Source organism: Indicator indicator, chromosome 5 (genome assembly GCF_027791375.1).
Source record: "Indicator indicator isolate 239-I01 chromosome 5, UM_Iind_1.1, whole genome shotgun sequence".
Taxonomy (NCBI): domain Eukaryota; kingdom Metazoa; phylum Chordata; class Aves; order Piciformes; family Indicatoridae; genus Indicator; species Indicator indicator.
The window spans coordinates 3887941-3960029 of NC_072014.1; the positions used below are offsets into that span (position 1 = coordinate 3887941).

The following is a 72089-nucleotide window of genomic DNA, read 5'->3' on the forward strand; positions in this document are numbered from 1 at the left end:
CATATATTTTATATAACAGGACTTCACATAAATACTTGGCAGTGTACATTTCAGTCCCATGAGCAGTTTTCAACTCAGATTTAATAGATCCTAGATTGAAGGAGTCATGAAAGGACTTAAGCACCAGAAGAGAGATTTGGATAGAAATTCTGTGTAAAACTCTGTGACTTTCACTTACTCTGTTACCCCAATATTTAGAAAGCAAAATGCTTGCATTTTCAGCACTAAAGCTTAGCCTCTCTGTAGAACTAGTCCAAAGTTCCTCAGGCATACAAACATTGGTGTTCTGAAATCACACAAGTGATTCATAGCGCATAGGCAAAAGCAGCTGAGTCCAACAGGTCATTTATTACTCTGCTGTTGCTGTCCTTGCTCCTTGCTGTAGAATCTGAGCCTGTCACATCTATTTCAGCTACTTATTTGCACTCCGCCTCTCACAAACAGCAGTATAACTATCCTCAGCAGTTTTAAGCATTAAGAGAAAATGTGATACATTAAAAAGAGATCTACATCAAAGAAGATAGGAAAGAGTTTCAAAATATCCTGCTAACTTTTCAGTCATAAACAGCAAGTGCTTCTAATAGGAAACCAAATACCTTGTTTTATTTTTTTCCCCTTTAAAAATGTCTCTCTTACCCAAGATCAGAATGGTGCCTTGAAGAAGGGCAGGAGCTCTACCACTGTTTCATGTCAATTTTAAAAATACTCACCAATATCCAACCAAAAAAAACCCTCAAAGTAAACTAGAGAGTAAGCACAGTGTTATCTCTAGAGCAACTGTATTTATTTCTACAAAGGGCATTTGTTCTGGCTTTGGTAAAAATTCAATATGTATTTCTTGACATTTTTACCTTGCTAGCCTAATGAGTCTAATTCAGTAACAGGGATAAAAATCAATGTTCTCAGCAAACGTGTTTAATTCTTTGCAAGTATCCAAAACATTGCTTCACAAATTTAATACCTTAATACTGTATGGATTTTGGTGGGATAATTCTGATCTCACATTCATTTTACAGTATTATGATTAACTTCAATGGAGTTAAGTCTAACTTGCATAACCTAAAATAATTCTGATTAAACAAACCCAGTGTCTACTTCCTCTTTATAACAATAGACCTATCTTTTAATCCACGACTGAAACCATCACTCTTTGACAAGCATTATGCTTTCTTTAGCACAAAAATAGATTTAAAAAAGAATAATGGCATAATAAAGTAAACTTGAATCTTGTCTTCTTTTTAAATCATTATGAGCTATATACCCACACTGTCTGTTCTGTCCTGTTTCAGCTCTGGCAATTACATACAATCAAACTACAATTTAAGAACCGTTATCAAAGTAAAAGGTAGTGTTTATTATCATGAATAAGGAATACATAATAAAAATATAAGCAGCTTAATAATATGTAATCAAAATAGTACAGTAAATACATTTAAACGGTATACACTAAAGGCTGTCATTCACTAGTGAATAGTTGTTTACTTCACATTTTCATAAAAATCAAAGTTGTGTCCCTCCAGGGGTGATTTCCTCATCCCAGTCTTTTACTGATTGTTTCTTTCTTTTCTTCTTGAGTTTTATTAATCTTCTTTCACCTTTTTTTTTATTGAATCCTACAGGTGAAAAGAAGAAAATAAGATTAGATGCTGTATGACTAATACATTTGAGATTACCAGAAATAAGATGTGAGCCTTGTTGTCATGAAATATTCTTTAAAAAAGAACACTGTCTTACCTATAGTCGCCACATGCCTGACCAGTGCCAAGTTGTCTCATTTCTGTTCGTGTACACTGTATTTTACTGTCCATCTTTCTCACTCTAGCTCCATGTCTCTTCTGATTTCCATTTTCACTTTTTTAAGACTTTCAACTACTAAATTCTATCAGGCAATACTTACTACCGCCAGTTGCAGGAATGTTTAAGCCTGTATAATATTTACCTCTCATGACTGTCTGTGGCAGTATCACTTCCCATACCTTTCTTGCAGATCCTCAAACATGACTTCCTGGAGGTGAAATTATTTTCATTCCCACCACAACCACTGTAGCTAAATGAGTGACATCTCCCAGTTGTGTAGTTGTAGAAAAATCTTAATTCTTTGGCTCTACAAAGTCCTTTGTCCATACTGGTCATGCACAAAGATGGGATAGGGGGTGGTTCTAGAAACAGCAAGAAAAGCAAGGTTAGAGACATCACTGCAGTTTGCCATTTTTCTGTTATGTTGATGTTATGACCTTGAAATTCATATGAAATTTAATTGCAAATGTAACTCTGCCCTTCTGAAAATTCAGGATACCTTACAGAGGTTCTTCACCATAAGAGTGGTGAGACACTGGAACAGGTTGCCCAGGGAGGTGGTAGAAGCCTCATCCCAGGAAGTTTTTAAGCCAGGCTGGATGTGGTTCTGGGCAACCTGATCTAGTGTGAGGTGTCCCTGCCCATGGCAGGGGGGTTGGAACTGGATGATCCTTGAGGACACCTCCAACCCTGACAATTCTGTGATGTGTCTTTTTATGATTACAAAAAGTACCACAGGAAATGTTACTCTCTTTGAATTCCAAATGCCAGCAAAAGCTTACCTGAAAGAAAGGTTTCCTATGTATTTAGTGATAAAATAGTTATTTCTGTGACAGGAGATAGTGTTCAAATTTGATTAGAGAAGTATAAGTGAAGTTTTTGTAAGAAGTGAAATTAATTAAACTTGGTCAGCTTTAAAAAGATGGTAAATACTAATGCTCGTTAATGAAGTGAATTTTCCTAATTCCTGCGAGACATTCTGAAATCAAGCAGAAGATAAGAGAACCCAGCATTTCCAACGTAAGACTCAATACCTTTATATTGAGTTTGCTGTATGAATACAGAAAGATTGACTAAAGAGATAGAAGTCAGTCTGCTGGAAAAGCCTGAGCGATTTTTCAAACAATAGCTTGTAACTCCCAGAATAACAAAGGATTGAACGTGAAGAGCAAGTGCACAAAGTGACTGGGGTGCTGGTGCTTTAGTGCTGCTGTAAGGTTTTTACCATTCCAAGGAGTAGGCTGATGGTTTGTTTCTTCAGTGTCGCTGCAACTGACAGTATGAGAACTGAAACACTGGAAGATGAACCTGTAGGTATCCAAAGTGACTGGGCACTGGAACAAGTTCAAGAAGCAAATCCATGCCAGAATTCCCAAACTTGGAGAAACTTCATTATCTATCAGCCTGGAGTGACTCATATACAAAATTAGAAGTGATACAATTGCTGCACAGGATGCAAGAAACTGAAAAGAAGTCATTATATCATCAGTAATGAGGAACCTAAAGGAGTGCCATTTTGCTTCAAGAAGTGGCAGAATTGAGACAGTTGATACCTGAACACATAATTGGAAATGTGAGGCTATTCATATGGCCTTCTTGACTTCACAAAGTCAGGTAGAAGTAGTTCAGAGATTTTAGGAAAAAATTGGGTTACAGTAGAGTTGTCACAAAAGCAGGAAGCAGATGAGTTGCTGAAAGCATGAAATGATGAAATAACTTGGGCAATTCAAAAGGATGGAAAGAAAATATCCAAAAAGAACATGCCACATCTTGTGCGTCTTACACATTGCACCTAGCAAAAAAGATGCTTCGTATGCCAAGTATAACAGCTGAACTGGCATGGTGAAAAAGCACGAAAAATTGCTGTGAAAGAAACAGAAGTGATCTATGGAGAGCTAAGACAGCAAAATGAACATTATACATTTGAAACTGTGTAAGCAACATCAGACTATTCAAAAAAGAATCCTGAAATGCATGAGTTGTTTTGTTTGTTTGTTTTTTCAAGATGGACCAAATTACTTACAGTTTATCAAATGAGCATTAGTGTGGCACAATTGTAAGAGCAAAGCTCACTCTGGATCCAGAGGAAGACCCCACAATATATCACAACTTATATAAAATCCACTGTTATATTTATAATGAAGATGGCTGTTAAATAAATCAATGCAATGCTTTTGGTACCACAAACTGAGAACTAATGCATGGAACTAATTTTCTCTCTCTCTAGCTGTAGAGAACGCTAACTTTCAAAGCATACGTTCAGCAACATTAAAGCAAAATATTTACCTCTGCTAACCTGGCAATTTCTGAAGAATAAAGCATAAAGGCTTGCCAGAGATAAAAGAGACAGCAAAGATTCATTATGTAACAGAATTTAAATACAGATTTTTGTAAGGTAAATTACTTATCTGGTGTGTAGAACTTTGCAGAGAGGCTCCACAGTCCCCTCAGGAAGGAGTTTCCACAACTGTAGGCTTTAAGGGTAGCCATGAAGCCAGTGATGTGGTTACTGGTGAATAAGGACTATCTAATGCATGTATGGTACAACTGGTGGAGCAGCATCCAAATGCTATTCAGAATCACTATTGCACTCTTTCTAAAAATTGTGTTGTTCTTTTTCAAGGTCAGTGCTAGATGAATTGAATGTTCCAGATACCAAACACTATTTCTGTTCGTCTCCAAAAATACTGTGTATTCTTTATACCCAAAGAAACAACCAGCCCATGAAGAAAACCTCGTAATTTTACCACATAGAAGCTTTTAATTTTTTTTTAACAAAACAGTAAGTGAAAATAAACTTCAAAGGACTTATTATAATTTCCTGTCTGCTGAGAAACATAAAAAAATATTATTTCAATGTATTAAAACATCTGTGAACTTTAAGTTAATCCAAACATAATATATACTGTGTCATGCTCAGCCCAACATCTCTCTTGGAGAACAATCTAGAAGCCTGTGAGCCTGTATGTTAACACACTCCCCAGGAGTAGACCCAGGTAAGTTTTCTTTCTTCAGCCCAGTTTCTAATGCTGTACTTGTGTGTATGATTACTTATGTAAATTTATGTATTGTGCTTGTTCTTTAGTTTCTCTCTTAGCTTCTGAGAGCTGCTGAAATGTTTTAGCTCCTGCTATTTTTATGAAGGAAAAAAAGAAAAAGGAAGAAGCAAATCCCACGACTCACAAAAACTACACAGAAAGGAAGGAGTACACACTGAAAACAGTACAAAAAATAGCAATAGGTGTCCCACTGTCAGAATTACTTTCCCCAAACATGGTCATTATATGTCTATGAACTACACATATCAACTTTACTGAGAGACTAGTTGAGACAGAAAGTCTGGTATTAACTCTGCTTTTTCTTCCTCAGTTTATATGACAGGGTTTTTTTTGTTGTGGGTTTTTTTTTTCACAGTGCAAGTAGAATTTTCATTATATTCACATAAGTCATTACCTGTTAAGATCAAGTAGATCATATGAACCTAAAAATTAATACATGTCATTAAACGCTTTCTACCTACATCATAGATGCAACTACCTGGCTCATCCTATGACCTTTGATGCAATTCTACAGAAATCAACTCTTACTTACATGGATAGCAACAAGCCTTAAGACTTTAGCTCCACCCTTGTGTCCACATTATTCTGTTTATCCAAAATATCTGATGTAAACAGGTTTTAAATATCCAATAGCAAGCTCATAAACTTGGATTTGTTGTGTATATTTCTGCCAAAAACAGGCAACATAAGTCAGGTCATGAACAGGTGTGGGAGAAAATTATCTAAAATTCATACAGGCAAAGGACAAATGAAAGCTTCCAAGCTGAGGTAGTCAAACACTTTCAAGTGTAACATTTTCTCCTGGAAAATGCTGATACAATGAATTACAAATTGTCCCTCAGAAACATGCCAATTCCATCAAAACCTTCTGAGGGAAATTGGATATTGTAACCCATCTCACCTAGAACTTGAACTCCCACCACTAGATCTGTAGGAGCTTCTTCAATGGGCTTTAGGCTTTACAATGATCTAAAGACAGTATAACATTCTGTTAATATTTCTGTTTCTTCTTTTTCTTGACAATGCAGATGTTTGGACTTGTTTTGGTGAGAGAATAAAACCCAAAACTTCAGTATCTGATATTCTGTTTCTGAAAAAACAGGTAAACTAATTGCATGAAACAAGTAGTAGATAAAAACGGCTATTGTTCTAACCTGTAAAAAGTCTAGATACCTATGAGTAACTTATCTTACCCTTCACTGCTACTTAAACAATGTTTAAATGTGCATGGTTTAAGATATAATTCTTCTCACACAGCCTTGAAGCCCAGACAGCTGGCTCTGTGTTGTGAACAGATGCCACGATCATACTTCAGGATCTCTGAAACAAGCATAGTCAGATATAGACTCATATTTAGCAAAGATCATCCCAACTCTGCACTGCAACAATACTCAGCTGGGATTGTGTGACAATGAATTGCTACTTGATGACAAAATATTTGAAGTGATCTCAGTGAGCTGGATGAGAAACGATGGTTGCTGCATTCTCTTTTGCTAGACACAGGTGTGTGACGCTCATGAAAGTTCAGGTTTTTGATATATGCAGACCTCAGTATCTCATTTCTGGTTGCAGCAAAGAGGAAATAAAAGAATCTTCAAGTATATAAGCTATTAGAAAAATGATGAGTCACCTGCACTTGACAGCACTCTATAGGTATAAATTGATGCAGCTCCATTATAGCAAATAGAACTGCGTCAATTTATATCAGCAAAAGATGTGGCCCTGAATTTGAGAAGTTATAACAGGAACTCCTTTGTGTGCCATTCCATAGGTACCAAGTTGAAAATGGACTTTTGATTCTGCATCCCACTTTTAGCACTCAATTTCCTGCCATAGATCATTAGATATAATCTAAAAAACGAAAGGTTTGATTTTTGGCTTCACTTTCTCTTATGTTACCCGGAATAAAAGTTATTTTAGATCTTGCAGCAGAGTAAGACCAGAACAATCTTCAGTCTCTACAGAAATATCGTTGTTGAGAGACAGTGCTAGAAGTTTCATGATTATAAGCAGGGTGGGGAAAAAAAAGTTTGCTTTCTGTGGCCACATGAGTTTAATTTTCTGAGGGCCAAGAATTTTGTTGGAAATCTATTAATCCAATACCATTACAGAGTTATGCATAGCACCAATAATATGTAATTTTTCCTGAAATCAAGATGAAATAACATTTCAGTTGTGAAGTACAGTATTTTACAAGAAATAGCTTCTTGCAAATTTTATTTTTAACGGTGGTCAAGTGTCTAAAACAGAGAAGATGTAGAGCCAGGCCAATATACACGCCAACTAGGTGTTACAGTGGCAGACCAGCTACTTGGCCTGCCCTTGAGAAGATGGGCATCAGCCCCTCTGTCTCAGACAGCCCATCCTGGAATAGCAGGACAGAAGCTACGTCCCCCCCATCTCTGGAGAAATCTGCTGTCACTTTTTGTCCTACCCTTTCCTCTCCTGTAGTGTGATTGCACAGAAGCACAGGATTTTAGCTCACCCCTTCAGCCTATAAAGGCACGAGCTGATAAACAGAATGGCAGCAGGTCACTGCACAGGTCAGGCTAGTGCAAGACAGACAAAGATTGTGTACTACGGAAGAATTTGTGAGGTTTTCACACTTTCCACTGAAACATGCTGGCCCTTCCAATGTCACATGTCTTGCCTGACCAATTCAGCTACACTGACTCCACCCACCCTTGTTCCCTGAGTCTTTCTTCTGCCAACCTTCAAGTCTTCTCTTTCTCTTAGGCTCACCTCTCCCTCCCCAAATCTGCTTTACCAGAAAATTCACTAGTGCTGACACATCCAAGAACCCTTCAGTTTCCTCTGAGAAAGCATAGAGAATCATGCCCTTTTGCTTGTACAGAAGACTTGTTTTGGGTATTCAGGGATTTATGTGATGAGTGAAAACGTTCAGGGAATGCGTAGGTTCTTCCGAACTTATTATTACCACGCCTTAAATCATTCAAATATTTTTCAAGAAAATAAGTTGGCAAAAGCTTTGCAGTTTTATATTCACAGTCATTTTAATAACAGAGTATTCTGATGCTTTGTATGTGGTGAATGAACAATCCAACTATCAGAGAAAGTTACCTCAACCCAACAGTACTTGTGGATCACAGCGGAGGTGAAAGAACAGAGTACAACACACATTTGAGCATTATAAGTCATGCCATAACACAGGAATGCTATCCTACCTGCCCATTATTTTACAGATCATATAAAACAAAAGCCTTAAGCCATCACTCAATCCCCAAAAGTACAAGTAAGTGTAAATGCAAAAAAACCACCAGAAATACTTGGTAAGAACGCTCAGGCTTTTCCCAACTGTTTCTTGTTTCCTCTTGCATAACTGTGGATCACAAAAATGACATGCCTCAAATTCAATCACCCTTTGCAGTGTGAGCAAGCACCAGTAATCTATAGTGGACACTATTAAAACCTGGCCCTCTACAGTAAAGGTCCAGTACATAGTGCAAAAATACAGACACAAATTTACAATCACATTGATTACACTCAAACCAAGATCTGAATTTAATGTGGCCTCAGTGAAAATAAAAATTAATTATAAATGTACTGTGCCATATTCCAAAATCCAAAGATGGTCCTTTTTAAGTGGGTAAAAGGAGTTTTAAATCAGTTACCAATTAGAAGTGCATGACAATATTAATTTTGACCAAAAGAATTCATCATCAGTGCACTTAGTCCTTAAATTTTTATATTATCAGACCTTCAGAAAGTGCACACATTCAAAACGGGACAAGATGTGATCAGTTTTCCACTTTCTCATGTTTATGGGAGATCTGATGCTTATGGGAGAGTAGCAATGTATTTCTTTGCTTTGATTTTCTTTACTTAACAAAACATTCTTTAGTGTGAGGTGTGCTGGAAAATGGGTGAAAATAGCAAAGCAATTCACAGCATGTATCGAAGCCTAAGACCTAAGAATCGCCAAAGTGAATTCTTACCAAAAAAAAAGGGAAACTGGTTGCGCTCTGCCTTTGGGAAACTACTGTTCAGAGTGTTGGACTTCTCCTCATTCGGAGCAGTTGGCAAGAAATTTACTAAAAGACAAAAAAAAAAAAAAGAAAAAGGTAAGTGGTGGGTTATCTAGACACAACAAAGCTCTGAAAATAAGCTATGAATGGTATCCATTTGCCTTGCTCCATGCCAGTATCAATATCACTAAAAGGCAGAATTTCTGTAAGTCCAAAAGGCACAGGAAACTGAAGTGCTGAGGCAACTTTGGGATGGACTCCTCTTTAATTCTGCTGATACATGATTTGAATCCAATATGGTTTTCATATTTTAATATTCCTAGCAGACATTCTAACCTTTGCAATTGCAAGCCTTTTTCAAAATATGTCTTAGCCACAAGAAAATGGTGATGAAACTAGTTTTAGTAGTACTGACTACTCACTGTGCTTACATATTTCAACTAACACATGCCTTCAAACAAATGGGAAAACAGGTGGATAAGCCAAGGAGTGTCTGCATTAAGAAAGGGTAACTATAAGCAGCAAAGTCTTACCAGAAATCCCAGGGACCTGGTTGGGTTCTTCCACTGGGGAACTGCTGTTGACACCATTAGGATGCTCTTCAACTGGAACAACTGGCAATAAATTTAGTAAAACAAAAATGGAAGGAAAACAGTAAGAAAAAAGCCACAAAAACCCAATGTCCCCATAGCATCTCTTTCTTCTTGGGTATTCATATTATTTCAAATTAAAGTGAAAAAAAAAAAAAACAAAAAACCACCAAAATATTCTGCGACTTTTATTCCAGAAGGTAAAAGTGGAATCAGAGCCCAGAAAGAAATGCTTCCACAATGGCAGGAGGAAAGCACTCTCTTTTAAAAAGAAGCATGGTGGGTCTTTCATATACTAAATGGGAATTAGCTCAAGTTCCCCTTGCCAAAACAACAGATTATGAAACAAAACTGGAAAATGGCTCACTAGAGGCAAATAAGACACAAGGCCTGGGTGGGAAGCACTTTGTGAAGGGGAGAGATGTTATGAAGGTTACTCCGACACAGAACAACTCACAGGAACTAGTGGGACAAGGAAGTGAATGAATGATCTGAATAGCTATTTTGTGGTTGCCCAGTCAAGTCATTCAAAATTGAGGGACAGGTTTCCCATGATTCTTTGGTTGGAAATACAGAATTATAGAATGTTAGAGGTTAGAAGGGACCCTCTAGAGATCATCAAATTCAACCCCCCTACCAAAGCAGGATCACCCAGGACAGGACACAGAGGAACGTATTCAGGCAGCTCTTGAAAGTCTCCAGAGACTGTTCCAATGCTGCCTCACCCTCACAGTAAAGACATTTCTCTTCATGTTGAGGTGGAACTTCCTGTGTTCCAGTTTATACCTGTCATACCTTGTCCTATTACTGAGCACCACTGAAAACAGACTGTGACCTACCCCTCAGATATTTACAGATATTAATAAAATCCCCTCTCAGCCATCTCTTCTCAAGACTAGACAGCCCCAGTTCTCTCAGTCTTTTTTCACATACTTGGTTTGAAAAGAGAATATTCAGCTGTTCAGGTTCAATAGTATGTATTAGCATGCTATGATCTTATAAAGCCCAGCAGTTAGCAGGTTTTAGATTAACTATTGTGAGGAAAGCATAAAAGTAGGAGTGCTGTAATATTCAGTACAGTTCAGTACCTATTCAATTTTTAGTTCATATTTCCCATGTTTGTATTTTATATATATATATAATTACAGTAGATTTTAGATATAAATTAATGACACCTCAGAACACCCTAAGCTGCCTTTTCCTCCATGCAAGATACCTGCAGAAGACAACACCGTTTATATAAGAATAATACTAAGAATAATGAGGACATCAACTTACAGTTGTCTTGGCAGGTAGTCTGGCATTCTTCCAAGCTCCTGAAGTTGTTCTGGTTTCCAAGGCACCCACCATACTTGAATAATTCACATAACTTGGTCTCTTTGTTATAGAAATACCTGGAAAAATAGCCTCGGCAGACTCCAGGGTCTTTCTCATGAAAGCAGAAGCTGGGCTTTTCTACAAACAATGGTAAATAATGAACAGAGTGGGGGTAGGGAAAAAAAAAATCAATACACATTCCAAGGTAACAATAGAACTGGATACACTATAGAACAGAACAACACACCTGTAACTTTGGAGTAAAGCCCAACTGTAAAATAATTGCTGCTTTACCATAGTATTTTTGTTTGATACGTAACACTGCAATATTATCCTTTTATTGCTTTTGCTCCTCTTTTCCAGTAGCCAGTCAATCGTATCTTGGAAAGTAGGGACAAATGATCACAAAGTTGTGGACACTTAATCCCTGGAAGTGTTTAAGACCAGGCTGCATGAGGCTTTGAGCAATCCAGTCTCGTAGGAGGCGTCCCTGCCCGTGGGAGGGGGGTTGGAACTAGATGATTTTAAGGACCCTTCTGACTCAAGTCCTTCTAGTAATCTACGAATAAAGTGTCCTCCTACACTGAAGCTTTAAGATTAGCATTATTTTTTACTATTACATCTATTTTAGCCAAATATATATTAAAAATTATTGTTAGATCAAGAATATTATTAAATTCAATGCACACCCTAAATTTATATAAAACATTGTAATAATTACTATTTTTCCAAGAAATCATTGTTAATATGTTGTCTTTCAATGGTTATAAAGCTTCATGAACAGCAAAATGCTATTTTTCAGAGATCACATGTAAAATCAAACCATTGAAATGTTGTCCTATAAAGTAACTAAATTAACTGTTTTAAACACTCCTGAATAGCCTATTTTTTATTTTTCACTACAAATTTCCCTCTCTTCCAGTAAGTATATGTATTCTACAGTTCAGGTATTTCATGTTTCTCACTATTCAAATGCAGAACTTACTGATGTTCACAGATTAAAAAAAGAATAAGTTTACACAGACCAACAAAACATGAAAGGTTTGGGTAAAGCATACAATATGCTTTCAGCTGGGAACAAAAATGAGACAGTTATGTAAGCAGGTAGCAGGCAAGAATCTGCCAGAGTTATATATATATTCTGTACACCATCTATTGGACAATAGCAGCTAAAGAAACAACTCTTTCATTAAACACTGCATAGTACTGTGAAATGAGAGAAAATTATCATTAGATAGATATTAACTGAGAAAGGAAGGTAGATGAGTATGTAAAGCAGACTAAGGGATTATGACTAATTCTTAAAACCAGCTGCTCTTCATTTAATCTTACACCGAGTGGTTCTTGCAGAAAAAGGAAAGGAAGCCCCAAGAAATTCAGCTCACAGCAAACATTTATAGCCATGTTTTGAGAGAGAGGTCATGAGGGCAATATAATCCTAACCACACAAACTAGTATTATGCATCTAAATGCCTTTCTCCAGAGATTCAATATGCAAGACTACGCCACCAGAAACAATAGTAAACATGTAATGATGTTGCTGATAGCCTTGAGTTGGGTTTAACAGGGTATTCTCTGTTATGTCACTAAAAGCAGGGAACTAGGTTAGACCTTAAAGGAAGTAGTGCCAAATGGCTGCAGTATCTGTGGAAAATCAAGTTTAGTAACTTCCTAGCATAGAATTATTTATTTTTTTAAAATGCATTAAGAATAGGAAAGACAGTAGAAAACAGGAAAAGAACTCATAGTCGCAGGATGAAAATATTCCAAATAAATAATTTAACTTTGCAGAATGGTAATTAAAAAAAAAAGTGCAAATATTGGCATTTCTGTGAGGCACACCAATTTGAGGAGAAGCAAGTGGGCAAGATGAAGGAGGGTAAGCAGAGAAAGAGGAGCTGACTTGGGATGAAATTTGCTTAAGTCTGTATTTGGGGAGGTCTGGCTACTGGCATTGGGCCCAATACAGATAAATGCCTTATGTGGAAAGGTAAAAGGGTGGAATAAATCTTCACAAGATGTATTCTAAGTGTCATGCTTAAATATCCTTGTTAGGAACACAGGTTACCTCAACAGACCAACATGTAAGTCATTCTTAGTGCTTATTAGTGGCTAATTAAGAAGGCTGAATATTGGGCACTTATATTTCTGGAAATAGACTGTCCCTTTAGGAGTGGGAAACTCGCTCCTTCACTTAGTGCGTAATTAGGGGATCTGCTAGCTCCTATGCAGGCAATGCTTGAAAAGTTCTGTTTCAGAGTGATTTTTTTCCCTAGTTTTACTAACTGTGGAGGAAACATTTAGACTACTCTCAAAATACAATAAGACTTCCACATCATGTCTAATAATACAGCACTTGAATCTCTGCAGATTGCTTTTCACTGAAGAAACAGAAAAAAATGTCGTGTTTATTTTGGGGAGAAGAGATTTCAGCTATCCTCTTCAGTGACCACAATTGTCCTCAAAGTCTTTGATGCATACAAAAGTACAAGATTAGGAGTCAGAATTCACTTTTGTCTGACATTGCTGGTTTTGTTAGGAGATAGCTTGGAACAATACATAAAGAATTTATCAAAATAAGTTACATTCCTTATTGTTGTATAAGAGTCTCAGATTGCTATGTAAACATAATTACCTTTCTTAATCTTTGCTGCCATAATCTTCTGAGGCAATTCTGCAATACAAGTAAAAAGAATTTAGCAAAAGCAAACAATGTAAGTCTCTTATGATACTAGTTCTTAGCAATGACAGTGAACACTGTGGAGGAAGATCACAGCATCTCTTCCTCTTCTTCTCATTACTTGAGAATTATGGAGAATCTCTTATATTGGAAACCTGAGGATATAGACAGTACTGGAAATGGTATTATGCCAGTATGGAATTGAATAGAATCAGGATCCTGTGCTATGTAATCTTCCTCAGCAAAAGACAAGTAATTAGGCTAACTTAACCCAGCTGCTGTAGCTACTCATACAGCTAATAGCTTTGGAGCTCATCTAGTTAACAATGAAGACATTTCTCATGCTATCCAATTGTCTGTGTAGTCTCTAAGTTTTCATTGCACTGTTTTATGATATTAAAGGTCACTTGGCCAAGATTCTTCACCTATCTTTAGGGTAGTGCAGACAACAAACTCATTTGTACTGCTCTTTGAGTGCATGATCAGCAGTGACGAAGTTGCTGTTGTCATGTTAAATCATCCTTGCTTAAGAAACTGGATATCAGAATTCGACCCCACATTCTTTTTCAGTGACTGAGAACCTTCCTCCCTTCTAGAAGACTGCCTAATCATAAAACTACAAAGGAGCCCCAAGGGTCCCTGGCTCAGCGAATGTAAAATAAAGGCTGAAAAGTTCTCAGCAGCTGAGAGAGAGAGAAAAGTGGCTAAGGATAGCTTACACATTTTGTAGTACAGAGGTATTTAGCAAGGCACTGAAACAGCAGCTTCTGGGCCTCACTTAAGTCATCTTAATTGCATTGCTTCATAATTCATATTGTATACTTGTGCTTTTCTTAATGGCATTACAAAGTGTTAGTTTCTCTAAAACTCTCTTTTTCCTACTGACTTCTTGCGTATGAGAGAAGAGATAGAGCGGCACAGGTAATGCTTTGCTTGAAGCCGCCTACCGGAAAGAAAATGAAATTAAAACTACTATAATGAAGCAATACATTTGTCTGACCCTGGTCATCACTCTTAGCTACCACAGCTACCCTACCAATTTCCTGTAGTACATGCTAAGAATAGTAGCTCAGTAGTAAAAGCATAATACAACTACTTTCTATTGGTGATGGCTCTGCTTCAGTGGGTACATCTTCCTGCTCATAAGGCCCCAGTGAAACCATGGCCAAGCCTTCTCTGAAACATGAAATGAGAGGGAATTCAAAGGGAAGTACTGAATTTAAATAACATGCATTAGTCTATCATGCCACATTTCCCAGAAGGCTTCTAAGTCGTACACCTGAATGACATCACTACAGCCTCGGTGACATTGTGTGTGAGACACAGTTGCCCTGTCCAGCTGATAAGGGTGGGGTATACAGTAATGCTATGCCCTACCCCAGCTTGGAAGCACCTACTAGCAAGACCTCAGGCTGTAAACAATTTCTGCTGGAAAGCAGAGTTGCTGCTGTGCCCTTCCTTGTTATGGAACCAGTAAAAGAAGATACTTAAGACATCTGTAATTTGCAATTTTTATAAGGTCTTGTCTTCACCCCCTCACCTTGGTAACAATCACTTCACAGAACAAAATGGAAAGGAGTTTTAGCAGTTTATACTCCACTCATACTCCACTTTATAGAGTGATATACCTTCTGTGGCTCCTGTTTTAAGAGGTGCTTCTGCTGACTAATTAGTTTTTAGCATTAGCTGTACTGCCTGCGTGTGCCATAATCCCACCACAGTTTGTTTGTTTGTTTCTTCTGGAAACAGCCTGTGTTATATTTTCAAAGCTAATCCATCAAGCAGAAATTCTGTTAGGATATATTTTCCTTCCATCTCTAGGACAGCACAGCTGGCATCCGTAAAAAAACATCATTTAAAGATATGACATGCACTTCAGAGTGGCATGTTATTTGTTTGAACATATTTTCAGTGCTTCCTATTAGCAGGAGGCTGTGCCTTCTGCAGTTAAACCCAAACCCATGACCTAAACCATGGACATCAGGCCCTTTAACTAATTTTACTCAGCTGTCCCCCTCAGGCCAAAATCAGCAGTTGTGCTTTGGCATATGATATCTGCTCTCCTGGCACAGAACAGGAAGAATTTATTGTGAGTGGATACAGGCCCAGGGTGTTTTAATCTTACTACCATGTCAACAGTGTCTTTTTGCTTCTGGTTTCAGTAAAAAAAAGCCAAATCCACAGCTGAATTAATTTCTTCTTTGTAAACAAACTATTTCTGAGTAAGCTGCTGTGTAAATAGTAGACATTAAAATTGCTGTCAGGGCCAGAATCTTTTATCAGCAGGTATTTTCCCATGCTAGAAACTCAAGTAGTCCAAGATATACCTTCACTGCCTTGAAAATTAGGACTTTTGCACTAATGAAGACTTTTGTGATTCTGCTCATATCCAGTATATATATATATGGAGAATAAAGGCAAACTTCTTTTAAAAGTAGTTTTTTCTTCAGTGATGTGTATTGGGCACGTGAAACAAAAAATGCATTTGGTTTCTAGGAGAACTAGTGTCAGAACTAGGCGTCTTGAATCTGAACAGTCTTCGAGTGTCTCGGAGTAGCCAGTTTGTAGTTGGGCTCTCTGAATTCTCCTGTACTGACTTCAGTCACTTCTGGGAATTCCTCCATTTTTGTCTTTGCATTCAAAAATTTTAAGAAGTTGCTCTGATACAAGGAGCCTGAAAATTCACCCAGGCTGGTTCATTTATTCTTGTATTTGTGCTTAGTATCACATACTTTGACTATTCACATTATTTTTTCTGAATTTGTATATATATTGCAAAACTTCCCTTTACCTTATTTCTAGCAATCTTGACCTTCACATTCTTCATAGTGACAACCGTCTGATAATTCTTTATTTTAAACACTTTCCTATCATTCAGGCTGCCTTTTCAGTCTGATTTGTACAAGAATTGAACAGTGATTTTCCTGCAGTAATAAATACTGGAAACATTAAGTAAGATTAATATAACCATACACTACAAGACTGCACACAGCCAGCCAGATTTGACAAATAGAACCTACTGAATTGCATTTATTATTTTTAATTTTAATTATTTTTTACTGAATTCTGTTGACAAAAGCAGGTTAACTTATGAGTTTATTTAATGGCTGATGGCTGACAGCATACTGTGTCTGCCAGCAAACCATTTTATCTGCTGCTGTTCAGAGAATACAGAAATAATGAGCCCTTATTGCTCCAGTTCCTCATAGTGGATTCAGTGTTTGCTTACACCAAATACTCTGCTTGGGCTGAGAATCAAGATGTAGACACTAAACCAGTGACACTACTCATTTTAAATAACTTTTAGTTTTATTCCACCATTTATATGCAACTACAGGATTTGTCTAGAATGGCTGTTCTAGATATTGGTCTAACAGATCACAGTATTAGTCAAAATAGTTGAAGAATTTAATCGACTTGACCATAACTTTTGGACACTTCCTATTTGAAATTCTTCATCCATCAACACTGCCTTTTCCAGTTGAGACTTCTGTTTTAGCCTTTAAACTGGAATTTAAGACAAACACTCTAAATTACCAGGAAGTCACATGTTTTGGATGAGATACTGGCAGCTGCAGTGCTGCAAATAACCCTGCTACAAAGCATGGCAAATGTGCTGTGGGTCCAGCTGAAATCCAAAACCAGATACCAGATGTAAAGTACCAAAAGCCAGGGTGGTGACAGAAAAAGAAGAGCTGTCTTCACATCCTAGACCCCAGGTCTTTCTGACATGAAATGCTACTGAAGAAAAATTATTTTCCATATTTTTTTTTTCTCTTGAAAGATTGTATTCATTAAGCTTTGTGAAGCCATAATGAGAAACAGATTAATCACAATTTTCTAAACAAAACACTGTAGAAATGAAGAAAAAAAAAAGGCCTTTTAAGAAAGTTTGTAACGATGTTGCCACATTAATTTTTTAAAGTTATATTGCTGGTGTGGGGTTTAGCAGCAAGTTTCATTAATTTCACTGCTGAAAATTTAATAAGTATGGAAAGACAATTTTAAGGAGGGGAAAAGAAATAATCAGTTAAATCCAGTAAAAAGATTCCTGACTCTTAGATGCCATATGACAAAGTAAGACATTTAAGACTTGATAGGCCATTTGTCACACAATTACTATGCAAAGTATGAATTCCACAATTTTGACACTTTTCAACTTCTTTAAACTGTATTAATCTGTCTTGACACTCATGGAAATATGAGCATTCAATTCTGAGAGGTACACATCTTCTGAATAACCACAAAGAACAAGCAACATTAATTGTCAAAATAAGATTTTGAACAGTTTCTATCAGCTTCTCAAGTGAAGGAGAAACCTGGGATCAAAAATTGGATAAGATTCTATGAACACAATAAAAAACATCTGTGCTGTTCAGCAGCTTAGCCCAGCCTCAAAATCGATTTAATTTTAAGAACGCATTGAAAACAGGCTTCTAGCTAGAAAAGAAGCTCTGTTTCATTGGTCTTTCTGTTCCACAGGTCCACTAAAAAGTCACACTTACCTTTCCAAATCCTGAATGTTTCTTTGCACAATGTAAAATGATTCAGATTAATACAACATAGCATAAACTTAGGAATATATTTGGGAAATAATTAGAGTTATCATATTACTGTATTAATATGAACTGAAGATAGTCTCTACTTCCAAAATGCATATGGTTAGGGATGAGAAACAAAAGATGCAATTAAAAAGCTGTTAGAAAGATAAGAGAATAGGTACTGGCCTGTTACCACACACTTCTTCTGACATTCTTCCAGTGTTAGAAAGTTGTTCTCATTGCCATGACACCCACCATATTCAAATATTTCACACTCACGGCTTTGAACATTGAAGTAATAGCGTATGTGGATTGCTTTGCATGGACCTTCATCTGCTTTCATGGCACAGACTGAATGCCCTACTTTCAGTGGTGGCAAAGCAGCACCTGTAATACAGAGGAGAAATAGAGTAAATGTTTAGGAAGTAAGCTTGCTTCATTGCACAGCAGAACTTCAAAATGAGGCTGCTTACATCTTCTGCTAGAGAGACACTGCATAGCATCTGTCTGTAAAGTTCTAAACACACTAAACAGATCTAAAGTAAATAAAATTATCACCTGCATTAGAAAACAAATTCTACTTGATCAAATCAGTGGTGTGGTTTCAACTTTTAACCAGACTAGCTCATGCTATAAACTCTAACTCCTCATCATAAATCTCTGCATAGTCACAGGAGTTATTAAATGAATCTGAACAGATACGTTGAGAAAATCTTAGTAGCTCCCAAAGACACAATGACAATCCGTACATGGGAAAAAAAAAAAAAGGAAGGTTCTTTGTGCTCTCTTCAATGCACTGCTACTAGTGAACACAGGTCATCAACACTTCATGGCAGTGTGGGATGAACTAAGCAAGGCAACCCAGAAGAGGGCACTATTCCCCTATCGGATTACTTTACTGGTACATAAACCCACCTGGTACCAGGAAAAGGTTCACCACATTGTCTAAGTTTCATTGATTCAAAGCTAAGAAGCACACAACTAGAAAGTTAAGGTGAAAAGAAGCTATCTTTTCAAATTGTGGCATTTCCCTGTCATTCAAAAACCATTATTAGGTCAGAAAAACTTTTGTAAAAATCTGTATTGTGAAGAACACTAAGCGAAGTTTTACCTTGCCAGTGTCTATAAGGATATTCTGGCTCATGATCCAGTCCGTGATAGTGTTCCTTTATCAATATACAGTTTGACTTCTTGTCTTGGTTTGCTTTTTCAAGGGACTATTTTACCCTAGAGGACTTTGTGTGCTTGCAATAGCAGCCAGAAGAGCAGGTCTAAAAATTGCCATTAATTCCCACAAAGCTAATCAGAACCTTAAGGTCTCTTAACATGTATATGTAAAAGTACCCATCAGTGCTCTTTGCAGTGGGCCAGGAAAGAAAAAACAAACTGAGGGCAAGAGTTTACACGATCATTGTACAGCTTCCTACTACTAATTAGACTAAGTTTCCAGTTTTAATTAAAAGAATTCACAAAAAACAGGCTTTGTGATACGGTAAAAGAAAATTGCTATAATTATTACCTACCTGGTCTGTGGAGATCTAAGTTTAACATGTGAAGTTTGCCTTATTATATGTCTAAATAAAATGCACAGCTGAGATAAATCCTCGTAAATACCGAGGTCAGTGGAAGTTTACTAATTTTATTCCATTTGACCCATTGCTAGCTATAAAGCTAGAGGAAAGGAAAATTTTCAGCACTAAACCCTATTTTTAACTCATAGCATTTAAAATCCTGAAAAATTTACAACCTTTATTAGCAAGTACCACTGATGCAAAAATTAGATCTCCTAAAATTGGACAATTTAGTGGTAAAATGCAGGTTAAAATGAGTAATTTTGAAATTCTCCCTAAAACAGCTCATTATTGTTTTCTCTTTAAGGAAAATAGACAATCTTCACCAATATTTTCAAATCTAATCAGACATGTCCTGAATTAAAACTTTTAGAAAAGTTAGATTCAGTGAAATTCCTATGGAACTCAGATTGCCAAACAGATTTCTGAATTTTTTTTCTTGCCACTTTTCTTATCTGGGTCTTCATGAATCCGTGAAGAATTATGGTTTAGAAATCACAAGAGATTCCAAGTTTGACCTCAGATTCTAAAGTTCTCCAACAAGTTTGGGAATCCTTCGGAAGGGATTTTTAAAAGGCTCAACATGAAAAGCTGAGAGGATACTGCATTGCAAATTGAAACTCTGGAATTCCCCCACTCTATAATAGGGGGAAAAAAATTGCCTTCAAAACAGTGAAATTTTCAGTAACTCTTGGAATAACTCCTGAAGTGGTAAAATCAAACATTCAGATCTCCACTGAAACAGATCCAACTTAAATGTGGTTGGGGTGAGGTCTGGCAGCTGGTTTATAAGCATGTTATTTTCTTGGAACACAAGAAATAAGATCTCCTACATGACCTGTGTCAGTGACACAGTTCTCAACCAAAGAGGAGGTTGAGAAAACTTGGTGGGTTTCCCAGCTGTTGGATTTTCAGACACAGAGTTATGTCAGCTCATTTTGCTTGCTACGTTACGCCACACCAATGGTGTGGGCTATCAAAACACAAGTAGCGTGCGAGCATAGTTGCAAAACTACACAAAGATGATGAACAAATGGCTTAGTAGAGATCATCTTAGGAACTTCCTGGTCTCAACTCCTAGCCTATTTTCCATCAAACCCACAGAACTAAATTACTGTTTTGCTTTCCTCTGCAGTCACAGTGACAGTGGTACCACTGTCAGATGTGCTGGCATCTGCGGCAAACATAACAACTATCTGTGTCACACTTTTTGGCAACCAGACATACATTTTCATAGGAATACTAGAGAGTTACCATACTTTTTACTGTACCCTGTGAAACCCCCATGGGCCAAACCTTCCAACTTTGAACAACAATCAAGTGACTCTGAAGTCTCAAAGGGATTCACAGGAACTGAATCATTCTTGTGTCTGGGAACAGTGAAAGAATTCCTCGCCATTATTTTACACCTGGGACCACTTAACTCACACAGATGATATAAAACTAGCTTTCCTTCTCAGATTAGAGCAGCAGAGGAGCAGGCAAGTGTGAGTGTTTGGCCAGTAGATCTGCAACGATACAAATCTGCCTGTATTGATTTCACATGTGGAATGTACCTTAAGAAAACTAATTCTTCATATGAGGTATCCTTTATTCTTGAATACTCGAACAAATTGTTTCTACTACATTTTAGGTCCTCTGTGAAGAGCACTGGAGATGACATTTAGGGAAGATGTCCATCAGGAAGGTCAGTGAATATTCTTCAATAGCAACATTGGAAGTTTGAACTGGAAGGAGTTTTAATGGAGTTTCTCATTGAAGTTTTGGCATATTTCTCTGGGTAAATACTTTGACCAAATTGTTCTTAAAATACTCCACTGAAGTTTCCAGCAACCTGAAGCAGCCAGATCCAGGATTTCACTATGCTTCTTGCAAGACAGGCCTTTTTTGTGATATACAGCCTAAACATTCATAATTACATACTAAATAATTTTTTTCTTCCTTCAGTGCTTAGACAGAATAATTTTAAACCATGTATATAGTAAACTCATGTCTTGCAATTCAAGGATGCTGCAGGAGAGAAATAGCCTCCTGTGCTCTCAGCCTTTACATGGGGTTCTCCAGGTTCAACTCCTTCCCAGGCTGCTTAAAGCCCCTTTGCACTTGCAGCATCACTTCAGCAACCCACCTCTGATCTACTTTCTTTCTTTCTTTCTTTCTTTCAAAAGACTTTAGACTCCTCTTAATTATCTCTATACTAAATAAACTCATTTCTTCCAATCTTTTTGTTGGCCTTGCTTTATAACCTCCATACAAATCTCTTTTGGATCTTTTTGTTATTGGTCTGGATTACCATTAAATTGTTCTGCCCAGAGCTGAACATAATCCTCCACCTGAGGCATTACTGGTGCCAAGCAGAGTGGAATAATTATCCTTTGTTTTCTTCTTAATACAACACAGAATTACTTGCCCTTTTCCACATTGCATCATTTTTGTAATAGTCTGCAAGTTCCACTTACTTTTCAGCAAATATAATCTTGTTATACAAGTGCTTCAACAGCTGTTTTCCACCTTATATTTATATATTCATTGATTCTCCTTCTTCAGTACAGCATGTTACATTTGTCATTTTAAAAAGAAAATTGGTTTAATCCTCCACATTGGATCTGGCTGATGGATATTTATTACATATCCAATTTAAGCATCTAGTTCCAAATAAACTTAGAAAAATCTATAGAACTATAGGACTATGCTATCCTAGACTAAGAAAATTGCATTTGTTTTGCTTAGAAACATGTTAAGTAATGGTTACAGCTGATGTTTGGTGTCACACAGAAGTAATTACTCTTCATACTGAAAGCAAAATAAAGAAAAGCAAAACTTCCTCTCCTCTTCTTCTCTCCCCTCCTCCTTAAACTTTTAATGACTTCATTACATCAGCTATACAAGTTTTCATAACAGAAGGCACCACTCCGTCTTAACAGTCCTTCTACTCTATGAAGTTTGTGGGCAGTGCAGAGTAATGTTGAAGAAATGGCTCACAACAAGCACCAGCTTAGGGCAGGAATAGCTGCACCGTCACTGCCTTCCTCCATTCCTTCAGTCTTCCTACTTTTGGCAGCTGTCAGAAACAGGATATTGTCCAAGACTGCTCCTACACAGCACAGCTATCCGCACATTTATTGCCATTCGTGTGGCAACTTCTGCAGCTCAAGGCATGGCTGTTTATTGCATGAACAGCCACTATTAACTAACAGTAATTTCATTGTGAGCGCTCCAGTACATCCACAGTTAGTCATGCTGTAGCCCTGAGCACATGAACCTTATATGATCAATGCACAGCACTGTTATCATTTCACTAGTAAGCAGTATAATATTTCAAAACCGGGAGTGGTGAATTTTGTCTCTAATTCTCTTACATTAATACAATTGAAAACAATACTTTCTCCCCTGGCATAATAAAAGACTTAATATTCTGAAAGTCAAGCTAATCTGCATGCCTGGTTATTAAAATTACATTCTTTTAATTAGAAAGTGAACTGATTTCTGAATTATCCCTGCAGCACAATAAATATGAGTCTTACTGAAAAGTTGCTTTTCAGAACAGAACTATATAAATAAAATTGAGGAAATAAAACTTGTTCAGGAATACTTTTGAATTTTTATAAAAAATACTTTCTGGTTTTGTTTGCTTAAGGTTATAAGTTCTCAACCTTACAAGAGTTTCTGTGGTTATCCTTAATTATAAAGACATGCTGTCGTCTTTCCAGGCTTTCTTGTGAATGTCTGTCTTTGATAAGTGTTATCAATACTAAGCACCTTGTCACTAGTAAATAGCTGTTTCTTCTCTCTCCATCTTTGTCAGTTTGACAGCTTCCCACTCACACACTGTTCAGTGCTTTTTCTACCCATGTGTTTCCTACCCTTTCGTTAAGCAGTCACATTTATTCTTGATAAACTTTCACATATGAACAAAAAGCACATTCATCTTGTGAGTCATTTTGGAACATCAGCTAAAGTGCTTCCAACCACTTAAGGTATTTCTGAATAATAAATAAAAAATAGTTACCATTGTATCCTTTAATTTTGGTTTTGCCCTTATTTATTGGTGGAAATACAATAGGTTTTGCCTAGAAAATCCATTTTTATCCAATTGGACTTGACTTGTACTCTTAATTGTTACTGTAATTTAAATAGTAATCTACATGGCACTTGCATCCAATGTGATCCAAAAGTACAATGCAAAAGTGGATGCACACCACTTATTTTATCCTTTAACACCCGAAAAGTATTGAATTCTAAGGTAAAAGGTGTCAACATTTTATAAATAACTCTGAAAATCAATACTATCAGTGAAATTGCAGTCTACAAAGTCTCTAGAGTTCACTAAGACCACGCTTAAGAAGCCACAAGTATAATTATAATTAGCAACAATCTAGTCATTAAATAAAAAAAGAGTACTGCAGAAATTGTATTTTTAAACCATGCAACTGAGTCTTCAGTAGTCACAGAAACTGGACCCTAAACATCACATATCCTAAGTTCTAATAGTCACACTTGTGACAGTACTTTTAACAAAAATCTCTAACTAGTGAGTTTTTATTTATTCAGCAATAGGGGCTATATGAAGTGTTTCTTCAAAGACCAGAAAAACAACTAGGGCAGTAACTGCATTGTCTCTAGACAAAACTCTGCCAATTAACTGTGACTGAAGCAAGCTGTGCACAGATCAGAGAAATATCACTCTACAACGTTATTTGTATTTCTGCCCCATTTGCATAGCGATATAAAACGCGGGCTTACCAGCTATGCGTTCTTTTTCTCAGTCACTGAACTTTTCTTTGGGTCCTCAAGCAAAGCTTGAGGGAATAACCTTGATGCCTAACATACAATGTTTGATTAGGATTAGAAGTTCAAAAAACATGAAGTCTTTATAGAAGATTGCCAGACTCTAAGCATCTCCCTGTTAGTTAGAACCCAGTGTATTTTACCTTAGTTCCACTTTCTAAAGTTTCCCAGAGAAGTCAACGAGTACAAAATTACATCTATAGTGCACAGTGGGTTTTGTTGTTTGAGACACTAAGTTTGTGTGTTATTTTTGTAACCTCTTACCCAAAACATATTCCTCTTCGCTGTCATCTAGGTCAGTAGTTGCACTCCCAGTGATAGAGATGAACAGCAAGATTAAGGTTAAAGGTAAGGACCATTTCTTCTTCCTTCCTTTCATCTTTCCTGTATAACATAGAATAGACAATGTACACTTCAATAAATGCCTTGAGTGCTCTGCAAAATTCATTAGCAGGGTAGTGCACGGCTGTATGGATAGATACACAAACTGGGAGCACTGGGAATAATGTGAGCCATGTTAGTGTATTTATAGTGTCAGCACAACAAAAATCAAGGCAAGATTTATAGTTGTGCCCAGCTGATTGCAGGTCTCCCATCCCATCTCCACTACAATTGAAATCACCTCTCAGAAAACATACCATATAAAATGAGCAATTTGTACTTTTCACGTCATGATCAATTTTACACAATATATAGTTGGCTGGCATGTCAAATCTGTCCAAAAAAGTTGTACTCTAGTGGATCCCTAGATTCATTCCAGTAATGTAAGATTCCACTTTTAACAAATACTCCATCGATTTATAGCTATCAAGTTCCTGGACTTTCCTGTAAGTTGCATTTCACAGGAGTGAAATTTTTACATGGGCTTCAATATTTTAAGACGTATTTTGTAACTTGTAGTTAATTCACTTCAGCTAAGTGAAGAGCTACTATATTTTCCTTACAGAGGATCACTGCAACCATAGTCATTCACACAAAGAAAACACTTATTCCATGGCAGCTGGCCTGTTTAAGTTGCCAAAGATGACGTTATACATGCATGTGTGAAAGTACCTCTGGAAAACTTTTGCTTTAACAGTTTTACAAATACATATTTTCTAACTAACTGAAAGTTCCTTACGGATCTCCAAATTCTAATTAGAGAATAGGCTTAGCATCTCTGTTAGCTACCGTCAGATATGTTCCCTATGTGCATCCTCTTTTCTTAAAATATGATACTAAACTTTGGCCAAGTTAATTAATATTAACTTATTCAAAATTCAAAATCTATGGACAAGGAAGTTCCTGACCTCTTCACTCTTTTGCCTTCAGTGTTTTTGTTTACATACCTGTGAAGATGCCACCCCTGCATCACCTAAAACAGTGGGTGAAAGAGGGGCTGTGAGAGGAGATAAGATGACCTGTCAGTGAGCTTGGGACAGAGCTATATAGCAGCAAGGCTAAAGAGACAGTGCTGACCTGCTTTAAAAAGTCCAGTGCAGAACTGCAAATGTGCCGAAGGCAGTGGAACGCCTCCCTTATGAGGAAAGGCTGAGGAAGCTGGTGCTCTTTAGCCAGAAAAGAGGAGACTGAGGGGTGACCTCATTCATGTTTACAAAGATGTGAAGGGCAGATGTCAGGAGGATGGAGCCAGGCTCTGCTCAGAGATGCCCAGTGACAGGACTAGGGACAATGGGTGCAGACTGGAGCACAGAAGATTCCATGTGAACATAAGGAAAAACTTTTTCACTATGAGGGTGACAAAACTTTGGACCAGGCTGCCCAGAGAGGTTGTGGAGTCTCCTTCTCTGGAGGCATTCAAAACACACCTGGACGTGTTCCTGTGTGACCTACTCTAGGTGATCCTGCCCTGCCAGGGGGGTTGGACTGGATGACGTTTTAAGGTCCCTTCCAGCCCCTAATGTTCTGTGATTCTGTGAAGTCATCTCTAACAGATTAAACTTTTCTCTGAGTGATATATCTTTGTCTACAAAGTCAGAAATAAATCATAGTAAAACTGTTCCAGAGCCAGAAGCTGCAATGGTACCTTCAGCACCAAATCAGAGCCAGAACTCATTTCTCTCTTGACAGCTTGCCAGTTATATTCCCTGCTGCAAACACAATGTTTTTCTAACTTGCAGCATATGTACTAAAAATTAAACATGTTCTTAAAACTACATCTAGGTGAAATTACAGACCTGGCCATGAATAGCACTAATTATTTGACAAACTTTAGTTAATTAACAATTCTCTTTAGAAGGTTTCAGCATATAGTGCAGTCAAAAACACTAAGATGTCTTTATTCTTTTGTTTTGTGAAGGAACAGAATTTTGGGATCAAAGGAATTTTTGTTTTAACCAGAAAATATGACAGCATTAACTTTTTCACCATACTTCATTGCTGCCAAAATAAACAAGAGTGCATTTGTCTTTCATTCCTTCTAAGATCAGTTTCCAGATTGACATAAAATCTCCTTTATCTGTATGAAGTTTGGCAAGATGTCTGGCACAAATAATTTAGGTCTCATTTTATGATATTAATCATGATGTTCAAATGACCTTTCCTCAAAGCCTGTTTTTACTTCTCTAAACAAATTCAGAAAGTGGTGTTTTGTCCTACAGATGTAATAACTGTTCCTGGAACAGCATCCAATGTGTTGCAAATTCTGAAACATCATGGAAATGGAAAACATGCAACAGCTACAATCTGTCCTTTTCAGGTATTTTTCAAAGAAATAGTGATGTCCTTAATCATGTTTCTAATGAGAACACCAGTTTTACATTCCTAGATTTTTTTACATATTAATTTAATAAATTTTTTTAATTAATCTAATTCCTCTGTGATCCTTTTGCTCCATAAATAATTTTTCCTCAACATCTTTATTGTAGGATTTACTTATGGGCTGCTTGGCTAACCAAAAGATATCCATACAGTATCATTAAAACACAGGGAAAAAACCCATGGCATTGTGTAATGGATTTATTATCAGTGACCAATTCACCTCTAACATGCCAGATGTTTAGGCATAATTACACTCGTTAATGCTAATGTCTACATTTACTTGTGTACCTCCCCTGCTCTCATTTGCCTTACCTCATTTGTCAGTGTGTTTGAAAGTCTAGTATATATACAATCATTATGTGCTCATTAATTATTTCCATTTTCTAATGCCATCCTCCTCCCATGTTATCTCACCACTGACTTTTTAAAGTATTGCACCATTTAAGGAAAGGAAGAGTCTGTACTGAAATACTCATTGCTACCCACTGAAAACTTCTGAGTTACAGTACCTGACATTAGCAGTAGCATGCTCTCTGTAGGATGTTTTCAGCATCTCTTGTAAACCAAAGAACAGGTATTGCCTCCCCACTTTTTTTTTGTGAGGACATACTGTAACTTAAATTGAAGGTAAATTAACTGTTCCACACCGTGGGTGATGGCCAACCTTGACATTACTGGCACAGCTTCAGGAAGTTTGTCCTGAATTTGATCAGGTTCTGTGATAGTGCTAAAGTTTAATGCCAAAAGATCCACAGAAATAGATCTCTTTATACACTACTTGGAAAAAACAGTGTCTTAGACTTCAGACACTAGAAACAGATTGCATCCATAAGAAGTGAATCTTTGAACATATCAAAGAAATATATAAGATCCTTGAGGTCTTCTCCAACCTTATTGATTCTATGATTCTGTGGTAACACAAATTCAAAACAAAGAAAACATCTAGAGAAGGAGATCCATGGACTAGATTTCCATTCAAAGTCAATAGAGGTAACGTTTCTTTTCATCTTTTGCAGTCCATTCTGTGATTTCCAAAAACATATTTCCTCTCACCACGCACTTGGCTGAATACCAGATTTTCTTCCTCACAAAACTTTGTGGTACAGGAACTTGGGAAAATTTTACATTTTTATCCAAAGGTTAGAGAAACAGTTACAACAAATCTTTTTATTCCCCCTTGATAAAAGTCTGCTCATGCTTTTAAAGAGGATTAAAACAATTCTGTTCAAGGTAACCTGATTTGTTTTAAGACTGTATTTATGATTTGAGAGATCTGAGTTAGGACATTAACTAAGAAAAAATTGCATGGGAGGAAATATTAAGTAACAAATTGCAAAAAGCTGCACAAGAATAACCATTTAGTATTATAGTGTAAATAAAGGTAGTGATAGTTTGACATCATCTAGGCTGAACAAAAGCATAAATGTAATAAAAATTTCTGATTTGATACTCCATAACAACATTTACACTGTGCCTGGCTCCATGCAAGTCCACGGGAATGAAAAATTACAGAATATGCTTTCATTTGCAGTTTTTTACATGACATTGGAAAGGGGAAATTTCTAAGCACATTGTTTTCCTTAGCAGTTTTAATTTGCAAGCATTGACACAGTTGTGACCCTTCATAATGGAACCCACAAATCATCCACAACTTCAATTGCCTATGGATTCATTCCAAGTTTGCACCTGGACTCTTATTTTCTGTAATTTATGGAAAAGCCTTTCACTAGTTCAGGAAAATTCCATCTGAATTTGGTTTTGGATGACTCAAGTTCCTTCTTCCAGGCATCTGAAGAGTACAGATTCAGATTTCAAAATTTAGCAATCTGTTTTAACACAATCATCCACTATTCACAGAATCACAGCAACACTCAGGTTGGAAAAGACCCTCAGGATCACCAAGTCCAACTGATAACCCTACTCTACAGGGGTCACCCCTAAACGACATCCCTAAGCACCACATCTTAACGACCTTTAAACACATCCAGGATTGGTAACTCAACCAGCTCCCAAAAGCTTGCTCCCCATTAGAATTATTCCCAAAAGCTTGTTTCCATTTAGAAGGGAAATACAGGAAACAATCAGCCAGAGATGGAAATCCTTAATAACTTTCTAGTTTTAATTTGCAAATAGAAAGGATTCTGTATATCATGACCTAGCAAATACGTGTCACTACATGATTATGAGGATAAATTAGTACATTTGTGCAGATAACAAAAATCTTACCAGCGTACAGTATTTCTAGTCTTTCACCCAACTCCTAAGTTCCTTTAAAACAACACTCTGTCAAAAGTAGGGCTTCTTGGTGCTTGGGCAGTTTCCCAAGAGGAAAAATTCAGGCTCTATAACTGCCTATCTGCCTTACTGCAAAGTCTACTGACCAGATACAATCTCCTTTATGTTCTTGCTAATCCTCCCCCGAGGTCACACATTCCCACAACACTGTGTCAGGTATGGTTGGAGGTAGGATGAAGGTTTTAGTACTGAAATGATTGAATCCTTCTGTAGTTTAATTATTTCTTATAAGTCTTAAATGAAGAGTGAAATCCAAGATCAAAGTGAACTTGGCACAGTTTTTTCAATTAAAAAAACAAACCTTCTAGAAAAGTCCAAGTTTTCTGATTTAATGTCCATCTGCCCAGTAACACAATTTTAAAGCTCTAAACCTCTTAGATATTATTTCCTTTTTAATGATTTTTTAAAATTTTTTATCATATTTATATGGAAAGCACCATTCAAAATACTTATCTATGACATTTGGCTGGGTAAAATATCACACACATTAGTGAAGAACTGTCTGTCTTTCCTTAAACATTTTTAGTTTACATGATTCATGTTAAAGAGTCTGATAATCTAGGCCAAATCTTGAATATATTTGGAAGTAAATATAGCACCTTACTCCAGGAAAGTTCTAATTTAGGGCAGTCAGGAATCAGTCCAGCATTAATACAGTTTTTCTCTACATCCAAGTGTCATAAATGCAAGTTTCATATATTCCTAAGACATTTTCTTAGGAGCTGGCACTCTACTGCTCCCAGATTACTACTTTTGGAATGAGACATTTGTATATATAATTACTTGACAAAGGGGATCAAAGGTCTGAGTAATAATTGGCACTGATATTTTTTACTGGTTTAATTAAAATTATTTCATTTGTGAATAATGCCATTAACTTCTCTCAAACTGCCATATAAGTAGACAAAGCAGACCACAAGCAGTCAAGGAAATTCCCAATAGTAGATCCTTATCACTTAGTCTTATAACAAGGCTTATTTCATCCTGTCTCCTAAATACAGAAATGCAAGAAAGCTCTCAAGACTTGGTTTTGCTAAAGACACTATAAAACTCAATGTGTTCTCCATGCAGCTTGCCATCTCTAGACCAAATATTTTATATCTGTATATAGATAATTTTTTTTTCTACTCAGTCTCTTCAACATCCAATTTCTATAGTTAGCAGAACGTTTAGAAGCAAACATTTCTCAGCATGGTATTTAAATGGCTAACTGGAATGAGCCAAGTAAAAGCCAGCATTTCCAGTAGTAGCCAAAACCAAATAGCTTTAGAAAATAGCATAAAGTGACATTGTTATGACTGCAAAAGTGACTCATTCATACTGGCAGCCCAGGAAACAGAAGTGCACACACATATACACACACACAAAAAAAAAGTCAAAGGATGTAAGCAAATAAAGCCATGAATAGCAGGAGATAGGATGTGCATAATCAGAGGCCGAATGTAGCACAGCCTAAACCTAAAGATAAAACAGTTTAATTAGACAGGATTATAGCACCCAACACATTATGATATGACCCTATGATTTCTTGCATGACAGATTTAATTAGATGTGCCTGTAGCAATGTCTCCCAACTGGTACAGTGAGTTCCCTTCAAAAAGATTTTTATTACATGAGCTATTTTACAGCTGTTTGAAGGATCATGTTTTCTGATTTGCTCTGGAGTAAGTATGAATACTGAAGAAAATACAAATTCTGTCACCTCTGCTCTGATGTAAACTTAGGTTTCTAAGTCCAAGAGTCAGGGTTGGTCTGTCATTCAAAACTGACTTCTTCCAGAGCAAGTCTTCCTTGCAGTGTCACTGTAACTTAATAAAAGAGGAGGCAGTCTACTGTGGGTCATCAACATAGAAACAGTGCTGATTCAAACCATGACTAGCAAAACTACCTTCTCCATCCCCCAATTATCCTAATAGTCTGTATCAGTCCCGAGATCAGAGACTGTCAGATTCCCTCAAGAGCTTCAAAATTCCTTGTTATTGTGAAAGAGAACTTCAGTGGTTATCTACCTTTTATTGTTTAACATAAAAATTTTCTTCCTCAGCAATATTTCTATCTCTTAAATTCCCAGGTGAAAACTGAGAACAAGTAAAAACTGGGAAGTGAAAAATCAAAGGTCTTCATGGGCTTTTATGCTGAAAACTTGAATAACCTGACATCACTGTTTCAGATTCAAAGTCCCACTTGGGTCCTGTTTTTACTAAGGTTGTAAATGCTGTTTTGCAAAACAACTGATACATGAATGGAAAGGAAAACTTTGTAATGTTTCAAAATTGAAATTAAGAGCAACCCACCACAATTAATATGCCTACTACAGGAACACCCTTCTCTATTACATATAGCCATAGACCTCTCTTTTCACTTTCGTTTGCCAGTTGCTTTCTCTTGTGCTTTAAAACTGACTTCTATCTTCCCAATTTAGCTCCAGGACCTACTTAGTCCCTTCTAGTCAGCTCACTCCTGGTACTGGGTACTTTTGCTATCCTGTCTCAAATTATCTTCTCTTGAGACACAGCTCAATGGCCCTGATTTCTTCCTCTGCTGAGTTCTTTCTCTTACCTGGCTGAGTTGGGGCCTCACATGCAGGTTATCCATCCCCCAGGAGCTGGTAACTGGATATATTCTTGGAGGCAGAGAGACTGTGAGATTATGCCTTTGCACTAGCCTGCAAGTAATATTTCTAACTTACTGCTCATGCTGTGCTAGGCACCTGATTGACAGTCCAAGTGAATTATAAATGCTGAAGTTAAGAGTGATCTTTTTAAATAGCTGCACTTTTCACAGGAACATTGAATTTGCCTCCATCAAATCATATAAGTACTACTGATACCTTTATGGAGAACAACTAATGATTTTGTAGCTACTTCTGCTAGACATAGGGGAAAAAAACACAGAAAATAAAACACATTCCACAGAGTCCAACATTATGAGTCTATCATAAAGGATATACTGACATCACTATTTGAATTTCAGTTTCCACCTCATAGAGGTGAGATTCAAATAAAGAAATAAGATAGTTATTTACATGTGGCAACAGGATCTGTCTGACAGGCCACATCCCAAGCTAAGGTAAATCTCTACTCCATGTATACAGCGTATTTTTGTAGCTTTCAACAAGGAAAGAAAATATTTTGTGCCTACAAGAATTTTTTGTATGTGGACTAAACCAAATTACTACTTCACATAATTTCATATACCTTGAAAAATCAGAACACAGCACTCGCCACGCTCAAACCTGTGCTACTGGGGCAGAAGCTACCTGCTTGTAGCAGAAATATAAGTGCCTTCAGCATCCCAGCAATAGTAACAGTGCAAAGAAGCCACTAGCAAAACAGACAAGCAGCAATACTAATCATAGTTTTAGGAACATAGCATGGCAGTCCCAACATGAGCATTATAAAACCTCAGCCTGTATTTTTTCCAGCAGTTTGGACTGCAAAACCACAGTGTATGTTTTCACATCTCAGATGTACTTACTGATACATAGCCATGTATTTAGAGGTCAGTTGACTTACCGCAATCTTCTTTCCTAACAGAGTCATTTCAGTCCTGTGTACTTGTTACAACCTCCGTTGTGCCTAAGTTCACATTGCGCACCCTACAGAAACACGACTGCTTGACTTCCCTGAAGTGAAGTTGTCAGCTGCTGAAAATATACCAGGCAGGCACAGAAGGAAGCTCCCTGCCACGCTGATACCTCATCACCAGTTCTGACTATAACTGACCATTAACCTTTTGTAACCTCATCACCACACATGTGATATTTTGCACACATACCAAAGATCAAAACACCAGTGTCTTTGCTTTGTCAAGCAAGTTTAGCTCATCCTAGCTTCCCAGATGGAGACACCACATAAAGGTTTACTGCACTGGATGTGTGAGCTTTAGATCATCACATAGGTTAGAAATGTTTTACATGCCATCAGTAGGAATATCCTTGGATTCAGATCACCATCATGCAAATACTTAGGCCCAACATAAAATAACACTGCAGAGAGAAAATTCCCTTCATCTCCCACCACAGTATAGATAGTGCTGCTTATTTGGGTGGCAGTTCTGCGGACCCAGAGCATTCATCAGTCTCAGAGCACAGAAAACATCAGGCTTATCTTTCTACACTACATTTCTCTGTCTGGTCAAAGCATAAATTATTGTCCAGAACCTCATGGTGTCAAAGATTGTGTAAGTATGGAGGAAAAGATTGCTTCTCAACCAAAGCAGAAAATGTTTACAGAGGATGCTAATATACTATGCAGGTCACAAAAGCCATGCCAGCTAAGTACTACCTCCATGTAATACTTGCATTTTTAATTTACTTACTGCAAGTGCTATTTTCAATATAATTGCTTTAAAATCAGCTTTTTTGGAATGATCTATTTTCTGGAAGAAGTTTGAACTTTCTTGTGTCCAAATACCTTGGGTTCAAACACCTAGTCTAATTTTTTCACTAAACATCAAATCAAATTTACCGAAGTTACCTTCAGGGGTGTACTCAGTGACAAACAGCACATATCAAGGAAGATAGCAACAATAGAGAGGATGGAAAATGAGCAGCTGTATTAACGGCAACAGGAAATAATTAGGGAACCTGCACAAAGGAATTATGAGAGAAAATTTAAAGGTCTAAAAATAAGTCTACTTTACTGTGAAATAACTATGAGAGGAAATTAATGATACAATTCCCCATATGGTTTTGCTTCCTTCTGTCCCCAGGGGCACTCTGTCCCTATTGCAAAGTAAAAAGAGTTTCATAAGAGAAACACACAGAAGTAGGTAGTAGTCCAAACAAAGAGCAATACTAAGTACTGGAATTAGATTCATGTTAATTTTGCTCCAAAGCTGTAATATATGAGAGCCATGCAAACCTTGATTGTTCTATTTTTTCATTTTCTTTTCTCCCATTCTGACTCCCTCTGGCATACATTCTCAGAAAATACTGCATACACACCAATGAAATCATGATAGTTATAAAGCACTTCAAGTCGCTACCACTTCATTTTTAAATGCAGAAGTTACTGTCAGAATCACCTGTTTAAAGTAAATTTAGATGCTAAAACAGTTTTCCAAACTGTGTAAGACAGTGTTAATGTCTCTCTTTTTTTTCCCCTAGAGGAGACTTATTACTCATGTTTCCAGAAACAATCCTAATGTTATTGATATGTCCATGACAACAATAGGTGTTCTTTGCCCTTTACTTAAACTACTTATATTCAAGATCCACAGGATCAAAAGAAGAGCATAAAGGTTATCAGTGTCCCTGTACTGGAGAAGAGACAATCTGAGTGTTAGTCTCTGCTCCTGTTTATGCATCTAATTGGGAAGGGTTGCTGGAGAAACATGCAAACAGTCCCTGAGGTTAGATCTGGAATCCAGTAACTCGCCTTCTCTAACTGTGGGTTTGATTTAGCTAGAAGTGAGATTTCAAACTCACTAAAGGCTCCGACATGTTCTCTGAAAGCCCATTAGGAAGTTTGATCTATTACACCTTTGTTTTGTTTCCTAGACACTCTATCTTGGAGCACTTTCCCCCTAATCTCTTAACATTTCCTCTGTGAAAGAAACTCTGTCTCCTTTTTGTACACTCCTCCTCACTGCTCTTTAGATCTGACACTAAACATTAAAATAGATTCAAACAATTTATTAATTTTTACAACTAGACTTTCAAAATAACTCTTTGATGAGATTAAGGAGAGATAAAGTCAATGTCATTACTTGGTTTTTCTGTCCTGAGTCAAGAAGATCATGAAACTTGAACTTACAGCTATTCTGCATTTAGTATGTTAGATAGATGAGTAACAACTGAGTTTTCATCAGCAATGTTAGCAAACGTGGGTACTGCACTATAAGGCTAAATGCACTTTAAAGGTCATAGAACTACACCAGACAGCTTAATTTCATTCAGTCTCCAGATTACAAACTCTGCAATGCACAATGTAAGGATAAACATAAAGATTACTGGAAGTCAACTTAAAGCACACTTGGAGATCGTCCAGCATAAAAGTTATAAAGATGTCAAAGAAATTGATTTATCAAGCCCACATGACTGCTTTTTAATAAACTCTTTCATGTGGGACACACTTGACAGGAGAAAAGACCAGAGCAGAATGTGTTTTAATCATCTCTATCTCCTCGGCATTGCTGTCTGCATTTCACACAAGGTAAAGTAGATTACAATCTGAAATTCAGCTTGAACAACAATCTAGATATATTTACCGTGGATGTAGATACTTGGTGCCTTCACAGACAATCACAAAGTCTCTCCTAGTAGAATCAAATAATGGGAAAAAGATTATAAAGGGCAAAGGCTGTCAATTTTCCCCAAGTAGGTGCCTAGTAATTCCTACAGCATGCCTTTGCTCTTCATATCTGTACTGACAGCTGGCCTTCCTGTCTTTGCGTCTGTCCATAAGACATTCAGGAAGGAAGGTTTTTATCTTTACATGTTTTCCATTAAATACTTTGATGACTAATTTCTAGAGTACTGAGTCACACTGACCTTTCACATACCCTCAACATTGGTATTGTTCTCCTTAGTCCACTTTTCCCATGCCTTTTGTCAAAAGCACAAAATTGTAGGCAGATTTTCTAAAACACGGTTTTCAAGTAGAATACTACAAAAATTGTCTATATTCTGGGGTTTCAGGGTGAGAGTGGTGTTTACTTGTCATGTTGGCACCACTGTAAGCCTTATTCGTTACTCTCCTTTTTAGTTTCTTGAGAATTTCAACATACATTGTGAGTGAAATTGACTTATAGTAGCATCAGATTAATCTGACTCTCCTAAAATGTACTGCTCAAAATCAGGGGGTTGGACCTGATGATCTCTTGAGGTCCCTTCCAACCTCTGATATCCTGTGATACTGTGAAAATATCAACTGCTTCACATGTTATATGCCTTACAAGGATTTGAATTAGCCTGGCAGACCACACTGTCTGAGTCAAGCTTCCTCTGGAGATAATGTAGGGGAGAGACATTTTAAAAAACAGAAGCTTTTTATCAATCTCTAGGTATTGATCACAATATATTCACCTTTAGGATGGCTTTCTTTCAAAGAACTGTCTTAAAGCTCAGAATACCTTAGCCTGAGATTCTGACAAAGAAAGATAAGTTGTATTAGTAATCACAGAAGTATATTCATCGTCCTGCTGTTTTAAATTTACAGAAAAAAAGTCTCCCTTTTTGCAGCACTCATCGCTGAACTTTGAATCTAAACATCTGCCACATTCTAAAGAAAACACACCAGTAGATACTGCTTTCTGCTAAATAAAGAAAAACAAATTAATCTTTCCTGCTAAATTGAAAGTCTGTTACAAAGTACTCACCAAACTCCTAGCAACAGTTGTTGAAGAAATAAAGAATTCCTGAATCAGCGCTGGATAGGAACCTCTCCTACTAATTCACGTTGAAGGGGTGTGGTGTAAAGCTACAAAGGCAGAACTGCAACTTGATCTTCCCAGAGCAGGCTGCTGCCTGCGGATTAATCAGATACTCGCTGTTGCTGCTCTTTGTAGAGCGCATGGGATCGCCCTGCAGCAGCGGCAGGCACGCTTCCTGTTTATAAGTTTTGTGATCTGCCTGCACTTTAAAGCAACTGTTTTCTTCTGAACATACTGGTTAAAATGAAATGCACCTTTAAAGAATGAGATGCAGGCAGTAGGATTTTCTCCTCATAGTACCTGGCAGGCTGAGCTATGGCTCACGAAGATGCCATGTTCACTTCTGTTTAAAGAGTCCAATTTGGTTTGTCTGCTTGGTTTTAGATGAAGTCATGCTACTTGTTGCAGATCTGAGCTGCATTCATCACAATATTTAGAGCTGTGCTACAAAGACTATTCTGTCTTCAGCTAGAACATACCATCTATTTACAAACCACACACTACTATGTGCTGAAACTAAAATTTAAAGCATCTTTAAGAAGTGGAAAACAGGGATGGGGACTCTAATGTTAAGACTGAAACCTTGTAACTTTTGGATGTAGAGAGACACAACTAGAATCCTAGTCCTGGACACAAAGCATGAGAAATTCCCCAATAATGAATTAAACAGCAAGGGACAGAAGTAACAGCTGAGGAAGAAGAATTTAACACAGTTAGTAGCTGTAACTAACTGCAATTGTTGGCAAAGACAAACAGGTGCGTTAAATCACTGTCATTGAAAAGTAATATTTATCTGTTCATCACCAGCCTGAAACATATTGGAAGTTTCTTAGTCAGTTAAGAGGTTAATTGTCTCTGACCCAGACACAAGTGCTCCTGGCAGCTTCTTAGATCTCCTGCCTGTTCTTCCTGTCTGTAACACTTCTGAATGTGAAGTCAGTAGTCAGCCGAGTATACTGACTACTAACTGGGTCAATAATCACATGGATTAACTGTCCTGAAACAGACTGGAAGCACTCACAAAGGGGCAGTTTAAATGATGGGGGTGGGGTTCTACCACACAGTTACTAATTACCAACTCCTGGGTCAGGTAAAGCAAGGAGCAACACAACTCAGGAAAATCAGTTAAGTGGAACTGGTCAATCATTTGTGACATGAAGCCTCTGAAAAACACATGTTAGGAGCCCATGTGTTAAGAATGAATATCAATCAGCGCTATCCATAAATTACTTTGAAGGTCAGAAGTAAGCTGTAATGAGACAGCTGTGCTAAAATGACACCACGATTTAAAGAAATCTCAGTCTGTACATTTACATGGAAACAAATCCAAGTAGACTTAAAAAGACCCCAAACCATATTTTGCATCTATGTGGATGCCAGCAACAGTTTCAAATTTAACTCATACTACTAGGCATTTACAGATGAGCTGCTTCATTTTTAGTCATACCACTGAATGATCTGAATTTACTGGTCCATGCAATTATATTTCCTACCTATATACTGGCCAAAACTTCAGGTGGGCTTTATTCATTTCAATGAGAATTTTTTTATTTATTTAAAAGATTTTTCAAAGGTTTTGTCATACTATGTTAGTGTAATTCCTTCTTTTCTCACAAGATCTCACTGAGGTCACTCAGATTTGGTGTGCCAAATAATATAAAGTGATTCTGAAAGAAATAGTCCATACAGAGATGAAGAAAAAGACTATGCTAAAAGATGTTTGTTTTCTCGTGGTCAAAGAAGTTGAGACTCAGATATAAAGAAAAACACTTCAGGGAATATATAATATAATCAAACCTCTTATTTTGATTACAAGTTAGAATAAGTAATCAGGTAAATAGTAGAACAAGATGAGTGTAAAAATACCCCCATGTGCATGAAGAACACAAATCCAAAAGGAATTATTCAAAGGAAACAGTACTTCATTTTAAGAGAAATATTCTTGCTTTCTATTCTGTTAATGTCTCTCCAGTTCTTACATGCAGTTGTCAGGAGATTCTCTATGCTCCTTTGCATTGTAACTGTAACTTAAAAGTTTCAGTTGAAACTGCTATCAGACTTTGAAGACAAAACTAAAACTGTTTTGAACCTTTGGTGGGATCAAGGAATTCCAGTCAGCTATGACCTGCCTAGACAATCACACTAACCCGTGGATTGCCCTGAAACCTGCTGATAGCTTAAGACAGTTGTCAATAGTTGTCAATAGTCCACAGTGGGAAAGGTTCCTACAATTCTAAATACCAGGTTTTTTTCCATTTTAGAAGGGGCTTTCAAGATGAGCAAGAGGAAATTTGTGAGTTCTAAAACTAGTCATTGCAACGGTCATATTGGAATCTAGAAACCTCTCGAAAAGTGTAACTCCCAACTCACGAAACTCACTGACACAGCTGCTGCTTCTTAAGAGATCATCTAAGCCTTGGTGCTTTTCTGAAAAACCCAAGAATCTTTTCTTAGGGAATTTTTAACCTTTGAGTATGTTACATCATCATTATGTTCCCTCTTCAAGTTTATTTACAGCATGTGCTCTGTGATTCGATTGCTAATACAAAAGCTGCAGTCCAGAAGATCATCATTTCACATGACTTCTGAGGTCAATCCAGAGTCATGCTCTGGCCAGTTATGCAATGGCAGGAACTAACCGTACACATTAATGAATCAGTGTAACAAAAGACCATTTCCAGTACAGATACCAAAAGGCTAACTAACAAATTCTGCCTTCTTTTTTTTTTTTTTTGGGTCAGATTACACAGGCACAAGGCAGCATTTTTCATAACCTCTATTCCTCACTATGCATCACTAAATAGATACATGCAAAATGACAGCTGAAGTAAACTAAACCACACATGCCATAAAAAAAATGCCTTGTACAAATTCCTGGAATACTCAAAGGTAGTTTGGCTCTGCAGAGTTCAAAGTTGAGATGATTAGATTTTAGCCTTCTCATAGTACACAGAATTCCTACCCACAAATTGGGAGAGCAGGAAATGAAAAAAAAAAAAAAAAAAAAAAAAAAAAGAGAAGGGTGGGAGAAGATTTATGTGAGCATCATTACAAACCTGAAGAACTAATAGACACACCTTGAGAAGCACACTAGCTAGTTTCTGACTGCAAGTGAAATCCATCAGCTGCAGATTCTCTCCTGGAGCTCTTTCTAGTGATATCTCCGACTTTTTTCAGCACCAAACCAGGATGCAATGTGCCACTCCAGAATACACCTTAGCCTGGAGCACTGTCATGAGTACTGGTCTGCAGAAGATTGGCAAAGATAACAATTCTAATAGTAAAAGTCCTAGGAAAAAGATGCTTACAGTACGTAGGTCAAAAATGCCACTCTATTTCTTGAGTTACACCAATGACTTTGTGTCAGATGCTCCACACAACTTGCTCCACCATCTCCCATAGTACTACCACATTCCTACTAGAGTGTGGCAGCACTGTTAGTGCCAGCAAGACATCAGAGAAAAGGAAGAAAAGGGCTAATAAATAACCTAATATCTTCAGAGGACTGGGGCAAAGTGGCATCTGGAATGTCTGTCCTTAGTTTGGACTGGAGGTCATGTCGACACCAAAACGGATAGAGGAAAAGACAGCAAACTTCAAATTCAAATTCTCCTATATGATGTAGCTTTACTGGTACAAAGTGGACAGGCTTTAGCAGAACACATTATACTCAACCATAGTGATAAATACATGGTGTTCAGACATGAAAATGATGCACAAATGATGAAAGTGATGTACAATCTTGGGTTTGGTTTACTGTACCAGAACAGAAATAAAGCAGCACAAAACTATCTGAAAAGTTTTGGGGTTTTTTGAGCTCCATCATCCTTGAAGAAAGATTTATTATGTAACTCAGCCAGAGAAAGCACAACAACATTTGCTTACACAAACTGCTCTCCAGATAGTAACCCAAATGCCTCTCATGGTGTGACATTGCTTGGTCTTTAACAATATTGATATTTGTGATGTTTTGTGGCCCCCTAGTGATGCCACTTCATTTTTCCACTGCTAAGCTCTGTCAAACTTTTCATAGAGTCAACAGATTCCTCTTTTCTGTATTCAACAAACAAAATATGATTAAGTACTTCTACTTGATGCTTGAATTAGATGAAAAAGCACAGGCATTTCTGAAGCCTCATAAGGAACCAGGTAGCAAGCTTACAGGAAAAATACCACCAGCAGAGTTGGCTTGCCCCAGTGAGCTTAATGTCAAAGCCAAGATGCAGCAGTCACTGTCAGCATATAGAGTAAAAGCTCCCTAGGCACTTTTCCTCAGTGCAGACACTAATCACCTTACACAGTGCAAGGCTGTTGCAGAATTTCTGAAAGCACTGTAGAAGTTGCTGTTTCTCATGTACAATGGCATGTCACAGCAGACACTTACAGGAGGGAACAGTCGGCTACTTATCACAGACTCCACATTTGTGCTATTAGTGGTCAGTTTTGTAGTTAGGTGTTACTTTACCTTAGAATTAGTGGACCTTCCTGAGGCCATTGAAATATATGCCTACTTTTTCAAGTGAGGTCATCTACATGTCAATGCCACAAAACATCAAAACCCCACCCGGGTTCTAAAAGAGGAACTTAAAAGTTCCTTTTAATAAGAGTTTTATAAATTACTCTATTACTCTTTTCTATCTGTTCTATCCTGTTCTTATATAAAAATCATGGCTACTTCAAGCGTTTTCTAAAGACTGAAATTAGAATGAACAGAGAAGGTGATTGTTGCTGCTGATAGCAGAATACTGAGATAGTACAATGAGAAAACACAGGCTTTGTTTCTGTCCTCACTTTAAAGATAGTAATGACTGAAGTAATACAGTAAAAAATACTGCTACTGAAGTTGATGAATGGAAAGGAGATTGATTTGGAAAGAGGACAGCATCTTCAAGCTTCTCACCCAAATTTATTTTATCATATCTATCTTGGGGTTTTATGCTTTGAAAGTCAAACATGTAGCAAGGGTAAATTGGATAAGTTGATAACCCTTATTTTTCTAGAGGTGAGCAAAGGAAAAGGAGTGATATCTGACTGTCAGATCAATTTCTTACTGGTTGAGAAGTTTGGCCAACTGAACTATCCAACATATTTGAAAAGACACAAGGATTTGAAAAGTCACAAAGAATACATCCCACATCTCCCTTTCTCATTCCAAGCACAGTTGTCCTATATTAAGCAACTGATTCTCCTGAAACTAACCTTCTGCTTGGCCCAGCTAAAGTGCAGTTTCTGTAGTCAGCTGACATCACTATGCTTGCTCCTGGAAAAACTTTGTATTCTGAAGTTATCCTTCCATCAAATCCAGTTCTAAAAATAACATCTCCTTAAAAAATAGTTTTCTTTAAACTGAACCATCCTTGTCATCTTCTATCCTACAGAAATCCAGTATTGGCATACCAACTGAATTACTGTGTGCATATCAGATTAAAGGGGGTTAAATACACAACATTTTTAGTAATTTGAAAATTGCTCAAAACAAGCAGGGAACAGCAATGCAGCTGTGACTAAGGCTTAATTTCTGTTTCTTTTCCTGGTGTCAATAGCCAAACCATTGCCTCTTGCCAAAGGACAGATGTGACAAACTTCCTTGTTTTCAGCTGGGTAGTTGTTTTCATTCCAATTATTTTAATTTTTTTTTCTGTGCATTTCTTTTTATTTACGAGCTTGTATAACTCATATACATATTTCTTAATTCATAATCCTTTTTTTAACAGTAAAAAGTGGGAAACTTGGAGCATACTTTAAAGTAGAAATCCGAAAGAATTAATTTCTATTTCTACCTTTTTTAAAAGGCCAGAGATAAGGTAGTTCTGTAGTACAAATACAATAATCAGAAAGTACAGAAGATGCCATGTAATATTTTGAATAATATGGAAATCTCCAAACTCAACTCTATTCGAAAACCATTTGGATAACTGAGGAAAAGTAGGGGGTCTGGTCAGTACCAGATGCCGCTCATTTCTAGACTCACAAGCTATGTGAAGTTTGAATTTCACTAGAAATCTCACACAACCAAAAGAGAATAAGAGACTTCTTACATGACAGGGTGGTAAGCATCTTTAATTTCCCTCCATGAGGAAGGTCTCTTAATTCCTTTTGGGCTTTTAATTTCAAGAATTTGATAAAAATAGAAAGAACTTTCCATCACATTGCTGCATTTTATTTAGATCTGAGGTAGATCATATCTGAAGCACAATATAACCATATTGCCTACTGAATTCTGTTGCTATTGTTAATAATACAAAAAGGTTATGAAATGCTGTATAGTCTTATTAAACAAAAATTCACTCAACAAAGCTGGTTTTAAAAACAATTGATTCCTCTCGACTCAGCAGATGTCCAACTCTCAAACAGTTATGGGTTAATTAAACAACTATGTAATTTTTCGCTATTAGCTGTTGATCACATTCTGCATTCTCACGGTGGCTGTTTATTCTCTCAGTGAGTCCAGTGCTTCACTAAAGATCTTAGCAATTAAGCCTCCCTTTCAATCCATGTCCTTTAGCAGTCATCCTAAACACAGGTCGAGTGCAGAACTTACTGGCTCAGTCACCGGGTGTCACTGTTGCAGCACTAAGAGCAAACAAAATTGTTTTATTCCTTGTCATCAGAGATACATTCCTGCTCAGGTTGAGTCAGTGTGACTTTCATTACAGTTGGAATACTTAGAAGTGTTCAGGCCTGAGGGAAATTTATGCTTTCAGGGCAGACGATTCTGTCAGTGCCTTTTCATTTACGTTTTAAAACTTTGTTTCTAGTTTAATTTAAAAATGTGTCCTTTTAGTTCTTTGTTTCTGCTGCTCTGATCAGAGCTTTACTTCTGAAAATATTTTTTCTATATACACACAGTATACATAATTCTGGTACAACATATGCATATACACACCAGGACCAGAGTTATATGCATATTTCTGTATTTGTATGCACATGTAACATCAACACAAGAGACTGAAAAATATTGCCAAATCATTTTCCTGTTAGGTTCATCTAAGCAATAATTTAAATGATTAATAATTGCAAAAATAAAACATCTACCATGGTCTTTACAAGCCTAAGGCAAAGCTGAACAGTAAGAGAAATGTCAATCTACGTTTGCCACCTTGAATAACTTCAAAGTGTGTAAGAAGCTCAGTCTCACTTTTATAGGGGCTGCTCCAAAACCCCTTGAAATGAACGACAACAGCACTAAAGTCATCAATTAGAAATAGACTACCACGATATTATTTCATTGTTTTAAAGTCCTGTTTAAATGAAACAAATTAAATTAAAGGGAATCCAAGTTTAGAGAGACAAGCACAAAACAAGCAGGATTTCCTATTCATTGGGCTTTCTACTGCTTGCTCAGAAAGCTGTGAGCATGTCTGTACTTCCTCTGCCCTGGCAAATGACAAAGAGAAGTGAAGGTTACTTTCTTGATGTGAATGTGCCTGGGAGACCCCAGACATCAATGCTCATGTGAAGAGAACTTTGTGCCACCTTCTGTGCCATTTTGGTTGTTTTTTTTATATACCACCTTCTCACAGGTTGAATATTCCTCTGGCCAGGGAATAAACAAAGAAGGTACAGGAGATGCTCCAACCATGACATAAGGACGAACAGCAGGAGTTTCACAATATGCTTTCAGAAAAGTCTTTTGAGGGTATGAGTGAGTGGAGATGGCAAGTGAGGACAGCACCATCCGCTGCCAGTTCTGTGAAGTCTGAGCAGCTAGTAATGAAGTGGATGTGCCAAACCTGTATCCACCCCTGAGCCCCTGCTGCTGCTGTGTCAGACCTCCGTCCTTCTGTTCACCACACCTCAACACTGTGCCATACCCTCTTGCCAGGAGTGGCTTTCAGTATCCTTGCCCCAGTTTTCATTTAATTTCTATCACCTGCTGACTCCTAACGTCAACACCAGACATAGGAAGGCCATCCAAGCACATAATCAGGAAACCTGTTTTCCAGCCCTACTGAGCTGCTAAAATAACCAACAAAGCATTACCAACAGCTACTGTGATAAAGACCTGCACTCCCTGGGGCTGGCTGCTTCCTCACCAACTTTTTCTGTCTTGCAGTCTGCCACATTTTCAGAGGAAAAAGCTTCTCTAGGTGATACGGAGGGGGCAAAAGTTGTTTGGGAAATGTGGCATAAGCTTTGGCTGTCTTCAGCTTCTATCCAGTATCTAAGATATCATCTCTAAACTCAAAAAGTTATTAAAGTGTTCCCACGACAAATCATTAGACAACTAAAATCAGCCAGTTGTTCCCACCTAACGGTTATTACAGTACATGTGCTTATCAGAGAATGGAAGACAATTATTTACAAGGTTCGTAACTCCTAAAGGGTACAAATGCCTGTTCTTTCCCATGTTCCTGCTCTCTAAAAAGCTGGCAACAATTTGTGTTTCTTTTCCAGGTAACAGAACACTAATCCATCTTCAAAGTTCTTGCTGCCTAGATACAAAAAACAAATACAAAACCAAGCCAAACCAACCACACAAAAAATCAACCAACCAACAAACCTAACAACAAAAAAACCCCAAACAAAGAAAACCCACAACCAACAACAAAACAACAACCAAAACCCAAACATAATCTTCCTGTATTATTACATTTTTTCCCCAGTAACAGAGAATTAGTAATAAATAATGAGCAGATTAGATACAGGTAGGAAGTCTAAATATCAGTCTTCAGGAGGGGAACATGTACTGGATTGAAATTGCAAAAACTAAAGTATGTTCAAAGTCCAGTCTCACACTGTTTCAAAGCTAATCAGTCAAGAGGAGACTGCGCCAAACATGGAATGTTTTGTACACTGTAATACTGAAACCTGTGATGTGATACTAGCAAGCTGTGTGCCACAGATCCTGTGAGATTGCTCTAGGTGGGAGACCTCTTCCAAACTCATTAAGTAAGAGGTACTTTAGATGACTGCTCTGTGTCAAACTACTCATTAGTAATATCATTTCTTCCTTTCTTAAGCAGCAAAATTACTTCAGCTAAGTGCTGGATTCAAAATATCTCATGTGCAACAGTTTCATGGCACACCTACAAAGCAGCAAAAGCCCAAACCAGATGCTTCAGAAGATTGTTTGTCTCAGGAGACAAGAAACAGAACATAATGCCTTTCATAAGAGTTTTCTGTTTGGGCTTGATCCAAGAGTAAACATCTGAGATGCTGACCAGTCAAATTCAGCTAAGGGTATGCCTAACTCTGAAGACATAAATAGTAACACTGGAACATGGAAGTCTTTTTAAAAGGAGAAAAACCCACAGCAATATTCTGATCATGTAAACACCTTTATCATAATCACTATGAAAGACAATATAAAATCAAATCCCACTATCACATTTTTGGATGCTTCTCTGAAGCAAACCTACAGGAGGTACGGTTTTTACAGATGAGATTTCCTTCTGATGCTGATTTTGTGAGGCTTTTTATAAATGCAGCTTTCCCCATCAAACAGAATTGTGAACCTGACTGAGGGTTGAGGTCTCTCTCCTCTTCCCTGAATTAGCCAATTTTAATAAGAAAACTTATGGAGAATCAGGATTTCTCATAAAGCTCACGTGCTTTTGGTACAAGAAGATTAAGAATTGCTCTATATTTTCCTTTGATCCTCTGCAATCTCTTTCCAGCACCATACAAATCTCCTCCAGATTCTGGCAGAAGCCTGACAGCTTATTTGATTTCTTTACCGCATGTGGGAGGGCTGGGGTGGTACTTTTTCCTCCTTACACTACAGGGTAACAAAACCTGCCCAGAGCCACTATAATACACAGACCCTGCTCTAATAAACTGAATAACTATTCTACTTGAAGCATATAAATTTCTTTCTCGGAATAACCCTCACATGAATGAGTTGCAATTACTTACTCCTATGCTGCAAGGAAACTGTTAATACAAACTACTTGCAATAATTCAAACACTGAAACTGAATGTAAAGAAAGGTTTCTTACAGTCACCAGAGTAGGACCAGTTGGACTACAGCACTATATATAATTAAATATATTTAATTTTTTTTTCCTCCAATACTACCCTTTAATTTTGATCCTAGTTGAAGAAATAGCTGACATAGAGATGCAAGATACCAATTTCTAGGGGCTTTTCATCGTATCTAGACATAGTCACATAAAATTTGACCAAATTATTTTCCCCTTTAAATATTTTGTAGTCACATAAAAACAAAACAAAGATCACTTACACAAACATACTGCAATTAAGGAGAATAAGCATCTTACTTGGAAGCTATATGCCAAAGAAAGTATGTTACTATTAGACTGCTTGGAAGATTTCCAATTCCTGGTCTCTTTGATGGAAAGTGAGGATTTTATAATCAACTTCCCTCCCTCTCCTCAGTCCTGAAATTCTGGAATACACTGAAATGCTGGAATACACTGACACAGAGATTTCAGCCAGGGATGAAAATTAAGAGAAAAGCTATATGTGCAAAGATGGAGATTTTAAATACCAAGTTCCTTTAAGAAGCATCTGCTCTCTCTGGTTTTTCTTCCAGCTTCATTTTGCGAAAGCTAGCTGTGAGGCAAGACCCTGGCCATTGTGAACCTCAACTTGGGTAGTAAAATAAACAGCCAGTCTTCAAAGCAGAATCCCTCAAGTCAATCTTTCCTAGTCACCACAGACTCATGCTGGTAAAATTAAACTCAGTGGGGCACACCAACTGAGTTTGGAAGATTGGCACTTGCCTCAGGAGATCAGTTCAGCAAAGGGAATATCAACTAAGGAAGCATAACAGATAGCTGGGCAACTCAATTGAGAAAAGCAGCAAAATAAATGTGAAGTTGGAAGGTAAATTACACCACTTCTTGCTGCAAATTAAAGGTTAGCAGCTCCAGCATGAGAGATTGGTTATATTCTAATACTCTGTCTTCATGAACTGAGATGCAACCTTGATTCACTGTGCAGAAATATAGCGCTCAGCTAGTACACAGAATCATAGGATGCTTTAGGTTGGGAGAGACCTTTAAAGGTCATCTAGTAAACAGAGACAACTTCAACTATATTGGTTGCTCAGAGCCCCATCCAACCTGACCTGGAATGTTGTCCTGGGATGGGGCTCCTATTGCCTCTCTGGACAACCTGTGGCAGCGTCTCACCACCCTCACTGTACCAAACACATAAATGTTTGCATGTATGTATGTCTGGGTTAATATTCATTCAAAAACAAAACAAAACAAAAGGCATGTCAGACAGAAAATGTGAATTCTTTCAAGTCTGAATGACTTGTATTGACTGTCTTTTCTAGTTGAATGCCCACTTCTGTCCATGCAGTACTGTGTTTCTGGGTTCTTGTATAGAGTAAAGGTGCCAGGTTAGTACTGAGAAGAGCACTGTTGCAACCCATTGAACACAATGAAGAATTCAGCACAGTCTCCTCTGGGACACTGGAAATGGCAGTATCGTAGTTAGAAACACATTACAGTTCTGTAGCACATGAAGAATTTTAAGGATTCAGCTATAATAGCAAGCTGTGTATTTCCTACTTGGTCAGGACAGAAGAACTTCAAGTTTCGAAGGTTAATCATTCCCGGAAGGTTTTTAGGTTAACTCTGCAGACTAAATTGGCATAAATATTCCAGTTATGATGTGAAGAAATAACTTCCCCCCCTTTATATCAGAAGGGAGCCCAGTGATCTCTATCTGCATGTAAGTGCAGAAATCCTGTAATGGCACTGCTCTCCTCAAACTATGACTGATAGTTTAATCAGGTGTGTGACAAATGACAAACTTCTTTCTTACTTTGGTTTCCTTCTTACTGAACTGACAATAATAGAAGTGTGGGTGTCTTGTAAATAAAGGAGTTTTGACTAGCTTACAGACCCAGAACAGGGTTGGAATTGTTCAGACTCTGAAATGCAAGAAGGAAAGTTATTTTTTTCAGGTCTTATTCAAGAGATTTAAATGATGTACAATACAGGCAAAACCATTTCTTAAAATTCAAAGTTCTTCTTTGTTTCAGTTAGTGTGGTACAGGGAATGGAGAATGCAGACAAGTTTAATGAGAAAAATCACAGTGTTCTGTAATAAGTTGTTCATGAGAAAAAAAAACCAAACCAAACCACTTTGAAATATAACACACAAGAACATACCATAATTAACCATTTTCAGCCTGTCTGTCTTTCTTTCTTAGCATATTAGTTCAATCACTGCTATTGATCAGAGTGGGGCTTTTTTTAGATTATGTCAAAGTTTTAGAAATAATGAACAGAGGCATTATTATGATTGCTTTGTTCCATTTAAAACAGAACAAAAACCTTACTAGTTTTTCAACTGTGCTTTTTTGGTTGCAAACTGTAATCAGGTGGATAGGCAAGTTGGAAAGCAGAAGGAAAACAAAAAAACCCCAGAAAGTTGCAATTGCTCAAGCAAGAGATGCATTTATTTAAAGATGAACCCCTAGGGAGGTTCTGTAAGTATTTTTGGAAATACAAATATTCATGTTAAGCTAGGTCCTCCCTCAGTAAACAGCATTTTTTTCCTGAAACTAAATTGCTTTTTGCTAAGCATAGCTGGCACACATCATCCCAAGGAAGTCTTTTGATTTTTACACAGAATATTCACTTTTCTTATCAAATCTCATTTTCAGCTATCAATCCTCTGCGCACAATAGACAGCAGAAAAATTATCACACCAAATATCTGTGTGAATAATGGGCTACCAGTTCTTTCTGATTACAGAATTAAAGGAACACTTTCTTGGTGCTTTCATTACTGCTCTTTGGTAAAAGGAATGAAACTTCACAATATTTGATTTGATTACTTGCTAATGGTTTTGCAGAATCATTTGTGACTTTGCTTTTACCACCATTAAAAGGGGGAAATGGTACTTTTTCCTTTGTTGTTGCATACCAACCTACTCTTTGTGCCTTCAAAATCAAAGAAAGGAACTGCAGCTCTGTAATAGTAAGAATGGCTGTGCAGAAGACAAGAAGCCTGGAGCTTCCTTCCTAGATTGCAGAGAGACCTTTATCCTAACGCCTGCAAAGGTTATAGAAAGCACCAACTTACCTTTTATTTCAAAATAGACTTGAAAAGAGTGCAGTTGTATCATTAGGTAAAACAATTCCCAACACTGTTCTACTAGAATATACACATGTAAGGTAAAACAGGTTACTGGATGAAAACAGGATTTGTGATTTTACTCACTGTCTGATATATACAGAATTTTTTTATGTCCTTTGATTTTCACAAAGATTCCAAAACAAAAATGCTCTGAAAGTAATTTTTTCCACTTTTACTTTGAAAACTTGTTCACCTGTAAGTGACACAGTGTGCCTGGTACTAAGCAGCGGCTGTGGTAAAAAGAGTGACTTCTCCACCAAGTATGTTTTTGTCAAGCCTACATAATATGAAAGAACCACACTAGTACTCTGATATTACAGTGGCTACTTGTGAGGGCACATCTCTCCCTCCAAAATAAGCAGAGCTTTAATGAAGTGGAATGTTGAATATTTACCTCCTCAGAGGCATGGAAACACTTCAGTATCCTCTGGCAATCTCTGCAGTGTTCAGCTCTGGCCAGTATTGAAATGAACTGCTCAGAAAAACAGCTCAATCACAAGAAAGTGGAATGGGATTACAAAGGACTGGGTTGTACCAGTGCTTGGTCAATATTTTATGTAAATCATGAACATCAGACTTTTGTAGCATTTGCTTAATTCTTTAACATTTTTTCACCTGAATATCCTACACTATCTTGCAATTAAGTGTATTATTCAAATTATTGTGGTGTTTCAGTAAACTGGAGCACAGCACTGCAAGGTACAAGCTCACTGCAGATATGGAGGTTCCCATTAAATTCCAAAGTATGAAAAATCTCTAACCAGTGTTTACAGCACAACCATTTTCCCCCTGAAATGTCACAAATAAGTTCATAGTTCTTGATAAGGAACTATGTTGTAGTTTCTGCCATTAGTATGAGCTTTAAGCTTTTCAAAACATAAAGCCCCTAAAATTACAGCCTGATGACTTGGTATCTCAGCAGACTTCAGTATCAGGTAAATCTCAGATTTGTTCTATGCTCAAAGAATGCTCTACTTAGAATTCTAGAGCACTCAGAAATATACTGACTGCCTTAAAAAGCTTTCTAGGGGAATTTCAGTATCATTTGGACACTATCACCACAAAGTTATATAGAATTCATCTCCCATATTCCTAAATTTGCCTCTACATTATTATAAAAGTCTTTGCATCAGAGTTAATGTTTTCTACACAGAGCAGTCTCTAATCTTAACAAATGCTTCTGACTACATATACTTCATCTTTGGAATCAACTGTAGGAAACACACACTGTATCATGACCCACCCCAAGTTATAATTCATGGCTCTTGAAGCACAAACAAAACTACCACATATCCAACATCCACCAGTTCTTCTGACACAAGGGGCTTTCTGCATGCACATAATTTTCACTCTGCAAAGTGTCCCTCAGCACCACTTCTACATGAATTTTATATCCCTCCAGGGATAGAGACTCCACCATGCCCCTGGGCAGCCTGTTCTAGGGCTTGACAACCATTACAGGGAAGACAATTTCCTGATGTCCAAGCTACACCTCCCCTGGCACAACTTGAGGCCATTTCCTCTTGTCCTGTCACTTTTTCCTTGCGAGAAGGGACTAAGCCGCACCTCATGACAACCTCCTCTCAGGTAGTCATAGGGAATGAGAAGGTGTCTCCCTAAACCTCCTTTTCTCCAGGCTAAACAACCCCAGCTCCCTCAGCCACACCTCAGAAGACTTGTGCTCTAAACCATTCACCAGCTTCCGCACCCTTCTTTAGACACATAGCAAGATACAGTTATTTAACAAGCTTCAGAACAAGCTATCCTAGCTCGTAATATGATGTAACATTTTATAAGAAAAAAAAATTAGAGAGAGAAAATTGGAAAATAAAATAATAATTGATAGTAGGGAAAGTATAACCACTGAAAAATTAAGAAGTTAACCCTTCAGCATTATCTGATGCTGTGAAAGTACAGAGTAAGCCTGCTTTGCAGGAACAGGCTTTGAAAGTAGTAGCTGTACCACAGGCTTTCAATCAGCACATCCTATGTAAATTGAAGCAATTAATAAGGAGTTTTATTCATAGACAAAATTTGATGTATATGGAGCTGGTTTTAAGCAAATCAAGTCAGTTCTGTCACTGTGCAGAGGGTGAGCCTGTGCACTGCTTTCCACATACTTAATAAGAAAGGCCAATCGGAGCACCCAGGAATGAAGTAACTTCTGTGCCATGCGTACTTAAGCTAAGTAAAAAGTGGGTTCCTAGAGTCCTAGACAACTGCAGCAGAGCTTTAGGAAATGTTCTAACTCATTAGAATAATAGGTTATTCCTTTCCACAAACTCCACAAGGCTGTACAAATACACATTCTAGTCCAGCAATGCTGAGCAGAGACTAGGACCACATTCCCTAAACTGGCTATTTTTACAACAGGCTCACATTGCTACCTGGTTATCAAGAACCACATTCTTGATACACAACCAAGCTAAAAGGTAATTTCCTTTAACTCTTTGCTGGATCCTTTACACAATCTAGTAGAGGATTCTATGAACTTCAATAAACGTCACATTTATGAGTCAAAGTCTCAGGGGTTGTTTCTTGTCACCATTAATGAGAGTAATTTCCTTGAATCTATTTGTTGGCCAGGAACCCACCTACACATTTCTATGATCAGAGAGAAGTAGACTTTAATTGCTAGGCATTTAATTACAGATAACGAGTCCCAATGATCATCAAACAACAAAGATAGAAACACTATTGCGTGCCACGGCCTACGAAAAGGAAAGATACATCAGTATCATCCTGCTGACACTGTTCAAGCTTGCAGAGAGTGTGGTACCTTAAATGTTGGCTCCTAGAAGGCCAAAAGTCATGATGAGTCCTACAACTACCATTCTATCAAGTCTCATTAATGCAGAGACATCAAATCAGGAGCAGAAAAGCTTACTTCCTGGCCAAGGCTCCAAAATCCCTCTTCTCCAGTCTTGGACTATGCTACAAGGTTTATAACATAGGTCTGATTCTGCACAGGGTCCTCAGAGGAACCTTTTCTACTCTACCCTCAACAACATCTGTTCTTAAGTAGGTATTAAATAGAAAGTTTGAGGAAAATGTTTATTTCTGGTTTCAGTTGAAAAGGTGTCCTAGATTCTTGCTGGTGAATAACCTTACCCTTTTTATTCTCAGTGTTGGAGGGACCATTTAACTCCCCATTGCCACTGTGGCCTTGGCCAGCATTTCAGCTGTGCCAAGACATTTCTATTCATCTGTTAAAGCCACAAAATGCCTGGGCTACTAATGCTTCTTTTAGTTTTTAATGGTGTAAGTGAACAGTTTACATATCTTTAGGTTTCTTCCTTTCTCTACTGTCTCTTCCATGTCTTTCCAAACCTGTCTTTTTCTGACAGAGCATCAAATAGTGACATTTACAGCAGAAACTTTTGTCCAAAGGAAAAAATACAGCGCAATGCAATGACAAAAGCACAGAAAACGTCTGAAGAATCAGATGGTATCATTGTACATAATGCTGTAGGAACAGTTTTTGTAACTAAATATCACTTACTACAAAACTTGAAGTTCTGCAGTGATGTTTCCTCATATCATCTGGCATGAGTCTTGCTCATTATACTAAATGAGACAATTCCTTCTATAGTTTTGACACTTCCCTTTACTACTGACTACAGCACTGGGCTAGGAAGATCATATCCTTCTTTCCCTTCCTTTGTTGCCATTAAAGATGCAGATATGGAAAAAGTCTACTAGTTAATCTTCCTCACAATTTTTGATAAAACGTGTAACACACTAAAACATGGTCCTAGTAGAAATCCAATCTGTTCTAGAAGTAATTTTAGAATAGATAAGCCAACGTTTAACTGGATTAACTATTGCCCACCAGCAACTCACATCAACATTTCATAAGATTCAATGACAAGCTAGTAGCAACAGTATTACTTAACTACAGTTTGAAAGTAAAATGTAAGCCAATGGGATAAGAAAGCACTTGGGAACCAGTAGCTGGACTCTCTTTGAGGTGAGTTCTATGTCATTTTTCTGACCATGATAATTCTAACCATTGAGTCAATAATTCTTCATTAAACTGCCAAGAAGTCACTGAAATTAACACACAAAATCTGAGCAAAAGAGAGTTCGTAAGACTCACAGGCAACAAAAAGCCTATAATTAAACCTGAACATTTGGAACTGGAATCAAAGTAGTTCTTCAGAAAATACAAATCATGTCAGAAATAAAGAAAAACTCTTCCAGCTCACATCCATGGAATGAATTTTTTTGGGTAGGTTGTTATCGTTATTTTATAGAGTTCACCTGGAAAGGCCAAGCTTGTAGAGTTTTAACCTGTTTGTGTGTCTGAGATGTAATTTTCTTATTAATCCCATGTTGCTGACTTCAGGTTTACCTACAGTGTCACTGAACTCTGAAGTTAACTCCAAAGCAAAATGCAAAGCCTGAAATACTTATAAAAACTCTTGATACTTGGAGAAGCAATAACCTGTCAGATAATTGGGTCAATTTTTTTTTAACGGCTCTTTTGGGTGGGTTTTTTTTTGTTTGTTTGTTTTGGTTGTTTGTTTTTTTTTTTTTTTTTGGTCTACAGATCATTGATCACTTCAAGTACTTTCAGCATTTGATTTACCACAATTACACTGGAAATTATTGTACTAATGCTATTTCCAAGAAAAGAAATTACAAGGTCAAGAACGAAAGCTGTAATTTTAAAGACAGACTTAATGCCTGGCCCCATGTATTTCTGTATTCCAGAATTTAAGCAGCCACTGTATGCACTGAAGACAATGTTGAAGTAAATTGAAAATCAGTAATCAGTTACTTTAATGTCAGTCTCAGTCCTAAATGGCATCTCATTGTGGAAGGAAGTCCATTAACTCCAGAAAGTCAGCCAATGGTTAAAATGGAGATAAAATGTTAGCAGAGTATTTTGCAAATGACATTTGCACAAGCCTTCTGGTCTTCCCTCTTACCAACACCGAACTTTATACTTACATAATTTCTATGTGATATGGACTTCCACATGAGCCATAAATATGTTATAGATAATGTTACAGACTATGCCTTTGAGTTCTGAGAATTACTTGATTTCAATGCTACTGTAAGCTTGGACAGGAACACCACATACCATGTAAATAGTGCCTAGCATATCGGATGCTAGTTCTATGTATACGCTACTTCGTAAGTTCTGCTCAGAGAAGGCAACAGGGAGATTCTGCTTTATTCAAGTACCTCACACAACTTGCCAATAATGTAAAGTGATATAAGTGTCAAAAAGAAAAATATTTCAATTTTGACAATAAAAGCCAGAATTTTAACCCCCAAGAATAGTAGCTTCTGCAGAGATGCTCATTGTCCACAGAAAATGTTTTGTGCCTCACCTACCACTTACAGCCCAAAAGAAAAAAAAGGCAGTCTTGTAAGCATTTGACAGCAAGAGCAAAAAGTTTTTAAATTAAAGCAGACTGCTGCTTTTCTTAGAACTCTACATAGAATCATAGAATCAAGAAGGCTGGAAGAGACCTCAAAGATCATCGAGTCCAACCTGTCACCCTACACCTCATGCCTATCTAAACCATGGCACCAAGTGCCACGTCCAATCCCCTCTTGAACACCTCCAGGGATGGTGACTCCACCACCTCCCTGGGCAGCCCATTCCAATGGCCAACCACTCTCTCTGTGAAGAACTTTCTCCTCACCTCCAGCCTAAACCTCCCCTCGCACAGCTTGAGACTGTGTCCTCTTGTTCTGCTGCTGGTTGCCTGGGAGAAGAGACCAACCCCCTCCTGGCTACAACCTCCCTTCAGGTAGTTGTAGACAGCAATGAGGTCTCCCCTGAGCCTCCTCTTCTCCAGGCTAAACAGTCCCAGCTCCCTCAGCCTCTCCTCACAGGACTTGTGCTCAAGGCCTCTCCCCAGCCTCCTTGCCATTCTCTGGACATGCTCCAGCAATTCAACATCTTTCCTAAACTGAGGGGCCCAGAACTGGACACAGTACTCAAGGTGTGGCCTAACCAGTGCTGTGTACAGGGGTACAATGACCTCCCTGCTCCTGCTGGACACACTCTGCCTGATCCAGGCCAGGATGCCATTGGCTCTCTTGGCCACCTGGGCACACTGCTGGCTCACGTTCAGGCGGCTGTCAACCAGTACCCCCAGGTCCCTTTCCACCTGGCTGCTCTCCAGCCACTCTGACCCCAGCCTGTAGCTCTGCGTGGGGTTGTTGAGGCCAAAGTGCAGCACCCAGCACTTGGACTTGTTGAATGCCATCATGTTGGACATACTGAGCAAAACTCACTACCACAGACTGAAAGAATAAACCTGGAGGAAGTGATCTCCAACCTAGAAAATAGGAAAAGGGAATAGAAATAATAGCACCAGATTCACACTAACTTTCTGTGTTTTCTTCTCTTGTATTATCAGCTGTACCACACTGTGGCTTTTGCTTCAAATCATCCTTTTCCACATTAGCAATTCAGCAGTATCAGCAGAGAAAGTCAAAGACTCAGAACACTGAGCACACTTGCTATTCAAAAAATGCTGCAGAAGACCAATTTTATAAAGCAGGTGGATGACATCAATAGATTCATAGATTCCTAGAATGGTTTGGGCTGGAAGGGACTTTAAAGATCATCTAATTCCAGCCCCCCCGCCATGGGCAGGAACACCTTCCACTAGACCAGGTTGCTCAAGTCCTCATCAAACATGGCCTTGAACACCTCCAGATCGGGGGCATCCATAACCTTCCTGGGCAACCTGTTCCAGTGTCTTACCATCCTCACTGTAAAGAATTTCTTCCTAATACCCAGTCTAAATCTGCCCTCCTCAAGCTTCAATCCATTCCCTCTCATCCTGTCACTGCAAGCCCCCGCAATATCAATGCCAACTGTCATCATTAAAAATGTTGAGATAATGAAAAAGAAAAATTGGTATAAAGATGTTTCCCTGCTGCTTTATTCTTACTTTTCATGGAAAATCTTCGTGTGATAATCTCATACTTAAAACCTTCCATTTTCACTGAAAGAGTTTTGTCCTTGTTGAGATCACTTAATCATAGAATTATAGAATCATTTAGGTTGAAAAGAACTTCAAGATCAATGAGTCAGCTATTAACCCTACTCTACCAAGTCTACCACTAAGCATATCCTCAAGCACCACATTTACATAGCTTTTAAACACATCCAGGAATGGTGACTCAACTGCCTCCCTGGGCAGCCTGTTCCAATGCCTGACAACCCTTTCAGTGAATATTTTTTTCTTAATGTCTAGCCTAAACCTCCCCTGGTGCAGTTTGGGGCCATTCCCTCTTTTTCTACCACCAGCTACTTGGGAAAAGAGACCAAGAGACACTTCACAACAACCTCCATTCAGGTAGTTGTAGAGAGTGATAAGATCTTCCCTCAGCCTCCATCACACTAAAAAGCCCCAGTTCCCTCAGATGCTCCTCATAAGACTTCTTCTCTAGGCTCTTCATCAGCTTAGTTACACTTCTCTAGACTTGCTCCAGCACCTCAATGTCTTTTTTGTGCCGAGGTGTCTAAAAATGAGCACAATACTCAAGGTGTGTCGTCTCCAATGCAGAACACAAACGGAAATGATTTGCTGGAGGCAAATGTGTATGTACCTTGGTACATAATGTTACTGTATTGTTGCCTTCAACTTCCGGTATAAGAACACAAACAAAACATAGAGGTAGTAAAGAAACATCACAGAACCATGAGTAATTTGTGCTGAGAGACTAGGGCCCTGCAGTCACAAGCTGTAATCTCTATCTAGAACAAGCCCATCAGTTCCTGAGCGACAGGGTAAAAAACTGGCTTTGCACCAAGAAGGCTGGTCAGATTTTACCCACCCACCGAAATGAAAGCAAGACAGGCTGGTCAGATTTTACCCACCCACTGAAATGAAAGCAAGACTGAGCTCTAAAACCCCCCTGAAGCTCATCTTTCATAGATTAAATGTAGTTCTGGGCTTTGAACCAAGGAGTCACTGTAAAATGATTTTAGGAGCTCTTCTGTTGCGTTGTATATTCAAAAAACCTGACATGCTTAAATTTTGAAGAGCACATTTCACTTGCTTTACAAGTGCAACATGCACTACAGCTTGTATTTTCTTTTCCATTCACCAAGAAGAAACTATCAGAGTTGCTTCATCATCTAAAAAAAATCATACAACCAGAAAAAACACCCAAACCATTTTCATTATCTAATTTGTCCTTTTTTGTAATTCTGACACCAGAATGTTGCTAATATTTTACTAAATTTAATTGCTGGCCATTTAAAAATACATGTCTACTCTTGATTTAAAGACTTCAAATCACAGAAAATGTCCAATGTACTTTCACAAATGCATCTGGTGGCTCATTATCCCCATGACATGGTATCTTATTTCTAAAAAAACAAAAATAGTATTTTTGGTTCCCCATAAGGCAGCCTTGTTATGAAGTCAGCTACTAGAAGTTTCTTCCAAGGTTATTATAGGTAGACAAAGGCAACATAATTTTGAGTGTTATTGAAATACAAATTATTTTATTTCTCATCTTTATTGACTTCCTCCCCAGCTGATGACCAAATAATAATTGAAGTTACCAGGAGCATTGTGAGTGACGCTATCAAAAGTCTAATCCATTTTTAAATCTATCTACAATAAATACAGCAGAGCCAGAAAAATATACTAGCTACAAAGTAATGTTGTAACTAGGTCATTTTTTCTGCATTTTCTATACAAGCTAAAGTGAAAATCCCTAAGAATTCAATTGCTCAAATTAGTAATGCTTGAACTATGGATTTTGGACCAATTCAGCACAGTCCCAAATAACGTCCACTGAACAGCTGCTGTGTGACTGAGTCAATTTTCCCTTGCTATTAACTGGCAAGATGCTGCTGACATCTCACACAATAACTGACTCACTAACTTACTGACAGGAATTTTACCTGGATCAGAATAAAACATTGAGTCAACACAAGAAGGAAATGGCATGATCAGAGCAGGTCCAGAGACAGCCATGAAGGTGATGAAAGGGCAGGAGCAGCTCTCTTATGAAGAAAGGCTGGGAGACTGAGGTTGTTCAGCCTGGAGAAGAGAACCCTCTGGAGAGATCTTATAACAACCTTCTATTATTTTAAGGGAGCCTGAAGAAGACCAAGAGAGGGACTTCTTACAAAGGCATATAGTGACCGGACAAGGGGTAATGGTTTCAAACTGGAAGAATCACAGGGTGACAGAATGTTAGGGGTTAGAAGGGACCTCCAGCACTCAAGTCCAACAACCCTGCCAAAGCAGGATCACCTACGGCAGGTTGCATGGGAACACATTCAGGTGGGGTTTGAAAGCCTCCAGAGAAGGAGCCTCCACAACCTCTCTGGGAAGCCTGTTCCAGGTCTCTGTTACCCTTACAGTAAAGAAGTGTCTCTTCATGTTGAGGTGGAACTTCCTGTGTTCTAGCTTGTACCCATTGCTCCTTGTCCTATCACTTGCCCACTACTGAAAAGAGCCTGACACCTTCATCTTGACACTGACCCCTCAGATATTTATAGACATCAATAAGATCCCCTCTCAGCCTTCTCTTTTCCAGACTAGACAGCCTCAGGTTTCTCAGTCTTTCTTCACAGGAGAGATGTTCAAGTCCCTTAATCATCCTGGTAGCTCTCCATCTGACTCTTTCCAGGATATCTCTCTGTCTCTCTTGAATTTGGGAGCTCAATTTAGACTAAACGTTAGGAAGAAATTCTTCCTCATGGGGGTGATGAGACATGGGAACAGCTGACCAAAAGAAGGTGTGGTGGCTCCAAGCCTGGAAGCGTTCAAAGCCAGGTTTGCTGGGGCCTTGAGTGCCCTGGTCTAGTCTAGCAAGCGGTGTCCCTGGCAGAGGGTTGGAACTAAAAGGTATGTAAGGTCCTTTCCAACCCCTAAATCACTCTATAACTCTATAGGTAAAGAGTTATTAAACAATTGTGGAAAGGGAAGACAGAAATATACTAATGCCCTTTTCAACTTTCACTTGTGTGCAGGTTTCCTATAACCACAGAAATGGAAAGCTGTAATAATTAAATTGCCATAGTGATTATAGTTTGCCCAGTACAAAACTGAACTTATAAGACTGCTACATTATAAAATAATGATGTCTTGTTTGGTAAACATTCTTTGACTTCAGCTATTGCAGTATGTCTTAACACAAATAGTGTTAAAGGGCTTACCTCAAAAAGGAAATAAAGTCCTTAAAAGAACTTAGAAGAATAAATGTGGAAGAGAAACTTTTGCAATCTTTGTGCTTCGAGATGAAAGCTTTGTACAGCTGCTCTGCACTGTAATCTTATTAATGTTCTTTTTAAAAAAGGAATCTCTTGCTAATCGAAACTCCTCTCTCTGCAAGTCTATTAAATCATATCTACGTACAGATTAACAACCACCTGAAATGTCATGTATGGATTTAGGAAAGAAAATATCCTTTAAATGTGAATATGCTCTACAAATAAAGATGATTTATCATGAAACAGCTTTCAACCAGAAAATGCCAATCCATTAAAATTTAACCTTTCCTTGGGACTATACCAATAGAACGATACAGTCAAATCTATGTAGAAAGCCAGCAACTGAAAATACATGCCAGAAGTGCCAATATCTTAGTGACTAGGGCCTTATTTGAAAACAGAAAATGGTTTCAGGCAAGGGCCCTACTTACCAGTCTGCTTTTCATCTTGTCCTTTTTGTTCTGCAACTCAAATATATAACAGCAGCAGCAACATGAGAAGTCTGGGCATTCATTTGTCACAGTAGGATAAAATTCTGAAGCTGTTTTAAAAAATAAAACACACCAAAAAATTAAAGATCATTACATAGGAGACTGAGTGATTAGATAAACATCTATAAACCATTGTTCCTTACAAAACATAGATAATTCCTTGCAAACCTTAAGAGCTCATACTTAAGCTCCAGAAAATTATAACTTATCCAGAGCTGGAAAAGGACATGTGCTCTTCCAGATAGGCAATTCATTGTTTTAAAGGATCATTTGTCTACAGCAGCAGAAAATGATTGCTCTCTGATATATGCCATGCTTGTTACATGAAGTTGAAATGGGGGAAAGAGTACTGAAAGTTCTCTTTCTTCAGCACTACATGATACAATGAATTGTGGCCATTATACTTGTTTACCTCTGTGAAATAGAAAGAAAAAAAGAGAATAAAGGTTTGGTCTTAGTAACTGATGACTTTTATAACCTTGTTTCACTTTGAAATAAAATTTGTTTGCTATCCTTTTCATCTCTGAGGTTTTACTGAAATCCTTCCCCAACGTGAAAATCCTCTATTGACCTTCTCTAAATCTCACTCATTCTATATGCTTTTGCTACGCTTTTTGTTACTGCTCTTCTATCTGAATGACTTTATCTTTTTGATCTCTTGTTTTAGAGAAATCTTTCCTTGTTTAATCTCATTGATTGCTCTCATTGATGTGTCCTTATCTGACTGACAGGAAGTGAACTGGGCATTGTGTTAAAGGCAATGTGTGCCTTTAATTTATATTGTTTGCATTCTGTTTTCATTAATTTCATCGCATTCTTCTACCATTACAAACTACTATTATGATCCAACATAATTTTCCTAACAAAATAAGAGGAAAATACTCAAAATATTCTTAGAACAACTCGTTGCATGTATTTTTTTTTTCAAATTTGCATTAAGTACTGTTCTCCCTTATTTGCACACAAAGCCCATGGCTTCACAGAGAGCCCTGGAGAATGACTGCTGATGGAATTGGCTGATACTGTTTTAATTCTATTTATGTTTAGATTAAGCTTGATCACCTCTTATGTCTTGGAGGTCTTAAGCAACATTTTAGACTCCTCAGTAAACTTGTTTTAGCAAAACAAGAAACAAAATTGGCATATTCAAACAGATTTTGGAACCTCGATTACATACTTGGTATCTTCATAGCACAAAACATGTTAAAAAAACACCAGTTGTAATACAACACTGCAAATCATAAAAAAAGGACAACCTATTGAAACTTGGCTTTCTTAGGTAGAATAGACACGAGCAGAAATCAGTAACACTCATAGTATGACTAAAATACATGAAGATATCCTGTTGTTCACTCAAAACTGTTCATTGACGTAACTTGATTCTTATCTTTCTCCTACCCTCCATAAGAAATCTATTGGGTTTTTTTGCAAATTGTCTCCTCTGACTGCCTCTCCCGGGAGAGCTCCAAAACCCATGAGCTTTTGTGTGGGAGCAGTGGCCAATACAGAGCTGACTGTGGGTTAGAGCCAAAGGGCAGACAGTAATCAGGACTTTTACTGAAATACAACATTGACGTTTTACCATGAAAACTGAATGTGCCTGTTGATAATATGAAAAGCCTTTGAACAGTTACGGACAGAAAAATCTTGCACTAACAGAAGACCTCTGGCAATTTACTCCAGTACAAAAGTTGTGTAATTTTATTTATTTGTGCCTTTTTCTTCTCTGCTTCATGCAGCTGAAGGAGGATTTAAACATTCAGATACTGGAGAAAGGAAACCAATCCAAGCACTAAGCTTAAAGGATACTTATCCTATCTAAATTCCCTTGAAGAATACTACTGAAAAATATCTTTTTCTGTTCCTCTAAATTCCTTTGCCATCTTCCTTCTTTCTAAAAGCTTCAGCCCCACAAAAGGTAGGGACACTCCAGTACAGAATCCTGATCACCCATGAAACAGCAAGACAGACAAAGAAATGCCTGAATTTCGAATTTTTTTGGCACAACTTGGAACTACGTAGCATAGGAACAAACCTCTGTAGCCTGACTTTGCTTAGTTTGTGGTGCTATGAAACGTGGTGCTATGATCACATGAGACATGCTACTGTATAACAGCTACCCAAAGCCTCCTCTCATTTTGGGAGCTGTTATGTTTATGCTAAAGCCTACTCCACAGGACAGCAGATGATTTCAAACCAGTTATTTGCCTGGCACAAACAAAAAGAGCAAGACAAACAGACTGTCAGATTTAACAGAGGTATTTATATGGCCTAACACAAGAGCTATATATGATCTCTTTGCTTAGTTTTTGGATAGGCAAACGTGCTGCAGGCTGCATGAAGTAATGGCCTATTAGGAAGGTTGATTCCTTTGAAGAGCTGGAGATGAAGACTGCTGCTTTGGTTTACCTGTGTAAATTGGCTCATATAGTTGGCGATGACAAATAATAACCTGGAGTGTCTTTTCCATAAAGTTGTTTCCAACTTAAATAAAATAAAATTTTGCCCTTCTACTAAAGTCAAAAATTAAAATCTACCAACAATCCAACAACTCTTTTTCTCTTTATACACTGATTGGTGTCCTTGACTGGAATGCCACAAAACGAGAAAATAACCAGCTTACAAAACAGCATATGAAATACAATGCATATCTAATTGTGATCATCCAGAATATTGGTAATTAAACCTTTATCCCATCCAGCCTCATAAAACCTTCTGCAGGTGTTAAGGATAAAAACAGGGACTTAATTTTCAAAGCACTGCCATAAGAAGTATCACATGCAGGCTGCTAGTTGTTCTTCTGAGTTTGTTCTCAGATTTGGGTTTGGTTTTGGGGTACTTTTTCCTTCATGTTAAAGGTGAACTATGCTACTAACAATGTCTGTCCAGAAAGGGGAAAAAAACCCAATTTGCTTGATTCTTTGTGTGTGGTTGAACAGACAATGAACTCATGGAAGAGATTAAGAGATGACAAGGAGATGGCTCAGTTTATATTCATTGTGCAGATCTGTAGAAAAATTTGGTCAATACTAATTTCACATTCAGAAAATATCAGCTAGAAAGGCCAAAGGATAGCCAAAGGCCACCCTTGCTTCATTTGTCAATAAATCAAAATGCACAGGTCTTAACTTTATAAACTTAATTCCACACGGAACTGCTATCAGCCAGTTATAAACTGTACAGACACAGGAAGAAGCTTCTGCTGTGTAAACCAAGAAATAAAATTACAGCCCATATAATAAGTACTCTTTCCATACAGGCAGAACTACTTGCTCTTCTTTTATTATTTCCTTGCCCTCTTGACCAAACAAACAAAAATTCCCACTTTCTTTGGCCTAATGTCCACAAACAGACTGACAGCGTTTTTCCACCCTACCCTGTGGAACACTACTAATTCTATAGAGACAACAGGGTAAAGAAGGAACTGCCTTACTGGGCTGGAATACAGGTCTTCTGAATTACATGCAAGAGGTACTACTGAGCTGTATTTGATATACGGTGATATACATATTTAGGGTGTATTGGGACTGTGGTAGCGCAGCAATGGTTACTGAATGACATAAATCCACTAGTGCACTGTTTCTGGCCTGGAAAACCCAGGCAGCCATAGATGAGCTCCCAACAAGTTCTCTTCCTCTCAGGTAAGTCCAATGCTAGGCTCAATTTAGAGTGACAATGACTTTGAAGAGCCAGCCAGTATAGCATATGCTATGAATTGCTGCAGCAATATTTAAACTGTGGCACAGGGCAGTTTCTAAGAACTGCAAAGCAAAGCATAAGATATTTTCTCTTATCCTCCCCAATAACATATTCGCCATTCCAGGAAAGCACAGAAGTTAATCCAATCGAATAGTTTTTACCTTAGAACTAATAATGTGTTTTAAAGCTTCAGGTTTTGGTATACATTTTGTATGGCTTATCTGAGCCAGTCTGACTTATGATTAAAACAAACAGAAAAACCAAACAAGAAACGTTGATTAAACTATAAGTGAACTCCAGGTACTGCACAAAATATTAAAATGCAATTCTGTTGTCACTGCCAGAGTAGTACATTCTCCATTCAAAGAACTCTTGCAGCATTTGTTACCTTTGAGATCCTTTCTCTGGGAGATCTAGGAAACCTCATAGCTTGCTCATTTAAGAGGCCAGGAGTTGCACCACTACTGCCCAAGGCCAACATTCTATACGACTGAATCAAAATTGTTTAAGGTACTTAGAACTCTCAACCATGTTTGTGTAAGTTTAAGGGTGATTCTGTGTTTTTAATCAGCAAAAACACACTTCCTGAAATATTGAATAACTATCTATAATTAAAGAGGGAATTTTACAATATGAAAAACCTTCTATTTGTCTCCCAGCCTGTTAGTTACACAAAAAGGGGCAAAACCTTGCAAAACTTAACACTGTTTTTGAACATGGAATCTCATTAGTGTTTTTGTCATGCTCTCTAATCACTTCATCTCATACTAAACATGACTTCAGTAACCCAGAGGCTATTATAACAAATTTTTGACCCAAGACTAAAAATTCAAAATATTTGTAGCATTAGCAGTTATACAATTGTCATAATCTCATTTTCCATAAGCATGGAATCCATTTGCTCATCCTGGTCACAGATCTAAATACATTTCCTTTAAATACCTATAGGTGGTGCTGAAATACAATTGTTTCTTTTAAAAGTGACAATTACAAAGCAACTGCAGCAAAGTTACCCATGAAGACAGAAAGCCCTCCTGGTTGTGCAGATTTATCCCAGGAAAATGCAGCTGAATCAGAATCAGATGGAGGTGCATTATTTGTGTTTTCCTCAGGTACTTATTATTTATAACGAGCCTGTTTCCAAGACAGAAGTAGCAAATTATATTTTTTAAATACTGGAAATACCCAATAACATCAACATCAACTGTGAAACCGTAGCTGTCCTGAATCTGGCATAACTATAAAGAAAAAGAAACATAAACATGTTTCCCCAAGAATTTCTTTTTCAGGTTGCACATTTCATCCTGATGATGATAAATTTTGCCACTGGGTATAAATTATGACAATACAACAACTAATAATGGCTCTCTAGCATCAGCCCAGTTTGCTGAAATGAAGCTGAATTAACTAGCTTCTCCACAAACATATAAAAGAGAAGAACAAAATCTTTGCTAGGCATAATTAGCATGTGGTCACAAAATAATCAGCAGCAGATGAATCCATAGTTTCTGATTTCATAAAATACATACTAATTCCACATTAGGGATTATTTCTAGACACACACAAAAAAAGGGTTTGCAAATATGAAGATACTTCATGGCAGAAGACACAGTTTGAGCCATTTCCTGTAAGACCAACATTTCATAATTAATTTCCAAAACCTATTCATCATTTTAAGCAATTGAAGAAAACAAGTAAGAAAATAACTTTAATTCCCCTAGATTTTTTTAAAAGATAAATACCATGTAGTAAAAAATATATGACAGCAAAACTTGTCTAAATAATTAAATGCTTATAACATTTGTGAACAAAGTTTTCTGCATATCATGTAAAACAACTGGCCAACATAAAGAATGAAGGGAAGGGCCCCCTTTAAAAAGCAACTGCAGAATGAAAGTCAAAGCACACAGAGCATCAGATTGCCTCTGCCTCCTCTTGCAACATAAACTGCAAGCCACAGATGGTCCTTCCCTCAGTGCATCGTAAAACCTAAGGAATAAACCACAGAAAGCTACATTTTCCTCCAAGTTAACAAAAGAAAGAAATTATATGACTGAGGCATTAAGTTCCTAAAAGAAAAGTATTTTTTTTGCTAAACAGTATGGAAACTGATTTTTATTTATTCTAGTTGTTTTTTTTTTTTTAATTGCGAAGTTAAACTACCTTTGGGGAAAAAAGTTGCATGGGAAGTAGAATTCATATGAAGAGGAAGACTCTTTACACTGGAGTTCTACACTACCCTTTCACTCAGCATGTTCTTTTGATTGAAATGTAATCCATGGTTTTTTGTTTTCCTCACCATCTTCCAGACATTAACCTCTTGCTTGTAGCTAATTTGGAAGTTTAAATACAATGTAACATGATTAAGATGCAGTGAGGCAGCATACATAGGTTTAAAATGGAATAATAATTCCTTAGAGAACATGCTGCTGCCTCACAGCTAATGCAGGCTTTTGCTCTGCAGATGAAAGGATATTATATATCCAGGACCAGTTTCACATGAAAACGTAAATAAAAACCATTACATTTGGCAAGGCCATCACAATGAAATGAAGATGAAAACCTGCACAAGATGAAAAACTGTTAGTGCCTTTTGCAAATCTTTATCTAGATTTGCCCACCTCTCCTGAGAGAACTTTTGGGATTAGAGGAAATATTTACTATGCTCGTGTGCTTCCTAATATCTTCCTGAAACTGGTGTTACATGTTTTAGTGGCAAAACTAGGATTACAAATTGATAGAAGTGGTGAAATCTAATTCTGAAGGAAAAACAAGAGAAGGATAAGGAGTAAAGTCCACTAGCTACTTTCTCATCTTTGACAATTTCTTATAACCCTAGAGGTGAGTCTAAAATTGATTTAGTTTGCTTAAAGAAGCTCCAAAAAGACAGAAATTCTTGAAATAAAACCAGTTCTTAGTGCATTGCTCTTCCAGAAGAAGATAGACAGCACAAATCAGACATACTGAAGTTAACATATACAATTATACTTCATTATACTTCTATTAAACAGTTTGGTTATGCAGGGAATGTTTAAGGTGAAATGATGAGTCATCACATTAAACAGAAGAGCATTATTTGACAACATTTAGATCAATTGAAATTGATAGGAAAGGACTTGAAAGCATAAGTTGTGCAGGTATAGTGTTAACAGATGCTGTATGATGGATCAGTCATTCCACAGGCAGAGAGCAATGCATCAAAATACAGACATTTTGTAATGATCTATTATGTATTAATTGAGGCTATACATGAATATTTTCCTTAAAATCAGAAAAGCCAAACAAAAGTAAATTTCAAGCTCTGCTGACTTGACAGTTTTGCTTTACATTAGGCATCTTTCCATGTTTGCTAACCTGAAAGTTTCACAAATTAACCAGTATACACCTCCAGGTGGGTGGTCTGGTCATATTCTATCTAGGCAAGAGCTTATACAAAATATTTTGGAGAGCAAGGAATATAACAAGTTTGGAATTGAATACTGAATAATCTCAACTGTTACAAAATACTGTGGTGTCACTTTACCTCTACTTGTATGAGCCTGAATTTGGGCCATAATGTTTTTCATAATGACATTCTCTCTCCTCTGCAATTTTGGATTTAATTAAGCAGCACCTATGACTAACCATCATAGCTACAATGGTAAATCTGGCCATCCATATAATCCAAGTGTATATAAAAATGTGACACACACTGGCATAAAGCTGTCTGGCTTTTTTAGTATGAGCAAAACTTAATGGAAACATATGTTCATTTTTATAGGAGCCATGAAGATGGTAGAGGGTTGAAGCACCTCTCCTGCAAGTTTAAAATGGAAACAACCATATCCATCATCATTACAGGATCTTAAAGTACATGTAAATTCTGATCTCCAACTGTAACATTTTCTTGAATCAAGTTACTGCTGATACTGTTGGTGAATAAGTAATTATTTCCACTGCTCATAGACCCTTTCAGTGAAAAGGTTTAAAAAGGTCACTGATACCAAAAGAAAGCCAAATCTGAGTAAATGAAAAATATACCTGATAACTGCTGTTGAAAAATCATACTCCTTTCTTTCTGCTCTACAAATACCATGCTTAGTTCAATCTGGCCATGCCTTAGATTTTTGAGAAAACAAGCAATGATACCTAAATTTACAAAGCTTTAGAGTCACAAGTGACTAGGATTCCGCAAAGGGACAGAAAAAAAAATGGATCAGCCCATATGCTCAGGGTTGGTCAGAAGCACCTGACAAGAGTGTTTATCAGTCCCCATTTCTGCAGTGATAGAAGAAATAGATACTGCTTATGCAACCTATTCTATTCCTAGAGAGATAGGGAAAGAAAAGGAACAAACACTATGCAACACTTATCATTTCAAAACTGTGTCCAGCAGAACCATCAGAAATCTGTTAAGCATCATTTTCTTATCCCATTTGGAGGAAGCTCCCAGGACCGCTTCCATCAGCCTGTCATCTGATCATCAGTAATCACTAAGTAGTGATGTCCCTGGAGGGAAAGGGACCTACTAGTGCCACAGGAAAGGAAATCCTAAACCTTACACACACTGCTTGGTTAATATTCTATGAATGGTCTTACTAAGGGTCTTGGAAACTAGTAAATCCTCTGTTCCTTACTAATAATTACCCATATCCAATGCACAGTCTGTTAAATGCACTGATCATTCACATCCAGTCTTCCAGAACCAGACAGGGAATAAACTCGCTGACATTGCACCTGATGGCATGTATAACTGACATTTTCACTTCCCATTAACCCAGACTGAGGTCAGACTATTGTAATGTTGTGTTTAAGGACACAGAATTTAAGTTTGTGTACCAGAAGTGCTCCCAACACCATATTTAAAACTGTTCAAACGTTCATGTGTGTTATTGTTTCCTTTTATTTATTATATCAACACCTAGGAAAAAGGTGTTTTCATACTCAAAGCAGACCCAGAGGAAGCAGAAGTATTTTTTTTTATCTTCAAGGAGTTTATGTAACAGTTCACATATATGGTAGACAGATGCTAATACCCTAATTCATTTATAACATATTGTGATGATATCTAGAAAGGCTCAGAGCAGACTTGTTTGACCTTTTCCACCCCTTATCTTTTCTGCAATACATATGTTCTAGTTGCAATACCAAAGGAGCACTTTGTGGAGCTAACAGCTACTGTTTACACCACTTAATGAAAACATCCCTTTCCTTCTGCTCCTTCCACAAAGAAGCTAACAGCTTCCATGAGATACAAAGCAGAATGATTACATTGTTTTTGTAATCACTCCGTTAATAACTTATTCCCAACTGTACACAAATCCACTCTCTCTCCTATCAGGATGCACCACACACCACATCCCCTAATTATTTAAAAACTGTCCTTAGCAGTTAAGTCACTGAACACAGCTAACAGAGTCTGTCATAGTGAAAGGAAGTTGACTCTCACATTTCCAGTATTTCAGAAAGTCCCCATTTCCATACAAATCTGACCTGAAAACAAGCACAGCACATGCAGTGCCTGCAGTTTCTATCTATCCATCAGCTGGTACTGTTTTGAGCACTTGAGACACTCCACCACCAGTGCTGAACAAAAGGCAGGGCTCATCTCTATAACGGTAACAGAATTATCCTTGTCAGAAAAAAACCTTTAAGATCATCAAATCCAATCATTATTTAACTCTCCCAAGCCTGATGCTAAGCCATGTCCCTCAGCACCACACCTCTGCATCTTTTCGACACCTCCAGGGATGGGGATTCAGTCACCTCCCTGGGCAGCCTGTTTCAGAGTTTGAGAACCTTTTCAGTGAAAAAGTTTCTTCTAATGTGCATTCTAAACCTCCCCTGGTGCAACTTGAAATTATTTCCTATAGTCCTGTTACTTGTTACTAGAGAGAAGAGAGCTACACCCACCTTGTTACAATCTCCTGCCAAGCAGCTGCGGAGAGCAAGGTCTCCCTTCAGCCCCCTTTTCTCCATCTTTACAAATAAATAACCCACCCGAAACGAACCACCAAAGCACACAGCAGACACAAACCAAACTCTCTTTTCATAAACTGAACGCAGGATTACCTACAGCAGGCCCTTTGGGGCCAGCCGAAAGACTGCGGCAGGGAGCAGCTGGGTGCGAAGGCCTCTGCCCATTGCGAACCCGTCGGCTCAACCGCCCGGCAACGGCTGCGCCGCGCGACCCACAGCTGCCGGTAACTGCCCGCGTGCGAGCAGCGAGCCCTGCTGGCTTAGGGCGGCACCGGTGGCACGCAGAGCGCTGCCCTTCCTTGCGCAGCCTGCGCTTCCCGCTGTCCTGCCTTCAGGACGCAAGGCTCCCGTGGGCGAACCGAGCGGTTCACCTGGAACAATGTGGCCGCAGTTACTCGCTCAGTGGTACAGACAAAGCTATAAAGCCAGAAACGTTTGAACAGAGACAAGCGTGAGCACAGGGAGGCAAGTCAGCCAGCGAGACCTCAAGCTGCTAAAAGAGAACAAGAAAGTGTCAGACATAACACTGGACACACCTGTGCATACTGCTGCAAGGAGGCTGATAACGCAGATCTTCCTCCAGAGGATAAAAATACCTCCCTCTGAGAAGGCTGACACTTAGCCAAGGACGACAGCAGCTCCGAAGTTACAATCTCCACAGTCACAGAAGTGTTGGCACAGATACAGGCTATAATGCTTTTCAAATTGAAGGGACCAATGATGGAAAATGCAAAACCCAGTAAAACAGAGGTCCCTTTCTCACAGAAGATTTTTCAAAGAGCCAAGGTTTGAAATGACAGACTGCTAGGTGTTCTGACACCTTTGGGAAGCTGGTGTGCTTTACACAGAACAGAGAAAATGACAGTAACAGTTACACTGAACTTTATGTGGCTCAGCTTGACTTGTCCTGATGATTGTTTTCTCCTGACTCATCCAAATTTCTGTGAGCTGTAATCAGTTCACATGACAGTGTGCCAGGTGGCCAGGAGAGACCATGGCATCCTGGCCTAGGTCCGGAATAGTGTGGACAAGGGAGGTTATTCTTCCCCTTGAAGTACTTGAGTACCTTGAGTACTGTGTGCAGTTCTGGGCTCCTCAATTCAAGAGAGATGTTGAGGCGCTGGAACACATCCAGAGAAGGGTGACAAAGCTGGTGAGGGGCCTGGAACACAAACCCTATGAGAAGAGGCTGAGGGAGCTGGGCTTGTTTAGCCTGGAGAAGAGGAGCCTCAGGGGAGACCTTATTGCTGTCTACAACTACCTGAGGGGAGGTTGTAGCCAGGTAGGGGTTGGTCTCTTCTTCCAGGCAACCAGCAACAGAACGTGGGGTCACAGCCTCAAGTTGTGCCAGGGGAGGCATAGGCTGGATAGTAAGAGGAAGTTCTTCACAGAGAGAGTGATTTGCCATTGAAATGGGCTGCCTAGGGAAGTGGTGGAGTCACCATCCCTGGAGATGTTCAAGAAGAGGCTGGATGGGGCATTTAGTGCCATGGTCTAGTTGATTGGATAGGGCTGGGTGATGGGTTGGTCTGGATGATCTTGGAGGTCTCTTCCAACCTGCTTGATTCTATGATTCTATGAATATCACCACAGCAATCAGCACACCAGTGTGATCCTGACCATGCCACTGGGACAAGCTGCTGCTTGCAAACACATTTCAGATGACACCATTTACCACAGTGGACTACAGCACTCAAACATCTGATGAATAACTGAAGTGTTAATTATACAAGTACTCTGGTGATTTGATTTCATACCTATCTTAGCACTCGGATAACATCTCATTATTTTCATAGCTGCAGTCAGTTTGGTTCCCCTACATATGTGGTATCCTCACCATGTGCTGTGGTTGGTTGTGATGTTCAAAAAACATTCTATCATTGCTCTCTGTTACAGGCCAGCTCTG

General features: G+C 38.0%; 1 protein-coding gene across 1 annotated transcript; it reads right to left on the minus strand.

Annotated features, from left to right (window-relative positions):
* Window positions 1-1445: 1445 nt before the first annotated feature.
* TFPI (tissue factor pathway inhibitor) lies at window positions 1446-36741 on the minus strand. The gene is made up of 9 exons (XM_054380924.1): window positions 36708-36741; window positions 24594-24713; window positions 18157-18357; window positions 13385-13423; window positions 10709-10899; window positions 9376-9469; window positions 8813-8908; window positions 1977-2159; window positions 1446-1613 (listed from the first exon to the last, which is right to left on the minus strand). The coding sequence occupies exons 2-9, from the start codon at window positions 24706-24708 to the stop codon at window positions 1501-1503; spliced, it is 1032 nt and encodes a 343-aa protein (XP_054236899.1). The 5' UTR covers window positions 24709-24713; window positions 36708-36741; the 3' UTR covers window positions 1446-1500.
* Between the last annotated feature and the right edge of the window lie 35348 nt (window positions 36742-72089).

Bases quoted from the DNA above. Each gene is read 5' to 3' on its own strand.
- TFPI (XM_054380924.1), bottom strand. From the start codon at position 24,708: ATGAAAGGAAGGAAGAAGAAATGGTCCTTACCTTTAACCTTAATCTTG. The intron at 18,358-24,593 runs GTAAGAGGTTAC...TCTGTATTACAG, and splicing joins CGAAGAGGAATATGTTTTGG to GTGCTGCTTTGCCACCACTG. The intron at 1,614-1,976 runs GTATGGGAAGTG...TTTCACCTGTAG, and splicing joins TTTGAGGATCTGCAAGAAAG to GATTCAATAAAAAAAAAGGT.